The 72,089-nt window shown below is 30.6% G+C and overlaps 3 protein-coding genes, 2 long non-coding RNA genes and 2 pseudogenes across 5 annotated transcripts in view; 5 read left to right on the top strand and 2 right to left on the bottom strand.

Annotated features, from left to right (window-relative positions):
- The first annotated feature begins 680 nt into the window (after window positions 1-680).
- On the top strand, window positions 681-1,543 carry LOC126554383 (uncharacterized; annotated as a pseudogene).
- An 18,360-nt stretch (window positions 1,544-19,903) lies between these two features.
- On the bottom strand, window positions 19,904-27,092 carry LOC126554382 (uncharacterized). Its single transcript, XM_050209455.1, has 5 exons — window positions 26,654-27,092; window positions 23,556-24,086; window positions 22,176-23,484; window positions 21,406-22,114; window positions 19,904-21,100 (listed from the first exon to the last, which is right to left on the bottom strand). The coding sequence occupies exons 1-5, from the start codon at window positions 27,090-27,092 to the stop codon at window positions 19,904-19,906; spliced, it is 4,185 nt and encodes a 1,394-aa protein (XP_050065412.1).
- Window positions 27,093-33,951: 6,859 nt separating this feature from the next.
- Window positions 33,952-36,436, top strand: LOC126554381 (uncharacterized; annotated as a pseudogene).
- Window positions 36,437-42,475: 6,039 nt separating this feature from the next.
- Window positions 42,476-48,179, top strand: LOC126554380 (uncharacterized). Its single transcript, XM_050209454.1, has 4 exons — window positions 42,476-42,774; window positions 44,799-45,606; window positions 47,224-47,243; window positions 47,447-48,179. Exons 1-4 carry the CDS (start codon window positions 42,476-42,478, stop codon window positions 48,177-48,179), a joined length of 1,860 nt encoding a protein of 619 aa, XP_050065411.1.
- A 6,367-nt stretch (window positions 48,180-54,546) lies between these two features.
- LOC114123071 (uncharacterized) lies at window positions 54,547-55,725 on the top strand (the record flags this gene model as incomplete). The annotated part of the gene is made up of 4 exons (XM_027985936.2): window positions 54,547-54,997; window positions 55,149-55,229; window positions 55,347-55,466; window positions 55,531-55,725. Coding segments are annotated over exons 1-4 (594 nt in total), but the record flags the coding sequence as incomplete, so codon positions are not given.
- A 597-nt stretch (window positions 55,726-56,322) lies between these two features.
- LOC126554366 (uncharacterized) lies at window positions 56,323-57,348 on the top strand. The gene is made up of 3 exons (XR_007606659.1): window positions 56,323-56,531; window positions 56,615-57,001; window positions 57,096-57,348. It is a non-coding gene; the product is annotated as an uncharacterized LOC126554366 (long non-coding RNA).
- Window positions 57,349-62,574: 5,226 nt separating this feature from the next.
- LOC126554373 (uncharacterized) overlaps window positions 62,575-72,089 on the bottom strand; it is an 11,373-nt gene continuing 1,858 nt past the window's right edge. The window contains exons 2-3 of the long non-coding RNA XR_007606662.1: window positions 62,767-62,956; window positions 62,575-62,680 (exon numbers count right to left, since the gene is read on the bottom strand). This is a non-coding gene — a long non-coding RNA (uncharacterized LOC126554373). The remainder of the gene's footprint in view (window positions 62,681-62,766; window positions 62,957-72,089) is intronic.

The raw sequence follows: 72,089 nt of genomic DNA, 5'->3' as shown, positions 1-72,089 counted from the left end.
CCTACCGAGGTTCTAGTGAAAATTCAGAACCTAATAACCATAATTTTCGAAGCATAGAATATTTCGAATTTAGAAAATAAATATAAATAGCCAATAGGTAATATACATTTTTGGTTACATACCTGAAATTATGGTTTCTTCGATTTTCCTTTTTTTGGAAAAATAGGCTATCTCCCAATATGCGGTCTACCTGTTTTTTGCGTACTACCTAACTATAAATATGAGTATAGTATGCGGTCTACCAATGTTATGTGTTATACCTGCCTATAGTAGGGTAGGAAATCCCGCGTCATTATTATTTATTAGTTTATTACCTACTAATTTAATGTATTATATTTTATCACTTTAATCTTATTTTTTCATAATGATATATACCTATATTTTATCATATAACAGCTAATATGTTCTTAGTCGGTTTAGTGTCGTTTGTGGTGAAACAACTTTTTTTAAAATTTGAATTTAAAATTTTCTTTAACTTAAAATGCTTGTTAAAGAATTTTATAAAATTTTTTTAACTGAGGCCTCAAGTGTTAAATACTTACAGATTATGGCCTGTTACCTTGTGCGAAACAATGCCACAATGTGGTAGTGACGTAAAACTGTACCAAAGAAATGATAGAGGAAAACTTAGAGAAGTTTTCCGATGTAAAAAAAAGGTTGCCAAACTACCCAATCGGTACGTAATGAAAATTTATTTTTTACTTACGTAGACAAAAATGGTCGAAAAAATAGTGGATTGAGTATCAGTGAAATAATGGAGATTGTGTTCTTCTGGGTTATGGACAATCAACTTTTTCAAATAACAAAATTTACGGGGCTATCAAAAAATACTATTTGTGACTGGATGAATCTCTGTAGAGATATCCCTGTACGTATGTTCAATAAAAGGCAACCTTTTGGAGGTCCTGGTCAGATTATTCAAATTGATGAATGTTTGTTGCGGGGTGCACGAAAAAATAATAAAGGACGCTTTCGACTTGCTGATTTAAAAGCTGCAGTTTGTACCTAGACAAGAAGATGAAGAAGACACCAATCGCAATTATGGTCGGAGAATTGGTGGACCGTGGGTAGTTGGATTATGTTGTGTTTTGGAAAATGGTTTAACTGATGCAAGATTTTTTATTGTTGAAAAAAGAGACAAAGAAACATTACATCAAATAATTAAAAATGAGGTATGAAATAATGTGTACTGTTTTTGTAATTTGTATTTATAATTTTGTTTTTTTTTAAGGTACTACCTGGTACAACGATTCATTCCGATTCATGGCTTGGATATAAAGGTATATCTGAAAAGGGCTATGTACATGAAACGGTTAATCATTCAGTGAATTTTGTGGATCCGGAAACTGGTGCCAATACACAGAGAATCGAAAGTCTTTGGAGGCCTCTAAGACTGAAAATTGTTAAAAAAATGTGTGGTACTAATGAAGACCTCTTAGAGAGGTACTTAGCCGAGTATTGGTGGCGAGGTCTAAATAAAATGGATGATATTTTTGATAGTTTTCTTAGAGATATGAAAATATGCTTTGTGGATAATCAATAATAATAATATATATTTTTTTAATATTTTATATACCTATAACCTATATTGCATGTGAATTTTTTTTTGTTTTTAATTTTTGTAAAATCATAGTGTGGTGGTAATATTATATAAATTTTCGATATTTATTTGTATTTTACCATTTTATATCAATTATTATTATTTTATATTCGATGGATGGGTTTCCCGTAGCCTCATTACCAACGGGTCGTACCGTACATTATTATTATTATTATTATTATTATCATATATTATCATTATTTATATTTATTTTTATTTTTATTTATACCACCCATGCCTATCCGTGCTGGTCTCCGGTATACTACAATTTAGTATAATATTTAAGATTTAACCACGTCCATTCTGGTAGATCGTATTTTTTTTGGTAGACCGCATATTGGGAGACAACTTTTGTGGTAGACCGCATATTGGGAGATAGCCGAAAAATATGTAGTTATGGAAAAAACCGATGGAGGTGTAATGATTTGTTTTTTATTATTTTTTATTTTGCACGAATCAATGTGTCTTCTCCAATTAATTTTATTTAATGTTCCTCTATTTCGTTAAAATAATTTACATATAATATTTCACAATACAAAGGCATTTTTATAAAAAAAACAATTAACAAAAAAAAAAAAACAAACGTCAATTGCAAAAAGGTTATTTAAATAGTGAAATCGAATAAAATAAATAGAATAATAATTAATGATGACCGGCGTCAACTGGCGGTAGTGACAATGACGAACTAGATAGGTACTTAAGAAACTAAATATGTCTACATGTTTCCTGTTTTCCATGATAAAATTTTGTTTGGATTGTGAGGGTTTTTTTGCTTATAAGTATATAAATAGAATATCTTGTATCAAAAACTGTTATTTACAGCAGTATTCATTTTTCTTTGTCGCCTTTATTACTCCATGAATAGAATAAATTGGGTAATAAACATGACTGAAGACAGAATTCTGAATTATCACAGGTTCTCAATTAATAATATTATAGTACACATGCACTATTACTACGAACTAAGGTAATATAAAAACAAAATATTCTTGATTATGAGTTTATGACTATTAAACATTTAAACTATAGTTACTACTCATTATAATAATAACAATAAGCTAGTGTAACTACTGTACTAGGTTGTACACTGTACAATAATAAACAATAATATAATAAATAACAATAATAATTAATAACCTGTATTTTTAGTCTATTGCCTATTGTTGGGCTATACTCAATCTTTATGTCTATAGTACCCACCACAGTACAACTCATCTGTGCTACTGTACCGTACCACCCGCCACCGAATACCAGGACACCACCCGCCAAATTTAGGTATTGCGGATTGTAGTGAGCCGGTCTTGGTGAAGATGGCTCAGCACGATTTAACGACGAAGTCTACTTTGTCGTATGTCTTCTTCAGAGAGTGTAGGAAGTTTGGAGTTAATAAACAACTCGTTTGAATTAAAAGTTATTTATTCACTGAGACAATGTATATAATAAAAGCTAGCCCGATGTGTTGTTAAGTATAGAACAACGCCATCGGTCTATGCGTGAGTGAGGCTTAACTATGTCTAATTCTTAATACTACCACAACCCCTTTTATATTAAACTATTTTGGGCGTAGTCCCCAAAATATACGTAGGTGTCATGGTAAACAGGAAATTCGACTATAAGTTTCTATTTCATGTTTACTATGTCCAATTATTTAAATACATAATTTTAATCCTAAAAATCTATATAAACGATTATTAAAACCATGTTCGTAATCCAATTATCTAATTATCTATTATTAAATATAATATACTAGCTGACCCCGTGCACTTCGTTGCCCGTTAAAAATGCAAATTCTATATATATAGATTCGAATTTTGATTAATTTGTTATTTACTTTTCGGTTTAACGGTGTTCAAAACTTAGACATTTTCATTGACTGTTTTGATTCTCAAAAATCTTGTGAAAGCACCACTTTAATATGCGAATTTTGTAAAATGCTTTCTTATTACACACTAAATTTGTGATACGATTTTACGAATGTATCGTGTAAATTGTAAGCATCGATCTATCATTGTTCAGGCTCTACGTTTATCAGTCAGTGAGTTACTCAAGTCATAATATTATAGTCATTCTGCTTATCGTTGCCGTGAGACTCTCTTATGATTATGAGAGCAGTATATTATCATGTAGGCAATCCACACGTGGTTGATTGCGGACCCCGCGAGATGTGTATAAGAAGTTTATAATTTCTAACACTTAAGTTTCAAAGTTATATCATTTTTTTTTTTTACTACAGTGGGTAAAATACAATAATGTGCCATCTCGTTGGTTTTTGTATTGTTGCCTGTTGGTAAAACAATAAAACTTAGTATAACTTGTTATGTTAGTCTATTGCTGTGCATTTGAAATTTACTGTAGACATTGACTTATTTTTCTAATTCTTATTTTTGTTGTTATGGTTTTAACAAAATATAACAACAGATCTGTAACTATTATATTCAATCATAATCAATAGCGACATTAATATAGTTTATTTTCTTGCTGGACTGCAGTGATAGTTGTTGTTGTTTTTTTACATCCAGATTCTGAAGTTTTCTGGTGGATTTTCTTAAATTGGACTACATAAGCACCTTCTCTTGCGACCAATAGGAGCGAATTATCAGTGAAAAATGTTACAAAAATGGGGAAAATAAATAATAATAACAAAAAAATTGTTACCATAAAATAGTAATAATAATAATAGTAATAGTAGTCATCGGTATTTTTCATTGTATTTTTATTAATTTTCCGTTCAATTTTCTTAACTTTTTCTCACATAAGAAATTTCTCCTGGAAATTACGACCCAAACAAAATAAGAATGAGCGAAATCGATCCAGCCGTTCTCAATTCATGAAATGTTATACATTTTTGTCTCTATTTTTATACATATAAAGATAGAAGATAGATAGATTATTGTGAACTAAAAAAAAATTCACTCAACAAATTTCAAATTTCCAAACTAAAATAACTAAAGAAACCATAGATTATATTGATTGTACATCGAGCTGATGTTTAGATGTCTACGTCTACCATAGAGTAAATAAAGACAATGGTATCGAGTTCAAATCCCAGACATCAATGAATAGATTTTGCACTTTTTCTACTTATTCGGTTGACTTTTTAAAAATTTTCTTTCGTAAAAACTTTCTCCAGACAATAACAAATGCAACTAAAAAATAATTAGCGAAATCGGTTCAGCTGTTCTCAATTGATGTATTTTTATAAATTTTTGTCTCCATTTTTATATATATAGATTTTTAATTTCTTTTTTTACTATGACAACGATTTAATTTTGTATGTCTATTTGCATGCATTTTTAAAAAAATTTTAAATAAATGATTTATTTTATTTAAATGGTTGCCATTGACTACCAAAAATAATTTAGTTGACTATTTGCTGGTTAGATGGCGCTTCTGTAATTTCATCACCACCTCGTCTTATTTCTCTAACCCGATAACTTTCTCAAATTTTTCGTCCGTAAGAACCTTCTCCTGGCAATTACGACCCAAACAAAAAAAGAATGAGCGAAATCGGTCCAGGCATTGTTGAGTTATGCGCGTACATACAAAAAAGGGGGTTCTATTTTATATAGTAGTATAGATTAATATTCAGTATTATAAATCTAAACAACTAATATCAGCTCAGGGTAAAAGGAATGATGTAATTAAATAGTAGTGTAGTATGCCGGATTACTACAGGATGCAATACCTAAACATAGGGATCGGCGCCACTGCAAGGACGAGAAGAACGAAAAAAATTAGATGAAATAACACATATAAGAAAAGTATTTGATGATTTTACTATGAACTGTAAGAAACCTTACTCATCTGAATACGTAACTTTAGATGAAAAGTTGCAATCTTTCAAGGATTGTTGCTCCTTTAGGCAATATATTATATCTAATAAACCCGCCAAATATGGCATAATAATAATTGCGCTATGAGATAGTGTGAACGTCCAATCTAGAAGTATACGTAGGAACACAACATACCGGTCCGTACTCGGTAGATAATTTTGTGACGTGTATTACTAAACGTTTGATGAATAATTCTTTGGTGAATGGTATAAATGTCTTAAGTAAAAAACAACTAGTTTTCAGGAAAACAACACAAAACATTGGAATATCATTCAAAATCATTGATAATAATGTCTGGGCTGATAATTAGTTTAATTTAGTATTCAATGTACCAACTTTTGTATTAACTATTAGGTAGAACTTTAAAATCAATTTTTCACTGTTTTTAAGTGACTTAAGATAATTGGATATTTATTTATTATGACTTACACTATATGTATCATTAAGTTTCAACAAGGCATGTATTTAAAATAATAAATTTATTAATTATTATTACCCTTGACGCGGACCTGGTGGAGGTTGATTGTAGATTGTCCTTGCAGGTGTATGATTGGCGTCTGTTAAGCTGTAATCGTCGCATTGTTGATAATTAGTCCAGTCATTTAACGTTTTTTCCCGGAATTAAACCGGAAAGTTTTGAAACTTTGCAGAAAGTTTGGTTGTGGGTACCCGATTAAAAAAAAAAAGTCGCCATCGCTCCGAGGTCCGGAAGTGTCCGCCATCTTGGATTTTATGTGCAATTTTTTAGTTTTTTAAAATTATCTTTGAAAATATTCATTTTATCTCAAAAATACTTCTATACAAAAATATTTTTGACAAAATTTACAACAAATGTGTATCTATATATATTTTTGTAGCTTAAATAGGTGAACTGTTAAATCCATCCGCGCGTTGTAATATTTGGTGTGGCGCTCGTCAATAGTCTATATATAGGTTGTGCGACTCATCGTGTAAACTAGAAAACGTAATATTTGCATTTTTTCGTATGTTCTAATATTTCATAATATTATTTTAAATATTATTGATACATATTACGTATTATGTTTGTTGACAAAGGTAAACTATAGTCTATATTTTATTTAAAACAAATTTAATAATATGTAGCTAACTTTTCGAAATGTTTAGTTCTATAGCGTATTTAGCAGTATAATACCTATATACTTACCAATTTATGTATTATACATCTATCTTAAATAATGAATCAAATGATTGTTTAGTACACAATTAACAAATATTTTTTAACATAGATTATTTTATTTACATTCTTTCAACAAATATTTTTTCAAGTATTAAATATAATAATAATAATTATATGAATAATAATAATAATAATAAAAATGTATTAAAAAAAAGTCTACTAGTACAGTAGGTACTAGGTTATATAGTTATTTTTTTCGTTTTGGAGAAGGACCACTATTGAAATAAAAACTGTCATCTTCATCTTGATTTTCGTCTAAGATTTCTTTTGAATCCTCATCAATTGTTGATTGTTGACAATTTGAACAAGAAAGACCGTAACACGTTTTGCATGCGACAGAACATTTCAAACCTTGTTTTCGGCAGCCGCATGCTGGTCCGCAATTTTTTAAACACGCACATGTAATTTTTTCCAAAATGCATTTTGGAGCTGGTTCATTTTTTGAAAATATTGGTTGCAATCCATTGCTTGTTGTTTGCCATCCCCAATCTTCACCATTTTTTTCATTTCCATACCACATTTGGACTAGAAGATATGTTCTAAATAAATGTTGTTTTAAAGCCTCTTCTGATGGAGGTATGCCTGCCAGTTTAAATTGTTTTTTAGTCGTATTTCGAGTAAAAGATAAATATCGATATTCATTTATTTTTGTTTGATTTTTTGGTGCACCGTATAATTTTAATGTATATCTTTCCCCAGTTTTAAAAACGTTTTCTGGTGTGGAGTCTGGGCTGTTAAATACATTTATTATTTCTTGAAGTTCTGGATATTGCTTGAGAAGTTTGAAATGTTTTATTTTTCCGATATTATAAAAACATGAAACTGTATCACATCCACTTATAGCATGTAAAAATAAAATTGATATTTTTATGCCATCAACCTTTTGAATATCTTGAATTAAATACATTTTTTTTTTCTTTAACTCCATTTCCAGGTTTTAAAAATATGATCTGATATTGTACCGGTGTTAAAGCAATTAATAAAACTAATAAATCGATGTCTTCGCCAACTACAATAACAAAGTTATTTTGTGCCATTGTAATTGCTACATTTACAATTGTAGTGTCAGCATCGTCATTGGCCTGTTTAATAATATAGCCTTTACTTATCAAATATGAAGACAACATATTTATTAATCTAGTCTTATTTTGTATATTTGATAAGAATGGAGTTTGTGCAATAGTTAGCACCATATTCTCATAAAAAAAAATGTCTGCTGATGTATTTTTCACCCGTCGATTACGTTCCATATTTTTTGTGTTAGTCGAGCTTTCATTGTAGCCGTCGAAAACTATAACTACATTGGTCCCGAAATGTTTCGTTATATAGGACAAGTACAGTTCAAAAATTTGTTTAAAAGTTAAATTTATTTGCCATATAACTCTATGCAAAAGAAATCCTCCATCTATTACGTACAGTGCGTTATCAAGTTTTACGTTTTCAGGTTTCGTAGATTGTATAAAATCGTATAATATTGATTTTTTTGTCTTCCTCATACCTGCTTCATTAAATAATGAAAGTGGATACGGAGATAATTCGTATTCGAAATAATTTTTCAATTCTTCTTCGGATGTTTTCATGATAGAAATTCTTTGAAAAATTAAAAGTGGATCTATAGGTAATACTTCTTCTCTTATTTTAATTGAAGAACTTATTATACCTAAAGGTAACACTCTATTTCTTCTTTTAAGTTTCACTGACCCATATGTTTGTCCGATCATTTTTTGCATCTGAATCGACCCGATTTCATATGCGTTATGACAGTTAATAGTTTTATCTCCTACTATACCAGTTGATAAAGAAATTATTTCATTTACTTTTGGAAAAGGCGGATGAGACGAAAACCATTTAAGTACTATGTTTAAATCGTTATCATCTCTAGACATTCGTGAAAGCCTAGCGTCAACATGTTGTTCTGAGTTTGCCATATAAACACCACAATATTTTTCTAAATTTTCACAAACATCGTGTGCAGCTGGTAAGCCCTGTATCCATTTACTCAGTGTACTATTAGTTATACCTCATCCATGCGTGAGACCTCCAATAGTTTTCATTGAACACATTAACGTCTGTTCAATAGTCATGTCCGACCAAATTCCTGACCAAAATTAGTTTGTACGTCTTATGGTGAAATCACTTTCATTCACAAATTGTTCGTATTCATCAACTGTCATTTTAGACTTTAAATTTGACATATCGTTTAAATACAAATGACACGATTTTGCATATGGAAAGTGTCCACTTGCATGAAAAAATGGTATCATTTTTTCAACACTCTGAAAATGTAAATTCCAATTGCCCATTCTTTCAGCCATTATATACTCTTTCATTAAAGTTATCATATCAAAATATTGTAACCAAAGTTTAGAAGTAGCACCATTCTCTTTTAGTACATCTAATTGATTTTTTAATTTTTTACCTAAATCTATCATTATATTTTCATTACAAATTTGGTTAAACTCAATTGGATTAAAATTAAAATTTGAAAGCATATCATTTAATTTATTTTTTTCTTCGTCACTGATTTCAATAGATTGTAAAATTATATTTGACATGGCTAAATGAACCAACGTATGTCCTCTTACAGCTCTGGAGTATGCATGGCCAGTCAGCATTTTATCTAAAGTTATCGGAGCATAAATTGTGCTTAAAACTTCTTTTAAACCACTTCCTGCCATTATATAACCAACATGTACGCCATTAATAAATGGAAACCTCCTAACCTTACTACAATATTTGATAATTTTGGAATTTTTGCTACTATATCACGAGCTTTAATATAGAGTGGCTGATCAAAAGTCACTACACAGATATTTTGATTTAATGTTGAGCATTTTTTTGATGCAAAATGCAAAACAGTATTTATGGTATCATAATTACTAGGAGGTAAATTACCAAAAGGAAGTAGAATTATTCTCGATTGAGAAAATACTTTATTTTTTGTTATATTCGCCATAAATGCATTCCATCCTGGGATAGTAGGAATTTTGATAAATTTTCCCAATATCCATAATAAATAAGGTAACGGTAATACAATTTGATTTTCTTCTATACTAATATTATTTAAATTTTCAAGAATTGTGTTTTAAGACCATCTTCATTATTAAATATTTTTATATTTATTTTCCCTAAGTTTCCTAAATCTTCCGACGTTGGCATTGTTTTTAATCTATTTATTCTATTTACTGGACAAACTGCACTATTAGGTGTCACACATTGTATACCACCCATACTGTGAAAAGTGTTTAAACCGTCCAAAGTATTGATATTAAAATCGGCATTATCGAAAAAAAATTGAGAAAAAGAATTTGGTAAAATATCTGGTGGTGGATGATATAACGAAGATGCCTCAAACAACAATACTTTGCGATAGCTTGCGCAAAAGCCAAGATTCGATAAAATATTAATAATATGTTTAGATTCGAATTTCCTGTGCAACAAAACTGAAATGCCTAGTTGTAACGATGATATAAACGATTTGGGTCTAGTAGCAGCCACAATGAAATGAGCTACTGCAGTACATTTTCTTGTCAACTCTGTTCTTTTTTATTATTATTCATTATTATTTCTTCTAAAAATATTTTAAGCGTATTCGGTACAACCGTATCAATGTTTTTTAGAAAATCAAAACAAGGCTCATATGAAGAACAATCATACACCTGTGATCGTATATCTTCTCTAATTATCTCTGCTGCTGTGTATATTATTCTTAATCGCTCTTCTTCAACGTTATTACATCTGTTTGAATACCAATTTTCATTAAGTATTCTATTACCTATTGATTTAAAACAAACCGTCGTACCTTTTCCGCTACTACTAATGATAATATCACTACCATACTTTTCTATCAATTTTTTTTCACTGTTTTTAAATTAGGTTTATAATCATCAAGTTCCTCAGTTAGATCTACCATTGAAAATTGACATTCCTCGCTCTCTTCAATATGTTTAAAAATTATTTCCATAGCGTCAGATATATTACTTACCTTAGGTCGGCCTCTTTTTTTGTGCTGAAGTGGAAGTAGTTCGAGAAAACGTCACATAACAGTCATGGTGGTAAATAGCATCGGCAGCTACTAAATCAAGTTGACCGATAACCCTTTTCCAAACTGTTTTTCCGAAGTCGTCTTCTCGCTTTAATGCCATTTGTAAAATGTTGTTACGCAAAGTAAGACTTCGAACATTAAACACTTTACGACGTTTACTTTCGGGTTTCTTACTTTCATTTTTTAAAAAATAATCATCTATTTTATCAGCACAAAAAAAACACGTTAATTTAAAATCGAATGAAGGACGAGCAGATCGCAACTGACCCTTAATCGGTGAAGTTATCGGTACATCGGGATTTGTATTAATTTCGTCCGGCTTTATGCGATCAATTTTCGCATATTGTTTACGACAAGCAATGTGTACTTTAACAGAATCGAGTCCTTGCAACACACTACTTTTTCCATCATTACGCACAACACTCGCGTTTATAAGAACATTTATGCCTTTTCGTTTTACAACAACAAAATTATTAACAGTAAATTTACCGTAACAAATAAAACAGACTGTATCAGTCATCACGATTATTTAAATTTCACAAATAAAATTAAAACGTTAAAAATAAATAACTTATAACTAACGTATTAGTAAAGAAATTAAACAAAACCTCAAGTCATCTTCTTATACAAATTCCGTGTTGTCGCGTTGACGTTGCGTGTCGCAGATCCGCGATCGCCGGCGGCTCGTACTCGTCCGGCGCGATTTGTCTTCCCGTCCCGCCTAGCCTTTGGGTCGTTGATGGGAGAGACAACTAAGTCGTATCGTCGTAGGCCGTAGAGGCGGTTGATAAGGTGCCGACCGGTCGTTGCGGCGCCTATACTTTGTACTGGCGACCGTTGCGTACCGTGTCAACCTTTTGATATCAAAATTTTAATTTTGTATTTTAGTGAAATTTTGATTCTTGATATATTATGTTATTTGATTTTCATTTATATTATGAGTTAAATATTTTTAGTTGATTTTTGTGTATCACTACTTCTTTGCGTCCACGTTGTATGGATACGTTTTCATTATCATGAACGGCAGTAACTGAATATGGCCCCATCCATTTGGATTGTAATTTTCCCTTTTGTTTATAAAACTTTATCACCAGCATTAATGATAATTTCATGCTGCTTTCTATCATATGTTTTATTTTGATCTCTATTTCATTTCCATTAGCTTATCGCGTACTATTTTATGTGACTCTTGAAATCGTTTTCTTATTTCAAAATTATAATCTTCGTAGTTATAGTTTTGTTGTGGTGTCATACTAAGTGAGTGTGGAACTTCTAACTGTCTACCATAAACGAGTTCATAGGGTTGCAATCCAGTTGTAGAATGTGACACGACCTGGTGGTGGTAGTAACAGCGCAGGTCGGTCGCGACGAACGATGTGGTGAAATGGAAAAAAAAAAATAAATAAACCAGACCAAACAACGTCGTGTTAGACTCTACCGTGTGGTAGAATTTATTCGTACGCCCGGGGCGTGTGGTACTCACAAGAGTGAAAACAGAAAAGTTACATTAACAGAATAAGGCAAAACGTCGAAAATGTGGTTGTATCGAACGATGATGACGAGAGAGTTGTTTAAAAAAAGAACGTGCGGAACGGTTGTTATCCGTTGTACGGTTTTCGCAAGAGAGCCCGATCGCCGGCGGCCGGCACTCGTTCGGCCCGACTTGTCTTCCCGTCCCGCCTAGCCTTTGCGGCGTGGAGGGAGAGTCGACGATGTCGCGTCGTCGTCACCCGTGGTGGCGGTTGATAAAGTCGTAGACCGGTCGCTGCGGTGCCTGTACTTTGTACTGACAGCCGTTACGTACCGTGTCAAATGAACTGAGCTATTATATACAAACATAGAATATGCTAAGTATTGGTCCCAGTTTTGTTTTTTATCATTGACGAAATGTCTTAAATATTCCGCTAACGTTCGGTGTGATCTCTCCAACGCGCCGTTTGATTGAGGATGATACGCCGTGGTTTTGATTTTATCTATTTGAAGCAGTTTACAACACGCAGTAAATATTTTGCTTAAAAAATCTTGTCCTTGGTCCGTCACTATTGACTCTGGTATTCCATGTAGACAAACAAAATTTTCAACAAACGCTTTCGCTATAGAGTTGGCTGTATGATCTACTAATGGAACCGCTGATGAAAATTTTGTTAAATCGTCCCGCATTGTGAGGATGTATGCGTTTCCTTCAGTTGATGTTTCGAGTGGCCCAACAATGTCAAGAAAAATGTTCTCAAATGGTTTAGTAGCTGTAGATGTTACTACCATGGGTTGCTGAGTTGTGTGATTGCTACTTTTGTTAATCTGGTAAGAGGTGCATTTTTTTATGAATTCTATAACATCTTTCTTCAAGCCTTTCCACGTATGGTGTAATTTAATTAGCTTAATTGTTCTAGAAATCCCTTGATGTCCTCCTAATGGTGATAAATTGAACTCCTCGATAATTTTGTGTTTCTCTTCTTCTGAATAAGAGTCACCACTGTATATCATTATTTTGATTTCAGACTTCTTAAAAATATAACGTAGCATTGTTCGAATTTGTTTCCAGTTAAGCTGATTGTAGCCACTACCGATTTTGGGTAGAGCTACTTTATTTAAATTATTGGATTCAAAAAAATTTTCGTAAATTTTTAATGGCATAAAACATTGTTTCATAAGTTGGCTTTTGATAATGTGAATCATTAGTGATTATGTATAAAATATTATGTTTATCACATTTTATAGCTGCTATTTCAGTGACTTGTTTATTTTGCAGAAGTAGCTGGTCGATTTGCCCAAATTTTCTTCTAAATTTTAAAGCTATCCCCTTAGACATTTTGAAATCTTTGGATACACAGTGACCTAATGCATAATCTTCTGTGGGTTAAAATAAATCTCCTTCTACTTCTACAATAATTGAGTTTGTTATTATTTTTGATCGTATAGGTATCATCCATATATCCTTCGTACGTAACTAAACTATGGTTTGTCAGTTGGGCAGGAGAATTAACTTGGGTAATGCGACTTAACGCATCCGCATTTGAGTTCAATATTCCTGGTTTATAGAATATCTCATAATCGTGTTCCTCCAGTTGTAGACGCCACCTCACTAACCTAGCCCCCGGATCCTTGACATTAAATAGCCAAGTCAACGGTCTATGGTCTGTGACGATTGTGAACCGACGCCCAAAAATGTAGGGTCTAAAATGCTTTACAGCCCAAACTATCGCTAATAATTCTTTCTCTGATGTATTGTAGTTCTTCTTGGCTTTATTCAAAGTACGGGAGACATATGCAATTGGTAAATCAGAACCTACTTTTCCCTGTGACAAAATTGCGCCAACAGCTACATTACTGGCATCAATGTAATCTTGTAACAATAAAAGGACGAGAAAAATCAGGATATTGTAATATTGGTTGTTGTGATAATAATTGTTTTAACTCTAAGAACGCATCTTGACATAAATCTGCATCTTTTTTAACAAAGTTGTTAGGGGTTTAGAAATTTGGCTAAAATTCGGAATAAAACGTCTGTAATATCCCGCCAAACCTAGAAAAGATTTGACATCTTTTTCAGTTTTTGGAGTTGGAAAATTTGATACGCAATTTGTGATCTTTGGGTCTGGTTTGACACCTTTATCTGTGATAATGTGTCCCAAGTAGCAAACCTCTTTTCTTAAGAATTCGAATTTAGACGGTTTTAATTTCAAATTAAATTTTTGGAATCTAATAAAAAACTTTTTTTAATTGCTTTAAATGATCTTCTAATGATGTTCCAATTACGATGACATCATCTAAGTAAACAAAAGCATTTATACCGTTGAGACCAGCGAGTACTTGATTCATAAGTCTTTGGAATGTATTTGGTGCTCCCTTCAAACCAAAACCCATTCTTTGGAATTCAAAATGACTTTGATCCGTGCTAAATCCGGTTTTTTCTCGATCATCTGGATGTAATGGTATTTGGTGGTATCCACTTGCCATATCTAAGAAAGTAAAATATTTTGCTTTACCTAGTTGATCAAGTATTTCTGTGATATTTGGCATGGGAAAAGCATCTCCAACAGTAATACTGTTAAGTTTGCGGAAGTCAACAACTACTCTATATTTCTTTTCACCTAATACATCTGATTTTTTGGGTACAATCAATAATGGGGCATTCCAAGGGCTATCACTTGGTGTTATTATACCATCTTGTTGCATTTCTTTAACCTGTTTAGATATTTCTTCTTTTTGTGCATAAGGAAGCCTATATGGTTTTTGATGTATTGGTTGAGTGACTCCAGGAGTTTTAATTTCATGGTGCACTGCGTCGGTACACGTCATTCGGTCTCCTTCTAAAAAGAATATATTTGAGAATTCATTACATAAATCTAGAATCGCTTCTTCTTCTTCTTTGTTCATATGGTCACATTTTAATGTATCCTTTAATAGTTTTATACGATTTTGAGGATTTTTGGCGATTTCAGAAGTTTTTATAGTGTTTATTGAGATGGTGTCATAAATTTCGTGACTAACTTCGGAAAGTTTTGATGTTGTGATTGTTTGGTTTTCTTCCGTAGGATTTATTACGCTTGTAAGGATTTGTCTTCTTTTTACATTATTTATTGTATTAACACATAATATATTTTTATCGAATTCTTGTGCATGAATCAGTATAATTTGCTTATCCAATAGGTCTTGGCTATCGACCTGAATTGGGATGATGACCTCACTACGGGCTGGGATAGTGTTATCTTGGTTCTTCGCAGAGGTTAATTCACCTTTATTTACATCGATGATTATATGGTTTTCCTTTAGGAAAGGTATTCCCAATATTCCATCACCGGTGATTGGAAAAGATGTATCCACTACTTGAAATTCAGTTTCATACGTTTTATCATTTATCTCTACTGTTAATATTGTACTACCCAGTGTATTAACGAGTTGATCATTGATGCCTTGCATTTTGTAGATTTTCTTTTCTGATACAATAATGTCATCTTGTAATGAGTATAATTTAATTAGATTGAGGTCCGCTCCTGTATCAATCAATAAGTTAGCATTGCCGGAGATGCATTTCGATATGTTGTATTTGGCGTAATTATCTGTTAATTGAGTTTTGAAAGTAAATATTTTTAATTCTCGGACCGGACGAATGCCCGACGAGCCCGGTCCTGTTCCATTTCCCGAAGTAGATATTTAAATAGAATTTTGTGTATTAGATTTCGTTTTCCTTCCATCTGCATTCTTTTTCTTATAGCATTCTTCTATTGTGTGCCCAATTTTCTTGCAATACGCACACTTAAGTTGTTTGCCATCAGTAGTTTTATTATTGTTCTCTTTGTTTTGCTTATTTTGTTGGCCTGTGTCCAATGTGCGATTATTATACCTACATTCATTGGTGTTGTGATTATTTTTTTTACAGTTTTTACAATATTTGCTGCTATTGGATTTGTTATATAATAAACGTTGTGTCCCTTTATTCGATTGAAAAATCTTTTCCTCCTCTAGGCTATCCTTTATAGCTTCTTCTTGCGATGAATGATTTTTTGATTTGACTACACTTCGAATAGTAAATGGTAAACCTAGTAGTAGTAGTGATTTCTAACTGAAGGTATCCGGGTGTGCGTGTAGCACAGAATGTGCTTTCCAAATAATCCCTAAGTATTTCCCACGTAGAAATGTCTCTATGTTGGGTTATTGCAAATGCTTTGCCTGCCAATTTAGTTATTATAATTTGTAAGAGCACCGGTTGTATGGATCCCTCAACATTTTTCATGACAAAATTACATGCATTTATGAATGGATAAACCTCCTGTACATTCTCCCCATTGAAATGTGGAATTAATTTAATAGCTGTCTCCAGAGATAATGTAGTCGAAGTAGGTAGTGCCATTGTGTTATTAGTTTCTAAAATTTGAATATTATTTACTAAATCTCCTGATACTACTGAATTAAAATTGTCTGATTCCCTACAATCTTGTATTAAATTTTCTTTTTGGCGATGATTCAGTAATCTAGTAACAGGTCTAGACGGTCCTAATAGATTTATATCAACCGGTCGTAAAGGGACGTAGTCTTTGTCTAAATAAAAACTATCGGAACTATCGTTACTGTTACTAGACCTATCTGACATGCATTAAATTTAAATAATAATAAAAATAAAAGTAACAATGTATTAATTATTAGAACAATTGTATCGTAATATCACCAATCTTAAAATTTAATATCAACACTATTATCAAAATAAAATAATAATGATTATATTAATAGTGATAATGATTACAATTTATACTCGTATCAGTCGACAATATGTAAAATATATGTAATATCTTCGTAGTAAACTTAAAATATTAACCATGAATGCATCGCATTCATCTGAATTATGCTCCAACGATTATGACTCCCACGATGCGTCGGCGTTGTGGCTGCAGCAACACGGCGGCGGCAAGACGTCGTCGGTGTAAACAGCGGCGAAAACGGCACGACGGCGTCGACGACAACGATGACGGCGCGGCGGTTGTGATGGGGTTGTGAAGAGTGGAACACGAAGGTCGAATACAATACGTGCCCACTATAAACGGTGCGTGCTGTTGTTAACAACTAGAACGCCCTTGAAATTTTTACGAATGTGATATATAATATTATATCCCTCGTATAGTCCTTATGACGATATACCTACGGCGAACGAGGTAGCTTTAACATTTGCAAAGAGAAATATAAAATTACCTCGAATAGATGGTTTGTGCCCAGTTCGCCGACAACAAATTATATTGGCGGTATTGCAATAAAACTATAATACTATCATAAGCTGTAAGTTTATTTTATCGTGTGTATAAAGTACCTATCGGCTATCGCACGTTATGATATCTGTAAACTTATTTGATATTGCATGAGTATAAGATAGTATTATAATTATCTATCACATGATAATTGACATCCATCAATATATTATAAATATATATTATATATATATACTAGCTGACCCCGTGCACTTCGTTGCCCGTTCTATACTAATTCTATATATATAGATTCGAATTTTGATTAATTTGTTATTTACTATTCGGCTTAACGGTGTTCTAAACACAGACATTTTCATTGACTGTTTTGATTCTCAAAAATCTTGTGAAAGCACCACTTTAATATGCGAATTTTGTAAAATGTTTTCTTATTACACACTAAATTTGTGATACAATTTTACGAATGTATCGTGTAAATTGTAAGCATCGATCTATCATTGTTCAGGTTCTACGTTTATCAGTCAGTGAGTTACTCAAGTCATAATATTATAGTCATTCTGCTTACCGTTGCCGTGAGACTCTCTTATGATTATGAGAGCAGTATATTATCATGTAGGCAATCCACACGTGGTGGATTGCGGACCCCGCGAGATGTGTATAAGAATTTTATAATTTCTAACACTTAAGTTTCAAAGTTACGTCATTTTTTTTTTTACTACAGTGGGTAAAATACAATAATGTGCTATCTCGTGGTTTTTGTATTGTTGCCTGTTGGTAAAACAATAAAACTTAGTGTAACTTGTTATGTTAGTCTATTGCTGTAAAAAAATGTATATTAAATATATATATTATAATCAAGCTGTCCCGACACGGCGTTGCCCGCGTATTAGTTGGTTTTTTTTGCATTTTCGTTGGCCATGTACTAGTGTTATTATGTATGAGAAAATTTAATAAAACATATAAATATGGTTTATCACGGAGATATGAAAATTTTATATTAAAATTGCATTTAAATACCTATGTACTATGTGATACACCATACTATATTGTGTATTATCCCAGCACTATTTTTAAAATAATTAATATAAGAATGATCTATGTTTATAATGTTACTAACTAATATTTATCTTGCTCGTTAAATATACCAACTCTATATGACTCAAACTTTGTTCAATTCATTATTTAATATTCGGTGGATTATGTTCTAGATTTATCTTAAGTTTTCTGTTGCCCGGAATAAAATTCTGATTCGCTGAACTGTTGAAGTATATTATCATTTATCAGGTAGGCAATCTATCTGCGGTAGATCGCGGACCTAGTGCTGTTTGTAAGTAAGTGTATGATTTAACTCTAATAAATATCAAAGTTATACCAAGTTTGACATAGTACGGTTTAAACCGTACGGATAAAATTAATCAATTAATACATAATCCTAACCCAACCTTAACGCACTAAAATCCGATGAGAGCGTCCAGCTCGCCGATGATGCGTCTGGCAAAAAAATAATCAAGGTTATTGTAGTCACAACGTGCATTCACGCGATTGGCAAGTTTAATTTAATTTAAATTTAACTATTGCTGTGAATTTTAAATTTACTGTGGCCATTGACTTATTTCGCTAATTCTTATTTTTGTTGTTATGTTTTTAACAAAATATAACATCAGGTCTATAACTATTATATTCAATCATAATCAATAGCGACCTTAATATAGTTTATTTTCTTGCTGAACAACTGCAGTGACAGTTGTTGTTTTTTTACACCCAGATTCCGAACTTTTCTGGTGTATTTTCCTAAAATTGTATTACATAAGCACATTTTCCTGCGACCAATAGGAGGAATTATATTATATTCTATTATATTCATACTAGCTGACCCGACACGGCGTTGCCCGTGTATTACTTTCTTTTTTTGCATTTTCGTATGTCGTGTATTAGTTTTTAATTTAATTGTATGGATAGTGCCAATATCACGTCAAATTCTTAATTTAATTTTGTGTGTGTGGGTGTGTTAAAGATTCATTGAAAACATATATTTATAGGCCTTGAATATTATTATATTTTTTTTATTATTATTATTAGCACCTCCTTATATACTACATTGGTTGTTTTTCCACTTGTGGCAAAAATGACTAAATGTAAATGTCATACATAGAGCACCTTACGTCACCAAATAATTTTTCTTTAGCTGAATTACCCGTCGTTGCCGGGTTTAAGTATAAAAAATGTCTACAGCCCAACTTTAACCGGACGGCCGCAGACCAAGACAGACGATTAATTTTAATAGTTATATAATAAATAATAATAATAATTTTAATTGGTATATAATAAAAAATAATAATGTATGACAACAATCTTATTACAAAATTTCTCTATAAACTACATTTGATGTTTTTCCTGTTGGTGCCAAAATAACTAAATTTGTGGGCATACTGACTCTGGAGCATGCCACATAAAATTGTCCATGTGAAAAACAATCTTCTCTTACATCGATCCCTGCAATTTTCAAGGTTTGTCCTTGTGATTTATTTATTGTCATAGAAAACATACTTTGACAGGAAACTGCATTCTCTTAAATTGGAATGAATAATCTGATGGTATCATTGGTATGCGAGGAATAAAAACTGATTCACCTTTTGCAAATCCAGTCATAATTTGAGCTTCTATCAGATTTTTTTGAAGATCAGTAATACGTAGACGAGTCCCATTGCACAATTTTGGTGGGCTAAGATTTCTTAGAAGCATTATAGGAGTACCAATTTTTAATGTTAATAAATGTGGTGGGAATCCAGGAGGGTTGAGTGAATTGAGAAATTCTACGGGATAATTAACTGCATCATCTATTTCCAGCACCGAATTCACCGATCTGTATTCCATTTTTTTTGCTTGAAAAGAGCCCAATAATATTTTGTTTATTTCTCCTGCTGTATCATTTTTTGATATCAAAATGGCCCTCTCACATAACCAGTCTATTGATATTTCTTTGAGGTTTTCGATGCCAGGATATATTTTGTATGTAAGTTCTTGTAAAGTATTAACAACAGTACCTAATCCTGTCGGCAAAGTAATTTTTTCTTCACATTCTGGATATTTTCCTTCTCCTATTTTTAAGAGTAGCTCAGAAAACTGTTCAGCAGTCTTGTCTCTTTTTAAATGTACTCGCATATTTTTGGTCAAAGAAAATTTTTCTATTTTAGGCCACAAATATGAAGACTTGATGCATGCTGCGATTTCATTAGCTCGAGTTCCTCTGGGTACGATTGGTAGAGTTTGTCGAAAGTCTCCAGCTAGCAGTACTGTGACTCCTCCCATTAATAAATTTGAATTTCTTAGATCTTTCAGACAGTTGTTTAAAGCTTCAAAGCCTTTCTTATGAGACATTGGACTTTCATCCCAAACTATGAGCTTGCATTTTTTCAGAACATTTGCCATATTAGATTGTTTATTAATATTGCTCGTTGGAATCTCGATGGTGTTCAGATTGAGTGGCAACTTGAAAGCAAAATGAGCAGTTTTTCCTCCATGTAAAAGCGTAGCAGCAATTCCTGATGATGCAGCTGCAATTGCAATCCCATATGAGCTTCTTACTTTAGCCAAAAGTATACTGATTAAGTGAGTTTTACCAGTTCCGCCAGGAGCGTCTAAAAATATACATTTTCCTAAATTTAATTTGATACTATTTAAAGTTTGTTTGTAAACAAACCTCTGTTCCTCAGTCAAAGAGGGTTCATTCTGCAAAACAATTTCCTGTAAAGCATTTAAATCATAGCTTGTTTCTTTTAAATATTCTCTATTTTCTAAAAGTCCACCAGATCTTGTAGGAGTTGGCAAACCATATTTTTTTTAAGTTATTTCAACCTAGATTCAAAACTAAGTCTTCAATTAATACCAAACACTTATTATAAAGTTCACTGGCTGTTATATTATTTTCTAGATGTTGTCTATAATATTGTCGCCGAATATCGTCTGAAAAAATCGTCCTTATACTTAGTCCAAAGACTTGAAGCATCTGAGGGATGGAAAAATATTAATATTACACTGAAAAGTTCTCGCATTTTATTAGGTGAACGACATAATGCTGCTTCTTCTAAAGCAAAATCCCACTGATTGTCATCTTCTAATAATCCAAGTGCTTTACATGTGGCCTGGAATGTCGGATACTCGATATTGTTCACAATCTTCAAAAATGAATACGATGTTGGACCTTTTACGTAATGAAGAAGAAGACGAAGATGGTAACATTCAACATTGTTTGGGTGGATTGTATAAACTCTACCCAAAGCTGTATCTTTCTTAACTCCTGGCCAACCTTCGACTTTCTGGCCTTGTTTACGTCTAACAAAATTCTTATTTTTCCACACATAATACGAAGCAACTTGTGGATAAAGCAATGTTCTTGCAAAATTATCGGTTTGATATATCTGGAAAAAAGCCTGAAGAGTTGTTGTTGGTGGATTTTCTATTCTTTCGGCAACATTATTTGCTGTGAAGTAGACACGTTGTCCATTTTCTAGGTGAACATCAAGATGAATAATAGCTGGATACCTATCGTGTATATAAAAACCTAAAATTTTCCAAGCTGCTTCGGAACTACTTATATACCTGCCACTTTCATATATTTTTATTTCATCTGTATGGTCAGATTTTCCTAAACCAAACGCTGCGTGATTACTACCTTTTGTGACATATTTGCATACATATTTTATAGACTTGATTGAACTGGTTATTTCTACATTTATATGAGCACTAAAAGTACGCAATAACACAGGGTTATATGGAAACCCACCTGTTATCTAAGTCAATTGACTTAATACTCACTTTGAAACCACCATCGTTTGTTGATCGCCTTCTATATTTTGGATAGCCATCTTCACCTCTTTGAGTTTCTTGAATGAGCGTAACTGGATAACGTTTGCTGCAAACACCTCCTTTCATGCACGGAGAATTTTTGTTCAAAAGTCCACATGGTCCATGTATCATGTTAGCCTTTACTATCTCGTACAGTAAAGGATCTACATCTGGATTCGGAATCTCAGCACACACGAATTTATCTATCATATCTGATGTAATTTGATTCTCCAACCATAGTAATATGTGTACGTGAGGTAGGCCTCGTTTCTGCCATTCAACTGAATATATATGGCACCTCACTTTCCCAAACAAATCTCCTTTTGTCAACAGATCTATTAACTCCTTAACTTTTCGATTAAATACTCTTGCAATGATGTCTGGGCGATGGTAATGTTTTTGTCCTCGTAAAAGTGCTTCTTGGATTTCTTGCCATTTTGGATTACACGTAAAAGTTACGAATAAATCTGAGCTGCCATAGTGTCGAACGTACGTCAGTGCATCTTGGGCTCGTTCATGCATATATCGTGGGCCTCCTGTAAAAGATGATGGCAATACAACTAATTTTCCAAGTTGATCTGCGTCAACATCTTGTCTTCCCACGGTATCTTTTAAATGAATATATTTATCTGCTCTAAGCTTATTTTGATGATTTCTAATGAAATTTAATCTTTCAGTCTCTATTTTTGCGTACATATCTACTAAATATTGGTTGAACAATGGACCATAACGAAGCAAATGATTATCTTGTTCTTTCCTTACCATAATTTTATATGAATAAAAATTGGCAGCAGATACAGTTTTATCTGTAATTAATTTTGTAGTTGCATCCTTCTGAGAAATATCTATTGAGTATCCATCTTCTCCATAACAAAACATTAGAGGGTATTGAAGTGCGTCGTAGGATCTGTGTAATTCACTTATCCGTTGTAATCGATTATCGTGGCTTTGAATAATAATATCACGTTTTTCAAACTGCTGCCCAACTATAACTAAAGCTACTTCATTACATGTTGCAGCATTATAACAGCCTTTGTGTCCATTAGCAGGTTTTCTATCAGCGTGAATAACCACCTGAAAATTAGTATTATTTTGACTTGCATTATCTATTGTGGTTTTTAACTCTCGAATATACTTATTTTCAGTATGCAGCATATTTTGTAGCTGTTTGACTAATGCTTGTTTAACTTCTGGATAAAGAGAGCATCTAAGTTGAACTTCTTTTTCATCTTCGCCAACAAAATATATTTGTAAAAATGTGGGTTTTCCTGAGTATTTGGAATCAAACTGCCGTACAAATGGTAGACTTGGCCTTGCACTTTAAATGTTGGCATAAAACCTTCTTCAACAATCTGTTTAGCACCAAACGAAGTCATTTGAAAACAACTATTATATTTCCTAGTACGATTAATGAAGTGATCATGATCAGGATGGTCTCCCTCAAGTAAACTGCGTAATGGTTCTGGGGGCGGCTGTAAGGGATCGAGTTGTGTTTTACCTATATTACAGCACATACCAGGAGTTTCGCCTTTCCACTTGAGAGCATTACAAAAATTACATTTTTGGTTCATAGTAACAATGTTATTTTTATAATCAATAGTGGGATTATATGCTAGACCAGATAATTTCTTAATTTTCCATTTGCGTAAATTAATTTTAGTCGGAAACCCTAAAGTTTCTTGGTGTTTGATTACTTTGTACTTTGTTATAGCTTTCTTAACTTGGTTGATTCGAGTTTTATGTGTATATCTAGCACGGCGACGCTTCTTACTTTTTTTATTAATTGTATTTTTATTTTTATTACTATTTTCTGTGACACTAACATTATTAAAAATATATAAATCGCCCTCTGAAGTAGTATTTAAATTTACTGCAACATTATGAATATTAGGAATAGATAAATAAACATCAAAATGACCACTATTAATATTTCCAGTTAGACGCAATCTTTTTACTGGGAATGTATCTACACCAAATTTAGCATAGAGATTATGATTATAATAAATTTAAAATAAAAATGGGAAAATATTTCCAGCTGCAACCGTAGACAGTAGGATTGACCATTTCACGAACATAAGCCTCAGCAGTGGAAAAGTTGTCACCATTTGAATTGTAAGACATAGTAATAAAATTATTCCAATTATCAGACACATACGAAACAATTTTATTTCGGATCTCCTGACATCTTTCTTGAGTGTTAAACAAATGAAATGATATTGAACGGAAAAGGCAGGCACCATCACCGATAATTGGTACAACTATTTGAGGTGTCAACATTCCATTGACAAAAATGTCTTCAATCGATGACATTTTTAAAAATACTATTCAAACAATTAATAAATTGAATAAATATAATATTTTCAATAATTATATACAAAGCTAGAGTAGCTATAGTAACAGCTAGAAGCTCACGGCTTATATTATTGATAATAATTATAATTTTAGATAAGAATTAGAAATAACCGTACATAAACTGGGGTGCGTATACGAAGACGCATTAATAATTAATATTCGAAAATAATAAGTAAAACACCTAAATGCGTAGGGTATTTTACGACTTCATGTTATCATGTTTTTATACATAACTAGCTGTCCCACCCGGCGTTGCCCGCGCAAAAGTCACCTCAGGTGAAAACCGAGATTTTTTTTATATTATATTAATAATAATAATAGGCGGCCTATTAATAATAGCTGACCCGGCAGACTTCGTATTGCGTACTTCGTTTTGCACTTCGTTGCCCGTTAAAAATTCCAATTCTATATGACTCAGACTTTGTTCAATACGGATTTTAATATTCGATGGATGATGTTCTAGATTTATCTTAAGTTTTCTGTTGCCCGGAATAAAAATTCTGATTCGCAGCAGTATATTATCAGGTAGGCAATCTACCTGCGGTAGATCGCGGACCTAGTGCTGTTTGTACGTAAATGTATGATTTAACTCTAATAAAGTATCAAAGTTATACTAAGTTTTACATAATACGGTAGATTAATATAATCAATTAATACATAATCCTAACCTAGGTTTTGTAATAAAATAAATGAATGCGGAGACGAATGTTTGCTTCAAATATTATATTATCTTTTATTTTATTGTTTGTACTGCAACAGTTATTTTCACAATATTTTCTTTTGGTAATATCTCTAATTGCATAAAGCAATGTACATTTAAAAAATACGTATAGCAAGGAAAAGTTTTATAATATAATATATAATTGGACTGGACTCACTGATGTTGCCTGCGATGTTGTCCACTGGTGTCTCGATGGCTATAATGTGTTTTGATAATATAGTTGTTTCAAAATGACGGTAGTTCGTACGCGATCATGTGCTTTGTATAATCGAAATACGTTAATCAGCGTAGTACTGCCGTTATCACTTATCACTATTTGATAATGTGACGTTGTAACACGGAATCTCGATCAGCGGTATTAGGATTTATCTGCAATGAAGCGCAGTTTCTCGACGGCGGCGATAGTAAACGACGACACTTGTGCGTACTGTTTGTATTTCCGTGAATACGGCAAATACCAGATACGGCAAGCGAAAAGAGCGACGGCGATAATAAACGACGACACTTGTGCGTACTGTTTGTATTTCCGTGAATACGGCAAATACCAGATACGGCAAGCGAAAAGGGGCGACGGCGATAGTTAAACGACGACACTTGTGCGTACTGTTTGTATTTCCGTGAATACGGCAAATACCAGATACGGCAAGCGGGTAGTGGCGGGATATCACCAAGCAAGTCGCGCTGTTTGTGTTTCCGTGAATACGGTAAACACCAGACACGACTGCTGGCAGGGAAGGTGATTTTGGCCGGCTCATTGAGGTATATTTACTACCTACTATGACCACGGCGGGTTTCGAGAGTGTCGATTTCAGTGTGTGTCATTTTGATAGTTTATGTGATTTCTCTTCGGCGGATTGTTTCGTGAGGCGGTGAAATGTTTCTTGAGATATTCTTTATCTTATGGTGTGATTAATAGAGTGTGTAAGTTGTGTCTTTTTATCGGTAAATGTCATTAGTACATCTCGTTCAAAGAGATCGGTGAGTACCGCGACATCTGGTGCGGTTTTTCTCTGCTCTCAGCCTACAGCGAACTATGTTCGATAGTTCCCGCACTGTCTGCGGGTGGCGCTTCGTTAGCGGCTTCATACGCTATTTAGAGGAATAATATATATTCCATTCTGTCTCGTTACATAGTCCCCTTTTTTATTTGTTAATTTTGAATTTTGAAATGATATAGCCGAAAATTGACGAATGAAAATAAATGAGTAATGAGACAGTTATGTTAATTTAATTTTTCTTTTTGTTTGTCTTCAGATCCTTATGGATTTTCCGTTAGTCTTTTCATGTTGTTGTATTTGGTCGTCGTTGACGACGGATGTTGCGGCGTGTCTGCTTGTATAATTCACGCTTCATTTTATTTTTACTGATGGATGGGGTAGTTACAGGTGGTGATGTTGATGCGATTTTCTTTTCTTCTTCTCCTGGGAGTTTGCATTGGGTTGAGTTGTTCGTTTTGGATACGTGGTTTGTTGGGGCAATTGGCGGACTAGATGTATGGATGCCTTCAGATGGCGTTTCTTCCTTACTTGTCATAGTCGATGTAGTTTGGGCTGTAACTGGTCTTGCCCGGATAGTGTCCGGCATTTGAAAGTTTGGTTCCAAAGAATACTTGGTCAGTTTTGCTTCTGCTTCTCTCTGGAATCTGGCCTGTGCCTTCATCTGTTCTTTAGGGTCTGATTGTTGAGTAGTTTCTACTTGGATTCGTTGCAAAGTAATACTTGACATATACTCGCTGTCGAGTTCTAGGTATTCGGGCCCGAACAATTCGAGTATCAGATCCGAATTCGATGGTTTGTGCTCCATGTCTTCTTCCTAGTGGTCCGAGTCTTGGGATATCCTATAGGAACTGTAATGAAAACATGGTCACAAAGAAGTATATTTATTTAGTTTGGATGAGAATAGGATGGATCACTGGAAATACCAGGATCCGGAGGTAAACACAAGGATTTGTCCGCTGTGATTTGTGTGTGATAGGGTTTCACGTTCTTGATATTGCATCGGATGTTTCGTTGGTGCTGGTCTTGAAGCATTATAGTATTATTGTCGTATGTTTGAGTCACGGTATATGGTCCTTTGTATAAGAGGAAGAACTTATGTATTTCGTGGTCCTCAGCCGAGGAAAGACTGTGTTCTTTTATCAACACTTGTTGTCCTACTTGATACTGTTTGAATTTTATTTGTTGATCTTTCGTTCGGTTTCGAGTTTCTGCCCTAGTCCTTAACCTTTTTCTGACAATTTCGATGACAGGTTCTTCGTTCCTTGATATGTCATAATCAGAAAATTGAAGCTTAGTGGGAACATCGATATTTGGTTTTTTTTCAAACATTACTTGAGACGGTGTATATCCAGTCGACTGGTGGTGTGAATGATTGATCCAATATTCGATGTTTGGAATCCATTTCACCCAATTTGTATGTTTCGCGTGACAGTAAGTGCGTAGCATGCGACCAATTTCCCGATTGGCTCGCTCAACGGGATTGCTCTCCGGATGATAGGTGGTAGTGTGACGTACTTGTATGCCTAGCGCCCTGGTTTGTTTAAACCATTGCTTACTATGGAACTGCGTACCATTGTCGGTCAATAATTGTTCTATTTTTCCGATCTTTGGTATATAGTCATTAGTGATTTTTCGTAAAATGGTTTCGGTTGTTGCTTTCTTTATTGGATAAAGTCGAATGTATTTTGAAAATATATCCAATATGGCGAGAATGTATCGGGCGGCTCTTTGTCCTTGAGGTAGTGGTCCCATGAGATCGAGGGAGACTAGCTGCAATGGTCTGTCAGGCAGAATATTTTGTGTTGGTCCCCTGGCTACCTGGTTGGTACACTTGGCTTTCTGGCAAATATCGCAGTTTTTAATTATTTTTTTAATGGTGCGGTACATATTACACATTTTGTATTGTAGTTTCAAGAGTTGATACACTTTATAGGTTCCCATGTGCCCATACCGTTCGTGAGTCTCTTGGACGAGTGTTTGATGCATTGTTTGTGCGATCATGATCATATATTGCCCATGTCCGTTTCGAGCGAATAATAGATCCTTAAAGATGAGAAAATGTTGGTTTGGTTTGCTGGCTGTTCGCACGAAGATTTGCCTCAGTTTTTTGTCCCCTTGCTGTAATTCTCGGAGGTGATTGAACTGACTCTTAAGTTCCTTGCTGTACTCCTGGAGGATCAGTCGATTGATTGTAATCTGTACTTTATTATCTCCCAGGTCACTATCTGGCGTTTGAGGATATCTGGTGAGCATGTCAGCGCCAATGTTTTCTTTTCCAGGAATATGTTCTATCGTGAGGTGGTATTCTTGTAGTTTGATGGCCCATCGTGTTATTCGTGCGTTGAGCAGTTGGCAGCTGTTGAGGAAGGTGAGTGCTAGGTGGTCTGTTAGTAGGTGGATTTCATGTCCCAATATATAGTTGCGGAATTTTTTACAGGCGAATACTATTGCTAAAAGTTCAAGCTCAGTTGTGCTATAGTTTCTTTCAGCATTGTTTAGCGTCCGACTGATGAAACTTAACGTTTGATGATGGCCTTCTTCAGTTAGTTGGAATAGTTCAGCACCAATATGCGTGTTTGAGGCGTCCGTATTGATGTAGAATTTTTTATTAAAATCAGGGTACTGTATTATAATATCTGCGAGAAATTGTTGTTTGATTTCTTCAAAGGCAAGTTGCTGGGGAGTATCCCATGTCCATGGAGTCCCTTTTTTCGTTAGGGCGCTGAGTACTTCGGTATTTTTTGATAAATCGCGAATGTACTTCCTATAGAAATTGATAAAACCAAGAAATGATTGTACCTGCTTTTTATTCCTAGGAGGTTGAAAGTTTTGGATTGCTTGAATTTTTTCCGGATCCATAGTTATTCCCTTTTCTGATATCACATGGCCAGAAACTTGATTTTTTTTCTTAGAAACTGTGACTTCTCCATATTGATTTTGACGTTATATTCTGTGAACTTTTTAAATATTGCTTCCAAGTGGCTCAAGTGTTCATTGAAGTTGTTGGAGGTGATATGCAGGTCGTCAACGTAGATAGCAACAAATTGTAAAATCTCTGGTCCCAATACTTGATCTAGGATCTTTTGAAATTCTGCTACCGAGTTGACTAGCCCAAATGGTAATACTTGATACTGATAATTACGGCCTTTATATAAAAATGCTGTAATTTCGCGGCAATCTTTTTGTAGCGGGCATTGACAATATCCAGCCGTCAGGTCAATTGAACTGAGGTATTTTACTCCTTTGAATTTGTTCATGATGTCGTCAATATCCATTGGTCGTTCTCTGTCAGGTATGATCCTTGTATTTATTTTTCTGGCATCCAGACATATCCTGACATCTCCATTTTTCTTTTCTACCCCGACCATGGGCGAAGACCACGGTGAACTAGAGTGTTCAATGATTCCTAGGTCCAACATCCGTTGTATTTCCTTGTCAACTTTGAGGGTTTTTGACACTGGAATTGAATAAGGTTTTTGATAAATAGGTTCTCCTGGCATGACTCTTATTTGGCATTCCAAGTTTTTTATTTTCCCCGGGTTGTCGGAAAATACATGTTGATATTTTTTCATGAGGGCGTGGAATTTTCCTTGTTCTTCTGCACTTATGTTTACTGTGTCGTCTCCTTCTTCGTGTTTTGCTAGCACAATTTCTCGGAGGCTTTCTGTGTATGATATTGATTTGGGGAGTTTTTTTGCGAATGGTATCGAATATATTTGTTTGTTTACTTCGAGTTGTATTGTATGATTGTTAAAGTTGATCTGTGCATTATGTTGGTTTAGAATGTCAGCACCTATAATGCCTTTTTCATTGAGTCCTTCCACTTGCACGAACGTGGCATGGATCGCGGCTGTGTCGAACTGGCATTTAGCAAATATTTGTTTCGATATTTTGCATATTGGTTTCCCTACGGCGTTGCTTATTCTTACTCCGTTAATGGGAAGTTGTGGAATAGTGGGATCCTTTTTAATGATAGTGTCCACGATTTCTTTCGTGAGGACGCTAATTGTTGCCCCGGTATCCACCAACAGTTCCACCTTTTCACCCTCAATAACACATTGCACATATGGGCTGTACGATTCTTCGTTACTTTGTAATTTATTGATAGAGTGCGTGGTGTTGTTATCACTGTTTGTGTTATCAGTGATGGCAATTTGGTTAATTTGTTGATTGTTTTCACGTGATTGTAGTGGTTGTTGTTGGGAATTCTCATCTCGATTGTTCCATCGATTGTTCCTTGGCTGGTTGTTGTTCCGCTGTTGTGGTCGTTGGTTCCAGTCATTTTGAGTACTCCTATGATTCCAAGCATTATTACTATTTTGATTATTGTTGTTTTTTACTGAATTATTATCTGATTGTTGATCCCCTTGTCCCTCTTCTCCCAGGACTTTCATGGCTGCGAGTATGGTACAGTCTGGTAGTGAGATCAATATGGCGCGTAGATATCCCGGGTAGTGTTTCGCAATGTGTTTTACTATTTCTTGTTCGGATAGTCGCGGCACTTCCAAGTGTCTTAGTTTGGTGGCCCAGGTGGCGAAATGTTCACGATAATTTGTGTTAGCTGGTACTTGTTTGGTGTTTAGGCACTGGCTCCACACTTGAATCTGTATTTCCCGTGACCAGAATTCGTCAATAAACGCTTTCTTAAAATCGTCATAGTTGGACAGCTGAAATCTTATTGTCGAGAACCAGCTGAACGCGGCTCCTTTTAGACAATCGCCTACAATGATAATTTTTTCACCAACATACGATTGTTTGATGGCAAAATATTCCTCTAGTCGGTATAAAAAATCTTTTGGGTGTACATCTCGATTGTTTCCGAAAAATGTTGGGCGTGATATTTCTGTGTGGTGTCCTAATTCATTTTTTTGGTTGTATTCGTTCTGTGTCTGTTGTTGACTAACATTATCATATTTTATTTTTATGTCGTTTAGTTCTTGTTCAATTGTTTCTATTTTTTCTTGGTATTTTTCTTCAATTTTACTGATTTTTTCTAACAATTGATTGACTAAATATTGGCTATTGCGTTCCACTTCACGTTTGAAAGTGATGAACGTTTCTTCGGTGATTGTTTTCTTGGGCGGCATTTTTACAGATGTAGCTTTGCAAATCGATGTAGCGTATGACGTAGAAAGAAAACACTTTTTGAAATTTTGGGGTCGAAGTAGAATTTCTTCGTCGTTCGAGCCTTGTAGTTGGGCGCCAATGTAATAAAATAAATGAATGCGGAGACGAATGTTTGCTTCAAATATTATATTATCTTTTATTTTATTGTTTGTACTGCAACAGTTATTTTCACAATATTTTCTTTTGGTAATATCTCTAATTGCATAAAGCAATGTACATTTAAAAAATACGTATAGCAAGGAAAAAGTTTTATAATATAATATATAATTGGACTGGACTCACTGATGTTGCCTGCGATGTTGTCCACTGGTGTCTCGATGGCTATAATGTGTTTTGATAATATAGTTGTTTTCAAAATGACGGTAGTTCGTACGCGATCATGTGCTTTGTATAATCGAAATACGTTAATCAGCGTAGTACTGCCGTTATCACTTATCACTATTTGATAATGTGACGTTGTAACACGGAATCTCGATCAGCGGTATTAGGATTTATCTGCAATGAAGCGCAGTTTCTCGACGGCGGCGATAGTAAACGACGACACTTGTGCGTACTGTTTGTATTTCCGTGAATACGGCAAATACCAGATACGGCAAGCGAAAAGGAGCGACGGCGATAATAAACGACGACACTTGTGCGTACTGTTTGTATTTCCGTGAATACGGCAAATACCAGATACGGCAAGCGAAAAGGGGCGACGGCGATAGTTAAACGACGACACTTGTGCGTACTGTTTGTATTTCCGTGAATACGGCAAATACCAGATACGGCAAGCGGGTAGTGGCGGGATATCACCAAGCAAGTCGCGCTGTTTGTGTTTCCGTGAATACGGTAAACACCAGACACGACTGCTGGCAGGGAAGGTGATTTTGGCCGGCTCATTGAGGTATATTTACTACCTACTATGACCACGGCGGGTTTCGAGAGTGTCGATTTCAGTGTGTGTCATTTTGATAGTTTATGTGATTTCTCTTCGGCGGATTGTTTCGTGAGGCGGTGAAATGTTTCTTGAGATATTCTTTATCTTATGGTGTGATTAATAGAGTGTGTAAGTTGTGTCTTTTTATCGGTAAATGTCATTAGTACATCTCGTTCAAAGAGATCGGTGAGTACCGCGACATCTGGTGCGGTTTTTCTCTGCTCTCAGCCTACAGCGAACTATGTTCGATAGTTCCCGCACTGTCTGCGGGTGGCGCTTCGTTAGCGGCTTCATACGCTATTTAGAGGAATAATATATATTCCATTCTGTCTCGTTACAGTTTTGATTCTCGAAATTCTTGAATAACCCGGCTTTGACCGTGTACATTTTTTTGTGTTACCTACTATAACTTTTATTTTATCAGTTTATATTTATTACAGTCTGCTTTTAGATGTTATGTTTATCCTTGGTTGCCCATGTATTGTAATATTGTAATTTGTTGACAAAAAATTACTTTACATTATGGTGTTATAAAAACCAAAAACAAAAAAATATTTATATTGAAATATTTTATTCATCTCAATAACTCTTTATTAACAGTATTTTTGGTACTTCCTTTTAGGGCTAAAATAACCAAACTACTGGCAGAGCTAACTCTAGAACATGTGATATAGAACTGTCCATGTGAAAAACATTCTTCTCTCAAGTCAATCCTTGTCATGCTCAATGATTGTCCTTGAGACTTATTAATAGTCATAACAAAGCAAACTTTGAGTGGGAATTGTATTCTTTTTAATTCAAAGGGATAATCAGTTGGAATCAACGTTATTCTCGGGATTAAAACTTTATCTCCTCTAGCGCTCCCAGTGATAACTATAGCGTCTATTACATTTTTGTGAAGAGCTTTAACTTGCAATCTTGGTTCCTTTCTGATCTAAATTTTTCATACAGTTCATCATTGAGGTATACCTCAATAAATATCAAAAATTATTGTCCGGCTGCCACCAGCTCATATTCGATAACCCTATTAATTAGTTTTTATTAATTTGTAAGGGTTTAAACAATTATAGATAAAAATTAGAAATAACCGTACATAAACTGGGGTGCGTATACGAAGACGCATTAATAATTAATATTCGAAAATAATAAGTAAAACACCTAAATGCGTAGGGTATTTTATTTTTTTTTTTATTTTTAATAATTAGCTGTAATAATAAAGTGATAAATGTGTTAACACATAAATCAGGTTGTTATAGCAACCATTTATAAACAACAATTATAAACAAAATTTCCATCGTAAATCTCAAAATCCCCGTTTGAGCAACCCTTTAAAATGAGAATTTCGAAAAATCCTTTCTTAGTGCGCCTATACATAGTAATAAGTACATATCCTGAAAATTTCAAATAAATCCGTACGGTAGTTTTGGCTGTACGTTGATTATTGGTAAAGTATACTTTCTCTTATATATATATATAATATATTATGTCCTCTGCGCAGTTTTCAAATAATGATTATGATTTTAGTTGCGATTATATTTCATTGAGTTAGGTACTGCAAAAAAAATTATTCCTTGTTTATATATATATATATATATATTATTTTAATTTTTCCGTCGTTATGGAATGGTTTAAAATTAATTCAGAAAAAAATCAGGACTTACTTGTAGTGAACAATTATATTCATAGAATAGACCGAAAACGTGGAGACAATGAATATTATAAATGTGTGGATAATTGCGGCGGTCGTGCAATAGTTAAACATTCAAACATAGTAGTTATGTCTAAGCCACATAATCACGGAACACATGGTTTTGAATTGGCAGAACGAGGTTTCCGAAATAAATTAAAGGTAAATAATTTATTATATTAAATATTATCATATGAATCATATTCATATGTGATATGAATATATCAATTGCTTGTAGTAAATTTCAAACCTTGGACTTAACAATACATTTTTCGAAATGTTTCACAAAATTAAAAACTAAGAATATTTTTGTTTAGGATGTTGTTACATTTAATCCGACAAAACCAGTTCCTCAAGCTTTTAACGAAGTGAGAAGATCAGTTATAACTTCAGGATTACAAGGGTCATTACAAAATTAAGTATATAATTCTATCCCTACATTAAATAGTGTTCGAAGTTCAGCGTACCGTAAAAAAATGAAACTTATTCCTAAATTACCTAACAAATTACGCGACTTAATAATTAATGGCGAATGGCGTTGCACTAATCATGGAAGAGATTTTTTATTAGGTATAAAAATATAATTAATTATGTATAATAGTATAATAAACATAATAAATAAATAATAGTATAATACACATAATAAATAAATAATATAGGTGTTATAATATTATTCTTAGGATCAGACAGTGATGACGACAAAATAGTTATATTCGGTACCGAAGGCTTCTTAAGAAGACTCTGCACGGCTGAAGTTGTTTTTATGGACGGTACTTTTAAATCAGCTCCGAAGTTATTTCTTCAAATTTACACGTTACATTGTTTTGTGCAAGGAATTATGGTACCAATGGTAATTATATTTAAACTTTAAGTCAATAGCTAACAAACAACAAACAACATTATATTTAACCTTCTTATTTAGGCGTATGCACTTTTACCAAATAAGACTTCCGCTACGTACAAAAGAATGTTTAATCTAATTAAAGAAGCCGCTATTAGAATAGATTTAATATTTAATCCTAAATGTTTTCAAATTAACTTTGAAATTGGAATGATTATGGCAATTAAGGAGTTATTTGGGCACCAAACTAAAATAAAAGGCCGTTTGTTTCATTTTGGACAATCTATATGGCGCAAGGAACAGAACGTAGGACTATCTGAGGAATATAAAAACAATGCCGAGGTTAAACTAACTGTCCGTAGAATATGCGCATTAGCATTAGTCCCTATAGATACAATTGACGAGTGTTGGACCACAATTCACGCACAAGCTCCAAATAATGAAAGTAAGAAAAAAATATTAACGAATACATAACAATATTAAAATAGACTAATTATTAAATATTATTATAAAGATCTAACAAAACTCATGGATTACTTTGTTGATACTTATTTAAATTATGACGTATGCCACTTTCACCGAAAAATGTGGAATCATTTTGAAACAGAAGGCAGTCGAACAATTAATCATTTTGTAATAATCCGACCATATTACTTTATTTTATTACTTTATTTTTATTACCTTTGAGCTGATACTGTTTGCAATAATTTCATATATCCAATTTATAGATCTAGTATTATATTCTTGTTATATGAATTCGTAGAATTAAAATACGTATATTATTTATAGATCTAGTTATATGAATTTTTAGAAAGCAAATACGCATTCAATAATCGTGTCTTAGTAAACACGAAACTTGTGTTCCGGTTTACCATGACACACACGTATATTCTGGGACTACGTCCTTGATTAGTTTTATATAAAAAGGGTTGTGGTAGTATTAAGATTCAGACATAGTTAAGCCTCAAGTACGCATGGACCGGTGGCGTTGTTCTATACTTAACAACACATCGGGCTAGCCTTTATTATTATTATTTTAATTGTCTCAGTTAATAAATAACTTGATTTTCAAACTTATAAAAAACGAGTTGTTTATTTACTACAAACTCCCTACGCTCTCTGAAGAAGATAGACGACAAAGTGGACTTCGTCGTTAAATCATGTTGAGCCATCTTCACCAGGACCGGCTCACTACAATTTGGAAGAATGGCACGCAGCTTTAAATCGAGCTGTTAACCGTCACAGACACAATAATACAATATATATACTTATAAACGAGATCAAAAATCAACAGCAGAACTTTGAATTGGATATTTCATCGCAAAGTAGGGGAAATCCCAAACCTAAACCAAGTTTGAAATTTCGTAAGCTCGAGGAACAGTTGAAAAATGTTAAAGAAAAGTACGTAATATATTTTTTTTCTATCATATACACTCACCGGGTGAACATACTTTTATGACTTTTAAAAACAATGTTATATTTTAAATAATTACATTTCACTATTTCAGGTTAAAAGAAAACGAAATTTCTCTAATTGAGTTTATTGATACCATAAAATATCATATTCGCCTATAACTTTTAAGTTACTTTTTTTGAAATTTTTTTTAAGATTAGCATGGTAACTTCAAGTTAATTTTATTCAAAAATATTTAAATGAAGTTAATTTGAGTCCAAAAAATAATGTAAATTTTTAATTAGTATTTTTAGAAATGTAGGTTTTTTGATAACTAGTTAATAATTTTGATGTATAATTTTAAATTTCCCCAGTTATTTTCTTGTGCATAAAGAAAAACTATTTAATAAACATTATTATGTGTCTGGAATTTTTTATTCTGTAATAAATTTACTGTTTTATATTTTTTTTATATTATTTATATATTTTTTATAACTAAACTGTAACTGTATAAATAAATTGAGTGTTGGCAAACTGAGATTCGGCGAACTGGGAATACACCGAATAGATATATATTAGATTAAGATATATCAGTTATCCTTCTGAAGTTGATTGTTCTCCAAAAAAAATTACGACCGCGACACCGCTGCTAACTAACCTAACCGCTGCTAACTGTTGTGCCCGACCGGGTTGTTCCGTTCGAACGTTGTTTTTTGGTAGTGTGAGGTTCAGATTTTTTAGAGAAAGTACAATAAACAGTTATAAGAATTTTTATACTAATATAATTTTAAAATGAGTTGAAACATTTAGTTCAATGTACAATAAGTTAATGGTCGTCGAGACGACGTACAGTTTTAAGAGTGCTGGATCGACTGACTGCGGCTCGCTCGCGGATGTCGCGTAGCTACAATATTCTCAGAGCCGCCTACACATTAAGCGTTATCGACAGACTACAATAATATACTCTTTATATTTAATACAAAAGACTTATACTATATACTAATAGCTAATGCGTACATAACAATCGGATCAGCTATTGGTATAGATATTGTTTCCGTTCGCGGTTTCAATGTGTAACATATTTTATCTTTATTTAATTCTCGCGGAGTGTCATCATTAATTGTTAATATATTATTCGCAACATCTATCATTGATTATATGTTATTTTGTAACAGGAAGTGGTGATCTAGAATTCCATCTTGCGGTATTGGAAATTCCTTATCGACCTCATGAAATTCCGTTTTTATTTTATATTAATGTTATTGTAATTTTGCCTATGGTAGTTACTATTTTATCGTTAATGCCCTTTAAATTTCTTTTTTCTTTTTCGTTTAAATAAATTAACAGGCGAAACATTAGTATTTTTATTAAATTGATTTCACTACCGGTATCTAAAAGAAGGTCTGCTGTATTTGTTTTAAAATTAGGTGATTGAAATGTAACATGATTTTCATTAATTACTGATTCGATGGTGAAACATCGTTGAGTGATAATTCCTCCGTTACGGCCGTTATCTGGTTGATCGAACGTACGCCGTTCCCGTTCGATACTTTACCGTTTCCCGTCCGGTTTGCATTATTACGCTCATCCCGTTGCTTACTATACTAGTATACTCCGTACCACGAGAGAACGCATACGGCGGCCGACCAAAATTGGTTCTTCTGCGCATCCCCAAACGTTACTCGGGAAATCGGTTTCGATAGCAGAGAGACGCGGGAGAATGCGCGAGTCGTATGCGTTCTCTCGTGGTACGGAGTAAAAAACAGCTAACACTATCGTGTCCTATCTTATTGCAATAACTACAAGTTATCGGTGCCGAATTATTGTTAAAATTATTATTAGTATTTTGTCGTGTGTTATTATTTTGCGGTTGCGCATTATTATTATTATTATTTCGACGAGCAATCTGTGCATTATTACCACAACAATCGCGAGCGACATGATAAGTTCTGCCGCAAATATAACATTCGGGATTATTTTGCTGTCTCCGATTATTATTATTATATTGACCGTTATTATTACGCGGATAGTTATTACTATTATTATTATTATTATTATTGCGACCAAAATTATTAAAATTATTATTACGATTAACATTGTTATAATTATTAGGACTTTGTCTATTCTGACCACTATTATAATTTTGCTTATAACCGAATTTTTGTCCATTTGGATTATTTCCCTGATTATTATTTGACCAACGATTTCCGTTATTATTTTTATTTCCGTTCTGATTTACTTTAGTTTCATTATTTGGTAATTCTTTGTTAAAACTAAATTCGATTTCTAACTGCCTAGCCATTTGCATTGCCAGTTCTAACGTTTCTGGGTTCCTAGCTCGTAATATTGTTTGTAAATCCATTTTCAACCCATTTATATAAATTGCTAAAGCCTGATCCTTCAAAGTTTGCCTTAAAATTCTCGCTTCTTCTGGTGTTTTATTTGCTAAAGTTGCAAAAATCCACCCCAAATTAATTCCTTTCATCAATTTTTTAATATATGGCACTTTTTCAGCCTAAATAAACTAATACTTTTTAATTCTCAATATATGGCTCAAATCCGCCCCAAAATAATTCTTTTCGTCAACTTTTAAATATATGTCACTTTTCAGCCTAAAATAATTCAATATATAAGGATTTATTATTTGCCTTCCCAATAATTCAATAAATAAGGTCTTAAATGCCTTCAATAACATTCTCAATTAATTTTCTCTTTAATTCACAAAATAATTTTTCCTCGCGTGTTCCTTGACGTATAATTCACTAATATTTTTTTTCGTTTAATAAATATTTATTTCAGAATTCCTCACGTATAATTCTTTCTAAATAAAATATTCCTCCTTAATTATAATTCTCTTTTTTTTTTATTTAATAATATATTCTCTTTTTTTTTCTTGTATTATTATTTTTTTTTTTTAAATATAAATTTATTTTATACCATTCTTATGATATTTATCTTAAATAATTTTTCCGCATAAAAAAATAATTTTCTTGTAAAAATATTTAATTTTCGTATTTAAAAAATTCTAAAGTAATTTAAAATAATTTTTCTTCTCTTTTTATATTCTTCTCTGTTTTTTTTATTTTTAAATTATTATTTTCTTTTTATATTAAAAATCTATTTTCTGCTATTATATATTATAATCATTATATAAAAAAAAAAAAAAAATTTATTTTAAGACTTCTAAATTATATTTTTTGTCTGAAAAATTATATATGTCCCTATTTTTATTTTTATTTTAAAATAAAATAAAAATTCTTATTTATTTAATTATTTCTCGAAAAATTATTTATATTGTTTTTATAACTAAAAAAAAAAAATGTATGTATTATTATTATTTTTTTTTTATGCATAAAATATTCTAAGTGTAGTATTAAATATTAAAATTATTTAATTGTTACGTTTTTTTTATTTTTATTTTATTTAATTCTTGTTTATTTAATTATTTTAAATTATTTATTTTATTTAATGTTTTACGGGAAATATATATATACACCTTCACAATTAAAAGTAACTTATACGATGGAGTTTTTAATTCCAAAGCAGACGCGAACAGAGTTTAGACGCTTAAAATTATTCTACATTAGAGGACAAAAAATTATGCTTACACAACGATGGTTTGAGTCGATGCGTCCATTCTTCTTGATTGCTGAGCCGTGGTGTTACTTGTTGATTCTTTCCTCTTTCGGAGTCGCTGAAGTTGACGTTCTGCAGTTGTCCTCTTCAACAGTGGTTCAACAGTGATTTGAATGAATTGCAACAACACCAACATACAATAAAAATAGTCTAAATTCTGTTGCTTTCCAAGGGGTAAATCGTCTACATTTCCGAGCAAAATCACAAGGTATACTGTTTTTAAATGTTATGAGTCTAGCTGAAATTTTTTTTATTGCAAGAGAATTTAATTTTGACATGTATATGTCTTATGGCTGGGGGTCATTCTGTTAATTTGTCCGATACCAAGAATGTTACCATTTGAGACGACGATTGCTTATAGCAACTGGTTGTTATAATAACGTAACCGCGGGTTGCTATGAAAAATGTATAAAAATAATAATAACAAAAAAATTATATATATATTATATTATTAATTTAATCAAACTATTTTTAACTATTTTTTATTAATTTTTTTTTATTCTAATACCAAATTGACATTGACATTCTTATATCAACTATATTCAGTAGAAACAAGACATATACATGTACCAATGTATCTGCATGTAGTGTAGATAATCTTTAGTAATTTTGAGCTATTATAAAATATACTAACAACTTTCATTTATAGATCTGTATTTCTAAAATTGCACATACCCAATAGCAACTGGTATTTTGTTTATTTATAACACCTTTTCTTATACCAATGGACCCTTTCCATAACATAAGTATTTTTCTAACTACACCTAAACATACTAGGTGTATGTAGTCCAACGAAAAATCTTGTACAATATCAAAATTTGGAATACTAATAATTTCTATTAACCTATCTACAATGTGATATTGACGTTGTAGTTATCTAATAAAATCTTCATGGGTTTTCTTGGAAAACTGTAAATCGGGAAAGCATACACGCCTTGATACATATTTACCTTTTACAGTGCGTCTACCACATGAAAAAAAAACCAGTATGGGACTTAGTTTTCAACAGAAATCCGCGAGCAGGTGCATCGCAACAGACTGTGTCTACTATAACACTTTTGTGAATAACAGTTAAAATATTATTACTTATAACTTCAACGTCAATACCATAAGTTATAATCTCTTTTATCTCATCTACAAAATATTTAATAAACATATTACTATCTTCTGGTTTATTATACCCCCAATAAATACCTATAGGAAACACAAATTCATTTTTCTGTCGTATGTAAGCCAAAATAGGCCAAAACATACTTCCAGAACTTTTAGCCAAAGGTAAATCATCCACTCCTACCACTAATTTAATTACTTCATCAGAAAAGTCTTTATCTAAATTTTTTTTTAATACTACATTTAATACCAAAATGGTAATAGATGTCAGGTGGAACTGATTCAACATTTATAAGTTTATCATAAGTCACTCCAATATGAATTTTAAAAAAAAGTTCTACTAGTAACCGGGTAGTTATCGAAACATTTATGACTTTTTAGTATCTTTAATAAATCATCGAATGTATTATTTGGCACATTATGCTTGGTCACCCATTGAATTAAATTGTTAGTAAAAGATTGTTCTGTAGTACAATCACTATTAGCATCACTATATTCAAACTCTTCACTATCATCAACCACATTTTCAGCATTTCACAACATTTTCAACATTTAACTCTGTATTTTTAACAGCTATGTTATTAGATACTATTTTATCAATATTATTAAAGCCACTCTCGTCAATCAATTCATTATTTTCCAACGAATCACCATCATTCTCTAACTCTACGGAATAATTTGGACAAGAATCAACATTTTCAATAAAATGTTCAATAAAATTACTCTCATCTAATAATCTTCTACATTTAGTAGATTTGCTCAATTTATTTCTTCTAAGCATAATAAGTAGATATATTATACTAATAATAAGTACCTAGGTATAATTAATATGTTTAATAATATATTATAAATAATGATACTTACGTGCGAGTATTTAGTGCTTACCCTCAAAAAAAAAAATGAAAAATGAAGTCGCCGTTGATAATCGTGTAAAATGTAAATTAACATATACTCGTAAATGGTAAATGACAAATTAAATAATACGTTTGAGAACGCGGTGCGTGCAGACCAATATGACGTGAAATGTTCAAAATATGTCCACTGATATAATGAGTGCCGACTGCTGCGCGTAAGCGGTTTTAATAATATACCTAGTAATATAATATATTAATAATATATGTTTATTGATACGCGCGTCGCGACGCTCGCACTGCTATATAGCTATTTATAAATTGGAAAATTTCGTTGTTTTGTAATATCAATACAATAATTTTGTGATATTATATAATTATTATGTCGATACCGCCGTTAGGCTGGGAACACACTGTCCGGTTTCAACCGCAGCGGTAATATTTCGTCCGGGTCAACCGGACGTCTTTATTTGACCACACTACTCCGGTTTATATCCCGCCAAAACAAAATTATTTTTTTTTCCCACTACAATTTTAGGTTATTACAATTTACATCAGTGATCAGTCCTATCACTTATTTTCACGTGGTGTGTAGATTTTAATTTCTAATTTTTTAAATTTACAATGCAAAAATCGAAGATTTTAGAAGTGCTGTGGTTAGCAGACGAAGCCGGGCTGTTAGACGAGCCATCGGAGAGGAAGTATTGGGTTCACCCATTAATTGAAAATCGGGAAAATTCTAAAAAGTTTCTAGTGTTTTATAGTGATTTGAGAAAATATCCAGAAAAGTTTTTTGACTATTATCGAATGTCCATTAATTCATTTGATGAACTTTTGCAAAAAGTGCGCGAATCATTAACTAAAAGTTATACTCAACTTCGCAATCCAATAACTCCAGAAGAACGGTTAACAGTGACAATAAGGTAAGCATTATTTAAATATATTAAGTAATATTAAGTATTTCTCGTATATTAAAAAAAAAAAACAAAACACAAATGCTGAATATGTATTTTTGTTCTACCTATTTACTTATAGGTATAATAAATGTAAAAAAAAACTTATTAACAATCGAATATTCGAATATAATATATAAAAATTAAAACAGTCCCTGTGTTCAACTTAATACTAAATAGAATACTAAAATGAATAATAAAATGTATATACTGTATATAGGAAATAGTATTATCAATCAAAGAAATTAAATATATATTGTAATTATATTTTAATATATATAAACATATAATAATAACTAATTAATATAATTTAATAAACTTAAAATAAAATGCTCTTTAAAAAATATTACTTATAGTATAATAAATTTAATAAAAAAACTTATTAACAATCAAGTAATATATAAATTAAAAAAAAAATTATAGGTATATTATACTATATACATACAATAACAATTAATTAATATATTTAAAAAAACTGAAAGTAAAAAATATTCTAGGAAAAAAATATCTTTTTATTTTATTGGTCTTTTGGTGTTTCTTCTGATACATTAACAGGATAAGCTGATACTGAAGAAGACCCAGGTATATCAAAATTATGTTGTAGAGATTGGTAATGGTCTTGGTTTGTTGCATACTGATACTGATGTTGATATGGTGGTATATGTGGATATTGTTGAGGCAGAGGATGATGATGATGTGATGTAAATGGTTGCTGATGTAGCTGATCAGTGTATACCGGTTTTGAATAATTTTGAAATTGATTTAGTTGTGATGGATGTGTGTTTTATTGATTTAAGGAATTTTGATTTTTAAAAAAGTCTAAAATGTATTGACGAAAATTTATTTTTTTTGTTTGGTCTAAACTTGTATAATCCGGTAAAATGGAAAGTAAAAATGCCTTATCAGGATCAATATCGTTTTCATTATTTAAAGCATCAAAACGTTGAAGTAATGCAGTTTTAAAAGGATTCATGTATGTTCTTTTTTTTTTTAGCTTGAGTATTAATTATGCTAGAACTAGCTACATTAATATTCGAAGTCACTGACGTTGATAAAAGTTCTTCTGTATTCTCTACTTCATTTTCACCTAACGAAATGTTGTCATCGTCATCTTCATCTGCATGATCTTCTATGTTACTTGACGTTCTAATAAAGTTGTTAATTGTATCTTAGCAAATTTAGTATAGATATATTTTATATTAAATTATTGAAATTAACTCAATTTCTTCTTACTAGAACTTGTTGCAAAAAAGTTAAAGATTCTGAATATGCAAATTTTTTTTTCTTGGCCGATTGTCCACTTTTACCATGATTTAAAAATTTAGAATACCCGTCACGTATATGTCTCCATCGATTTTTTAAATCTTTAACTTAAACAATTTTAATAATAATCCAATTAAAACCAGAGTGGTCAAGTGAGTAATATGCTGCTATACAGCAGGTCACTATATAATTGGTGTATTACATTTGAATCCAATGAGAGGTATCATTGTATACGAAAAACGATTCTGAACGGAGATGATTTGTCAGCCTAGGACATATAATTTCTAGTGGTTGGTGAAAAAGGTGGTAAGAATAACTTATGATGAATTTTGTATTAAATTGTAATGTATTTTGATTTAGCCAAAAAAAAATTATCGATATTTACAAAAAAAAATAAATTAACAAAAACGATTATTTCAAATGCCTATAAATAGCGATAAAAGAAGTGAAATATTTTTCATATTAAATCGCATGTAAGGAAAAAGCCAATCTAAATAACTGGTGAAATTTTAAAATATTTACGACTTATACTTTTTGAATAATAACAAATATTTAAAGTTCAAACGCACATATAATTTTTCCTATAATGATGTTTCAAGTTTTAATTTTTATTCAATGATACCTATTATACACACGACGTCATAGTAAAATTATACATTTTATCGCTCCGCTCGGAATCTAATAAATATTATTAATTTTTAAATTACTATAAACATTTATTTATGTTCTAGGTATCTATCTACTGGAGTGAGCTTTTCTGCACTGCATTATGATTTCCATATAGGAAAAAGCACTATATCTGGAATAGTGAGAAAAACGTGCCAGGTAATATGGTCAACTCTAAAACCAACAGAAATGCCTGAGATTATAAAAGATAAGTGGTTGGAAATTGCTGACGTATTTTATTTGAAAAATAATTTTCCTAACTGCTTAGGAGCAATTGACGGGAAACATATACGGTGCAAAAATCCTAAAAATTCGGGTTTTCTTTTTTTTAATTACAAAAAGTATTTTTCTGTTATGTTGATGGCTGTCGTAGATGCTAATTTACAATTTATTACTATCGATGTTGGAGCTTACGGCAAAGACGGGGATTCAAACGTGTTTAAAAATAGCAACTTCGGAAAATTGTTGTATTCGAATAAACTTGACCTTCCAGAACCAGCTTTATTACCAGAAACAGAAAGCAACCCTCAACCTTATGTTTTTATTGGTGATGAAGCATTTGCGCTTCATACACACTTGTTAAGGCCTTATTCTGGACGAAAACTCACAGAAATTGGTAGAGTGTTCAATTATAGGTTATCCAGGGCACGCCGAATGGTAGAGTGTGCATTTGGTGTATTGGCTAACAAATGGCGAGTATTTCACACTCCAATTCAAGTAGAACCCGATTTTACGGATGACATTATAAAGGCATGTTGTGTCTTACACAATTTTGTACGTAAAAGAGATGGAACCAATTTTGAAAACTCAGAAACAATCTCGCTTGAAGATATCGAAGTTCACGGAACTGTGACACGATCTCAAGGTATTGAGGTGAGAGATTTTTTTTCAAATTATTTTATTGGTCCGGGAGCCGTTCCTTTTCAGAACTCAAAATAAACTGATATTATTCTACATTTTTTAAAATTCTATATGCATATAAGTCTTATATTTTGTGTTATTCATAAGTGTTATTTTTAAGTAATTTTTTATATATTGAGTTATAACTTATAATATAGTTACTTTTAGTATGTCAATATTATTAAAAATAAATTATAACTTATTAACTACTCAATTTTACTGTGATGTGTTTTTTTTTTTGTGTCTGTGCATACGATAAATATTCAAAATAATGCTTCGATTTTTTTCTATTTTAGTATATTTTCCGATGGGAAAGTTAATCAAGTTGGTGCATTCAGATGGTCATAATTTAAAACTCACAGTAGTTTCCAAAAGCATCGTTGAAAAAAAAAAATAAAAATTAAGGTAAACGAAAATTTTTACGCAAAATTAGTTTTCGACAAATCCTATAATGGTTTTTTTTGTAACTTATATTATAACACAAGGTTTCTTATAAATTGTTGTTAATCAGCAATATTTTTTATGGCCGTCTGAATTTCAAATTTTGACAAAAATGTATTAAATTGAAAATGTACAAATTATTCTAAAGTCAGTTAAAATTTATAAAATATTCAATTTGTATACCCAAGGATTAAAAATCTAAAACAAGGTTCAACGTAAGTAGTTCAAATAGGTATTTGGGATGTAATTTAAAAATATTATTCGTTGGTACATGAAACTTCTAAAGTACCTATATTATTATATACTTATCGGCTTAATAATATGAATATAAATATAATATAAAATATCCTAGTCTGACAAACCTTTGATGCTTTTACTTTTACCAAAAATAATGTTAATAAATTCTAATAAAATTAGCTTAATACTATCAATAAAACAATATACCTAAAATAAATTAAATTTTAATATAAACTTTGGTAGAAGGTATAAATTAAAAATTGAGTATAGTCATATTATCTTCTTAATTTTTATATGATACAATACTTAAATATTTAAAAGTAAGATAATCTTACCAGATTTTATTCATCGACCAGTGGGTATTTTTAAAAAATTTCATTTTCAACATTTTTATTTAAATAAATTTACTAAAGTTACTATAATAAACAATAATATTGTGTTTTCATTATAAAAGAAAATAGGTACGAATATCATAATCATATTAAATAAAGATATTAAAATCATACGTTGAATTAAGTATTGTACCTCTAAAAATATATATAATCATAGATATTAATTAATTCTTTATTATCTATGACTATAATACCACACAATTAAACAATTTTACCCTTTCACTACCCATGGGTACTCCAAGGTACCCTCATACAATTACAAGTGCGATTTTTAATTTGTAAAATATTGTAGCAAAATTTATATATTATCCCATTAAGGCCTAGCGTAACCGTATGGTAACACAATTATAGTCATGTTTGAATGCATGCTATTTTTAAACTTATGGGATTATCCAGTTCCAATGTCGTTCATATCGTTGATAATGACCCGGTGATTAATTTTACACACAGATATCTTTTTTATATGTTGACATTAAATATTTATCAAGAAATTCAATTTAGTTTGAAAATTATTTCGTAGAACATGGATATCAATTTCGAGTAAGTAAATTATATATGTTTTAAATATATGAATCAACTATAATTTTTATTTATGCGTATTCAGTATACTATAGGGATTAATATTAACTTAATAAAGTGCGATATTATTCAATATTGAATAAGTTATGAAAGTTAAAAGTTTGATGTTACCGTATGGTAACGCTAGGCGCAAGTACTACATATAATTTAAATTTTTTCAACAGAACTGGATTTTCGCTGTCTGAGGCGTTAGACATTTTGTACAATGACATAGATGCAGACGAGATATATATCGAACCACCTGAACCATGTGTACAAACTGATGAAGATTCCGGGGATGAAAACAATGGCGAAGTAGACAACCTATCAGCACGCCAATTACGAACTAAAGCAGAAATTAAATTAGCCAATAATAAGAGGTACGGCGGTATTGGTGATGATAATATTGGTCTAGAAAACATTTTGAGCAGTAAATCTGTGACATCGAGTGAACAATATAAACACGTAAGCACGAAAAGTATAGATGAGTGGATGAAAAAAATAAAAACTGGTAAGAAATCTTTTACGTGGATAAAAGGGGGAGATTTTGAAGAGCTTCAAAAGAACTTTCCTCAGCCTGATTTTTCAAGTTACAAAAACTTATCTATTGTAGACATTTTTGAAACTTTTTTGGATTACGACATAATTAATTATCTTGTGGCTGAAACTAGACGTTATGCACTTTTTTTAAATTGTCCAGATCCACATATAACACATGACGAAATTCGATGTTTTATTAGTATTTTATACCTTAGTGGATACAATAAATTACCTACAAAAAAGTCGTTTTGGGACTCTATGGATGATATGAAAAATGAGGCTGTCTGTAATGCAATGCGCCGTGATAGATTTTTGCAAATATGTCGCTTTATTCATTGTGCTGATAATACACAAATTGATGCTAAAGATAAGGCTTAGAAAATTAGACCTCTTATGAATATGATAAAAAATAAGTGCTTAGAAAATGTTGTACCTCAAAAACATCTTGCTTATGACGAATCAATGGTGAAGTACTTTAGTAAGCATGGATGTAAGCAATTTATTAGAGGTAAACCAAGACGATTTGGTTACAAAATGTGGTGTGTAAATACGAATGACGGTTATCTTGTAAATTTTGAATTGTATCAAGGCAAAGATCCTCGTGAAAACGAAAAATATAATTCTATATTTGGAAAGGCAGTATCACCTCTTATTTTAATGCTTGAAGACTTACCCAATTCTAAAAAAAAATTACCTTACTCATTGTACATGGATAACTTATTTACTGGGATTAATATTTTTAATTATTTCAAATATCTGGGTTACTCAGCGATTGGTACTATCCGACAGAATAGAATACCAAAAAATTGTCCTTTGGCCGACAAAAAAAAATGTTCAAAAAAAGAACGCGGAAGTTTTGAAACTGCAATAGAAAAAAATGAGGGTATTTTGTTGGTTAGGTGGATGGATAATGCAGTTGTTACAATGGCTTCCACTGATGTTGGCACCAAAAAAGTATCTAGTGTAAAAAGATATTCACAAAAACATAAAAAACATATAAATGTAAGTCGCCCCAATCTTGTTGCTCAATATAACCAGTATATGATTAGGCTTAAATTATGTTTAATTTCCGATCGGTGGTACCTATTTCATTTAATTATTTTCATAAAATGTTCAGCAGTTCATGGCTAGGTTCTTTTTCTTCTAAAAAAACTTTTTTAGCAGTAAAATTGCTTAAAATAATTTACATCGTATCTTAAAATACTTATCACATTTACAGTAAATAGTGTATAATATCGTAGTGATATATAAACGCATATTTAAATAATAAAGACAATATAATACTTTGCAGAAAATACTATGTTTATACTTCAGATGAGAAAACCAATATGACCGATATTTTGTCAGATTCTTCATCGTCCATCGGTAAAGCAACTGTCGATGAAGAGGAATAATGGAGAGGGTTCAAGTCGGAAAAATTAAATGATATAGAACAGGTCACAAATAAAAAACGTCCTACAAAGTACATGGAACCGTGTCCAGAAATAGACTGTATTCTTAATGCATCCAGAATGAGATCACATTTAAATACATTAATATTAAACGGAAATATTTCTTCCACTTGCCATTATAAAAAGACTGCCTACATAGTATCAAATACTTGCTCCTTTGATGCAGTCATAGTTGGGTTAGTTGTTGCCTATAACGATTATCCCACATAAAAGAAATTTTAAAACACACCAACAATGAATTTTTAATTATGGCGAATATGATATCTCTATATGGAAAGAGCAAAAAGATTTATGCGGCAAGACTTAAATTATTATTAAGTTGTTTTAAAATAGAGGGTGATATTCCTGCTGTCAAATATGTCAATGCTGTATGTAAGTCACTAAAATAATTTATAATTGTTTTAATAGTGCTTCTAGTTCTGTGCAATATACTCAATGTACAAAGAATTGCACAAACAAAAAAATACTTCCGTCACCGTCAATAATTTTGAACAATACAATTTTAAGTGGATTTCCAATCATGATACAACTTTTCCAAAATTACATAAAAAAGAAATCAGAGCCCTGTTATAATAAAAAATGTAAAGAATTCAAAACCATATATCAGATACTGCAAAATCATTTGTTTATTGAAGCTGATTATTTATATGGCAATGAAGTCGATGAAAAAAAACTAACAGATTTTCCAGAGAAAATAAGTATTGAAAGCACGAAGTAAGTAATAATTCTATAAAAATATTATTTATAAAATATAAGAATATTTATTAAGTTTTAAGGTTTTAAATTTTTAACTAAATTAAATTAAATTTTGAGTTATCACAAAAAATAATAAAATAACTAAACAAATAAATATGAAGAAATAACATAGTTTTTATTTCAAAAATAACTACCCGGTTAGAATATTATTTTTATTCTAACTGAAAAATACAGGAAAAAATTGTAAATAATTACAACAAATTTATTTTTTATTTATATTAATTGCATGTATATTGTATATTATTGTTATATTGATTTAATCTATTTTTGTGTATTAGCTATTTGTTATTTAATTTATATGTTTCTTGGTCTAATACCAGTCTAACTGTGCACAATAAGTATCATTTAACATATTTAATCTTAACAGGTACACCCTAATATCAATCGTTCACTATGCTGCTGGGCATTACGTGACGTATGTAAAGAGATATAATGGAAATTGGAAATTGCACAATGATTTACAACAAAAGATCGAAAAAATAAGAAACAAAGAATCAGTTAAAAATATAAGCTCTCACCTGTTAATGTACATACAAATTTAATTGTAAAATATTTGTTTAAAAATTTATTGTAAAAGGATAATTTTTTTTTTTTCTTTCTTCGCAGCACTAGTTTTATATTTTTTGGACAACATGTTCATTTATTCAATTTTATTCAAATTCAAAGAAAAATATTTATGCGAAAAAAGACAGATTTTCATAATAAACCAGACAGGTTTAAAGTAATTATGCTATAAGGTAAGTATTACTACTACTTGTGTCATTGATATTCCAGCTTTATAATATTTAGTGAACCATTAAAAAAGTGTAACTCAAACATGGTGGAAACCACAACGCTGGTAAAAGTTTAAAGAGTTACATAAATAACTTTTACATCTATTATACTATTGGTTTGTAACTCATTGGTAGTGGAAACGCCTGGTAAGTGTATAGTTTGGTTACTGCAAAAAACATTTTAAGATTCAAACGTACTGTCAAAAAAAAGTGGTTTTGCGTGTTCAATAACTTCATGATAATTAAATGTTAATATAAATAATATTATGTTAAATATGGGCAAAATTAAAATTTGCACTAGGCTAGATTAAATACTTTGGTAATATTTTTTTTAGGTTTTTGGCTTGCAAATTTCGATAGTGAGCTTGCAAATTATTGCTTATTATAAGGAGTGTTTTGACACCGGTTTCGAAAGTTTTGGATATTAAGTTAGGGCTGCGTGAAGTTAGCCCTCCTTTTCTCCCACCACTCATAACTCATTTGTTATTGACTTGCTAATTCTGGAATCGAACTTGCAAATTCTTGCTAATTACTTGCAAAATTTTGATACTATGTAAAGTTTATTTTAAATAAGTGTAAGGGCCATCTTCACGGACGTTTTGAGCTAAGCTGTCTAGTGATCATATTCAGTGGCGGCGGGATACAGGATTATTTGAAGCAATTGCTTCATGTCTGAAATGGGTAGGTGGGTGGGTATCCGGGTCCGGGTGGGTGCATAATTGTAAGATACATAAATGTCATGACAAATATTATAATAATTAGTAAAATATAATATAATATTGAGTATGCTAGTATACTACGATGTCACTGTATCGACATGTGTGTGCTGTCGTAGTTATTTTAGTTCTGTTTTATCTAATCCAATGACCAATAACAATTATTATAAGAATTAAGAATACAAACTCAGCCCTATAACATTTATTATACATGTTTAGTAATATAGTAATATGCTCCGCATATTTTCCTATTTATATAAAAACCACGGAAATCCCAATATCTTACATCGATTGTGCCTGCGACCCTCGCCATCCCACCATTACTATAACAAAAATAGTATGATTGAACATTGATTATATACACACTAATACAGTTACAGTTATATTATAACTCATTATTTCTAAAACGTATTGAATTAATCGATAGTCGATAATCATAATTCATAATTCAAAACGTTTTGTTCTGTACTAGACAATGTTTGGCTCAGAGCTTTTTTTTAAATATTATTCTGTGGTTTTGTGCAGACGTGCAGTTAATAAATATTTTAAATTTTAAATTTTATATATTTCTTATAATTTATAAAATTCTTACTAAGTATCAATTATTTTTTTTTAATATGAAACCTGTATTGTGTGATTATTGTAAACGTGAACGTGTTAAACAAAATGATACCAACTGGAATCGACATATTGAATCATGTCAAAAAAAAACACAAATGTGCAATAAAAGACAGAAAGGAAATTTGGACAGATTTTTTAATAAAAAACCAAAGAGTTGTATTGGTATGTATACAAAAGTTTCTAAAATGTTTAATATAGGTACCTATCTACTTTATTTTAATTATTATGATTTTTTAACTATTTAAGTTGATCAACAATGTAATACTTCAAACGCTGCATTTTCTACTTCGATTAATAATACACCATGTATATTTTTGTTTTATTTCCAAAATTTAAAAAATATATAGGTATTTATAGATAAATATATAGATTTATTAAGAGATAAGCTGATATTTAAATAAATGTGATTATGCCACTTCTGCAGTTTTAAAAAATAATTGTATACATGTATCTATAAAATTAAATTATACATTAATATGTACCTACACGAAAGAAACATCCCAGATAACAAAAATATATTTTATTAAGATTTAAAAAATATTATTTTTATGATGATATGATTTAATTAACGTTTTTTTTCTTCATTTTTTTGATTAAAATAATATTTAAAAAATATTTATAAAATGTCAGTTGGCCACGAGATTATCGTTTATATGATATTTTAAAAATAATATTTATATGGTATTTTAAAAATAATGTAAATAAAATGTCATTTTTATAATATTATTATATTATTTTTCTTTTATTATTATTATAATATTCTCAGTATATGATTATTTAAAGATTTTAAATATTATATTCATAAATTCATAATTATTACTTACAGTTGGTAAATAAATATATGCGACTACTTATATTGTATCTTACCAATTTTCAATCATAATTTTTATTAATATAAATAAACAGATACACAGAATCCCTTTTTTTTATTATTTGTCAAGTACCACAAATAATTTTAATACCTTCAAGCATAATCTAATTAGTCCTCTACTTATTACTTTTTAGCACAATCCTTCAATTATTCACTCATTATAATATATTATTAAAATACTACCTATTGACATAAAGTATACATTTAATAAAATACACTTTTTTCCAACCATTAGATTGGCTCACAGCATTCTAATTGAAAAAAAAAATATTATATAATTATATTACTAAAAAAATTTCACAAATTATTTGACAAAGCAAATGAAATACTTTATTTTTATTAATAATTGTACAATTGATTATATATTAAGGTTCAGATGGAATTTGGCACCAGCAATAAAAATTTTCATTGGTGTTTCAACATCAATTGTATTGATATGTTTAAACTTGCCAATTTTTTTTATTGACTCTGAAACATTCAAATACAATAAACTATAAAAAATTTATATTTGGTTAATTTATACGTAGGTATATTGGTATTATAGGATAAAAATGAAAAATAAACTTTGAGAAGAAATAGAATATAAAAGAATATTATGTTATCATCTTTCTTACCGAATATTAAGGAACATGTGGCCAAGACTGAGAAAACCTTTTTCTTTTTTTGTCCTTTGTAACTAAATTCCTTTAGTAATTCATCAGTAAAAAGAAATCTTAGAATTGTTCGAACTGTGCCACCTATATTGTTGCGAGCTAACCGTGATAATTCTTCGACCTGTTATCATAAATTAATTTGTTTGTATGTTATTTTTTTATCTGGACACAATTAAATTATTTATAAGTAGGTACATCTTGATTGAACAAATTTAATAACTCCCCAAAAAATTATAAAGATAGCCCATACAAAAAACCCAGTAAGTTACTTGGGTAAAAAGATTTAGAGACCTCTTTAAATACAAGCTCTACCTACATGTTAGTTATTACTCATTATTATTATAATAAATAACTCTTACCATTTTTTTTTGATGTGTAAACATCTATGCTATCGGTTTGTAGTACGTCCTTCTTGGGGAATCGAGCGTCAGGCGTAAGTCATGTAGATGTGACTGATTGAGTCGTTGAGTGTGTGTGTGTGTGTGAGGCTATTGCGCACGGTCTTCACGCAGGCTACCCAACATACGCGGCGGCAGTGGCGGACGTCACGGGCGGAGTGAGGTGGCAACACCGATTCATTATTATTATTAATATTATTATTTATTATTCTCGTTTACGTATACGCACGAAACCGTGTTTGTATCGTATAATAATATTATTATACACTATTCGTTTTGTGCGTCGTCGTCGTGTCCGTACGAGATATTACTATATTACGAGGTATTAAGTAACTCAAACATTACTGTGGTTCATCAATTGAAAAGATAATTACTTTTAATTTAATTTAATTAATAATTTCAATTTTTAAAACAACGTTAATGCTAAAAAAATCAAAATGTTATTATTTCTTTTATCCATAAAATTGCAGCTGTATAATACACAGGGACTGAGACCGGACCACGATTAAAGATAAGATGGTTACTCAACGATCTGTAATATTAATAAAATATATGCTTCTGAAATATTCCTTACAATTTTTATTGATAAGAACCGTGTATTAGCTCTTCAAGTGGTGAACACGGGTGTTATTTCCCGCTAATTTATCACGGTTCAATATATTTTTAATATTAATATTTTTTTAATAATTATGCATTTATAGCTATTTATTTACTATTTAGTATTTACGCACGACGCACCTCTTTACCTAATTAACTTAAATGAAGTGTTGTGTACCGAATTGTGTTAATCAACACAAATCTTCTTTTATTGTGCCTAAAAGTGAGATTAAATTGAAAGAATGGGAGTGTATTCTAGGTATAAAATTAAAAAAACAATTTAGAGTTTGTGGATCACATTTTAATAAAAATGACATTATTGATACTTGGGAGTCTGGACAAGGCTTTTCCAAATACACGGTAAGTCAAGTATAGTATACATTAATTAACATTAATTACCTACCTGGTTAAATAATAACTAACTATAGGTATAGGTACATTTTTTTATGTAGTAATAGGTAGGAACCTAACTAGTTATAATTAATATATTATAATTTATTAAATATTTTAGGTGTGTTTAAAACGACCTAGATTAAGAGAAGGTGCTGTCCCATTTCTTTTAAACAGTGATACATCATTGCAAAGTGTTCAGGTATTATTCTAATAATCAATTTGGTATTCAAATTGTCTAATGAAACAACTGAATTAAATATAATTATTATACACTAGTAATATTATACCTAATGTAATATTATATTTAATTAACCAGGAAGAATCTGTAGGATTAAAATATAATAATGACCATAACTACTGTCTTAGTATGGAATGTAGTCCACCAATCAATAATGTATATGAAGAAAAAATTTACTCACCTCATAAAAAACTTAAAGTAGGTAATTAATAAAATGTTTAATTAACATTATTGTATTTTGTTATTTTTTATTTATTTACAGCTTGATGATTTAATTGAAGAAACTGGTTTATTTAATATTTTATTTAACCAAACAAATAAAATTAATTTACCAATTAGGTGGTCGGTTGATACTTTGATTGATGTCAAAGTTAAAACATTTAAAAAATCTATTTCTTTTTATAAAATGGGACCATTTACTGTCTCATATTTCAGGTTCATTGAAAAACATCTTGTGCTAAAAGAAGGTGGTAAAAATTATTATATTTAATTATTTAAAATGCATTGCAAATACTTAATGTATAATTTTCTATATTACAGATTTAAATGTTATTTTGCATGTTTATGGCCGTGAAATATCAGTTGCAGATATTGGTTTTTCTAATTCTTTGTTAAAAATCAAAGAAGACTTAGAATTACTTTTGGATATATTTAATAAAAGTAGAATCTGTAATGGATCAATATCAGCAAATGAAATGACTGCCTATAAAACATATTTTGGTAAACAATATGTTGAAACATGTGGTAAATGTTTCCATGAAAAATGCTTGAAAGTGCTTCCTGAAGATAATAGGTAAATTGATCTATTCTGCAAATTCCACACATGAAAAAATATATGAAATTATATAAATTTTTTATAAATTGATTCAATATTTAGTGATTCTTATTGTTCATGGTGCAAACGACTATTATATTGTATATAAAAAAAAAATGTACAAGAGTTCAAAAAGAATAGCCCAAGAACATACTATTCTCCAAATAAAAAAAAAATAATTGAAAATATTCAAAAGCCAAAAAAATAGTTGTTCAAAAATGTTCTAGAGCAAGTAAAAAATATTAAGACACAGAAAAGTTTAAATAACTGCAGAAAGCTAATGAATGAGATGAGTAATTCAAGACTATCTAAATTTATTAGAAGATCATACAATTCCCAAGAGCCAATCTGAACTTATACATGAGATATTTGCAGCATCAAATTCAAAATACTAAAAATAGAAGATATAGTGAAAACTGGACACTTTTGTGTCTTCTTTTTCAAATTAGGTAAGCATTACCTACTAAGCTCATAAAAAATACTATTATGATTATATTTTTCTCTCCTTTATGCTATTTTATTTTTAATTTAGATCTCCTAGTGGTTACAAATTTTTGAGAGAATATAACATTCTTCCATTGCCATGTGTAAATACAGTTCGAAGAAATCTTTTAGCTGTTCAAGTTGGTTGTGGTTTTGACTTTAAACTTTTTCAAACTATTAAAAAAAAGTTCACTACCAAAACTGAAAAACAGAAAATAGGTGTTCTGTTATTTGATGAAGTTTTCTTGAGAGAGAGCATAAGTGTTAACAGTCGCACTTTACATACACTATGGGCTAGAAGACTATGGTAATGAAATAGAAAATAAAATAAATAGCTCTGAAAAAGCCAACCATGGGTTGGTTTTAATGTGGCAAAGTTTAGCTGCTAATTTTACTCAGCCCATAGCTGTTTTTTCATCAAAAGGTCCAGTAAAAGGTATCAATACATTATTAATTACCTGCATTAATGACAGAAATCCAAAATAATATTATATTTTATCATTAGGTGTTAATAATGTTTGATGTTGTAGGTGTAGATCTTGCAAAAATTGTTATTAAAGCTATAATATTGCTGGAAAAATGTAGGAGCAAAAGTCGTTGGCTTGACTAGTGATGGGGCACTACTAACCGTACTCTATGGAAGGAACTGGGTATAAGTGTCAAAAAAGAAGATTTCAAAAATTATTTTAAAAATCCTTTTGATTTCAATAGAAATATTTTTGTTTTTTCTGATACACCTCATCTAATGAAAACTGTTCGCAACCGTCTATATCAGAAAAACAACTGAGGGTATGTATTATTTAGCTAGAATTGAGCATCATGTTTATATTTTCATTTATACTATAGATACATCCATCTAAAGCTTTCATAAAGTGGAGTCATTACTATTCTGTTTATAAGACAGAAGAAAATTCACTGACTAAAGTTTGCCCAAAATTAACCAAGCACATTTTGATTTAAATAGTTTATCCAAAATGAAGGTGAAATATGCTGTGCAGGTAACTAATAAATATATACATGATAAAATAAAAAAAAAAAAATATATGGGTATTTTTCTTTTTTTCTTAATATAATAAAATAAATGTTTTAAGTGCAAAATAAAAACATATATATTATTATTTATTTTAAGTTGTTCAGTGCATCTATGGCTGTAGGTATTGATTATACAAAGGTAAAATTATTATGAGGATTTGAAATTCTGACGAGACAGTCAAATTCACATTGATGATGAATATATATTTGATTCTTTAAACCGACGATTTCCTGCAGAAGGAATAAGAAAGAATAGTGTTGATTTAGAGGTTTCTTATGTGTCTGTGTTGTAGTGTTGCATGCTTAGGATAATATATATAACATATTATAACCCGTGTGGAGCTTTTATTTATAACAGTTAACACCTAAAATCTATAATTTTATTTTGATAGAATATGTTAAAATATTCACTTATTCTGTCAAGTTGGTGTATTGTGTCTGTATCATTTTTTTATACATGCAAAATATTTTAATTTACTTTTAATTTGTAATTTTAAAAAAAACAGGTTTATCATGGTTAACCGAATGGGAATCTAATCTAGAAAACAAATTAATTGATGAAAATGAATTTTGACCAAAGCTACAGCTGATGGTTTAAAGATAACTTTGAAATCTACAATTGATTTAACAAATTATTAGATAGAAAAAACTGTGGGTTGAGTTTGTTTTGATTGACTGGCAAATTAAATCAGGATAATTTGGAAGTAAAATAGTTTTATTAAAAAAATATATTTATCAAATATAAATAATTATTATATATTAATGCAGAAAAAATTTTTTGGCATGGTAAGGCAAGTTTGTGGTCCAAATGATCATCCTACATGTCCAACGTTCCTGCAGTTGTATAGAATGCTTCTGTACACTCTCTTATAAAAACCACCAAAATCTGGCAACTGTACTATATTTGAAGTACTAGTCTATAACTAATATATACTAAATTACTAAATTATTCAATTTTTGTTATTAGAAAAAAATAATCATATAACAGTAACAGATTTAAAAAACATAATAAATGATCCATTAAATTCATCAGCCCGAGAACAAAACTTATAAATTGAAAAACAAAAAGAGAAACTGTAATGTTATGAAGGTGGCCAGTGAAGGTGGAAGAAATTTAGAAAAACCAAATAATTTTTCAGACTAAACAACTTTGATTGTACTTTTATCCGGGTGGTTTAAGTATATTTGTATTATAAGACAGAATATTTAATGTATATTAATTAAATTTTTATTTTACATGTATATAGCCTTGTTTTTAATTAACCATAAAATGCAATACTGTAATAAAAGGTTTAAAAAATTTTGTGGTGGTAGTACAATCAGCAGAGGCTGATTTAGTAAATTTAAAGTCTAGAGGTTATTTAACTCATCCTAACCAAAAACCTGTTCCTGATCGATAGACATTTAGAAGAATGTTTTCCAAAAACATGCAGATTCTATTAATGTTTTTGAAAACAGACATTTGAAGAATTTTAACCACCTTTACTAAATTGAGATTTCCGGCTAGTCACGAAACTGATACTTGCCGATATATGCAGTACATTTATAACGAATAACAATGGACGAATGAGAAAAAAAACAAATGTACAAAACAATCAAAAAAAAACAAATTAAAAAAAACAGTTAGTCGAAATTAAGTGTAAAAAATACACTACCTAAATTAAAAGTAAAGGAAAACAAGATAATTTGTATTTAAACTAAATGCTGTAAGTTTATAGGATCTACTTGTATTATAATTTAATAAGTAAATATATAAAATGTCTTTACCTAGTACAAATTCAACTTTTATACGAAATATAAATTAATAAATAGAAGAAATGAATCAAAAATACTTGCAAATTATATTATTATTTATTAAGGTAAAGGTTTAAAATTATTTTATAAGAATATTGTTTATTATTATTATCTAATAATCTAATATCTATGATTATTACCCGGTATTATCACAGAGATATGATTATTGCTTAAACTCACCACTTGGATCGCTATACTTCAATTCTGTGGTAAAAGAATGTATAGGCAACACCTTGTTGGAGCTCGTTGAGTAACCATCTTATCTTTAATCGTGGACCGGACCGAAAAAAACCGGTTACAGAACCTAAAACCTTGTATAAATTAAAGAACCGAAAATAACCTTAACGTTTATTTTACATTTTTAAAAGACCCTAACCAAAACCGAAACCCTTATATAAAATCGAAAAAAAACCATGTGAGTACCTTTGTACTCACGAATGATGTGTAAACATCTTAGCTGTAGTACGCTTTGATTGGGGAATATAATGTCATGGTTTGAGTGGGAATTTGTATAATATAGGTAACAATAATCATACAAGATCGCGTTCGTCTCTTTAAAATTTAATTTCTTCAATATCTCTTATACATGTAATTATTGGTTTATGGTAGCTGAAATAAGATACATAATTTCTGGTTTTCTAACATTTAAAAATCGCGAGAATACACCGTCTAGTGTAGTTTTTGTAGTTGGTACTCGGAATATTTCGAGCGGTATTCATCTTAAATTTAATTTATTTTCTAAAAACGAAATCAGCGTTTGTGCGCCTCATCTGATGAAAAGTTAATGTTGAAGTCGCCTCCCAGTATCATTGGCATTTTGTCATAATCTTCTCCAAGTTCTTCAGCTCCTCCCGGAGTGTATGGAAGTAGAACTAAGTGTAAGTATTTTCATATCATATCGATTATAGTTGGTTGGGCGATACGACGAGACAGAAAGAATTTCTGCCCGGGTAATATACATTCGGCTGCACACAAGTCTCCAATCGGTCTTGAAGTCACTGTTACAAACCTGTTGTTTGACGATATTCAATGTCCATGTTCGGTATCGTTTTATGAGAAGTATTTTGCTTCTGATAAATTGCGACACCACCAGCTCGTTCACCTTCACGTTGAATTGAACACGACAATCAAAATTTGGAATTGAAATATGTTCGTCGTCAACTACAAAACTACACTAGACGGTGTATTCTCGCGATTTTTAAATGTTAGAAAACCAGAAATTTATGTATCTTATTTCAGCTACCATAAACCAATATTACATGTATAGAGAATATTGAAGAAATATAATTTTAAAGAGAACGCGATCTTGTATGATTATTGTTACCTTATTATACAAATTCCCACTCAAACCATGACATTATATTCCCCAATCAAAGTCGTACTACAGCTAAGATGTTTACACATCATATCGTGATTACAAAGGCACTCACAGGTTTTTTATCTGGATATCAGTTAATTTTCAAATATTGAAAGATCTTCTTCTGTTTTAATGGTAAATTAGAAAGTATGTGTTGCAGTACATGATCAATTCCTTGCAATGTGTTTTCATGAAGTTCAAATATATTTTGTTTTATTTGTCATACTTTTTCAATATTTTCTAATTTTTCGCTTAGGTCTTTATTTCATACCATGTGTTTAATGTGTTCTATTAAATCTTTTTTAGTATGTCTGTTTGTGATAATAAAACATAATAATCATTAAACGGAAGGAACTGGGAATGGTCCATCAGGCTGCTTTGAAAATTAGATGGGAGCAAATGCCCACCTTACCACCAAATGACGCCACTGAATGGTTGTTAAATTACTAAACTGTAAATTTCATACTATACATACCTAATGCAGAGTTATCAATTGTAGCACTGGTCCTGGAAACTTTAAAGGGCGACAAGGATGTATCAATAACTTCTTGTGCATCTGAAAAAAAGGATAATTGATTTAATTATTAGAAGTTTTTTAATTTTCAAAAATCATCATAATAATAATATTATTATATACAAACTAAGTACTTCGGCAGCTGGTATTAATCGCATATCTAATTCATTTTTATCAAATTACCATTCCTACCTCACATATTTTAATTTAAATAATTTATATACTATAATTGTTGCATCCCATTTAATAACTAGTTAACAAAATCATTTGCAAATATAAAGTAGCAGATATTTTATAAAACAATTATACATACATACAATTAATACTATTATATTATTTTATTTTTTGCTTGCTTACTGGTTCAAGTTTTGTCTGTTTTATGAGAAATTGTTTAGATTCTTGAGCTATTTTCACTAACTTGATGGGTTATAAATGCCCACCTTGCCACCACTCTGCCCCCAAATTACACTACCAAATGGTTGTTAAATTACTAAACTGTAAATTTCATACTATACATACCTAATGCTGAGTTACCAATTATAGCACTAGTCCTGGAAACTTTAAAGGGTGACGAGGATGTATAAATTATTTCTTGAGCATCATCTTGTGCATCTGAAAAAAGGATAATTGACATAATTATTAGAAGTTTTTTAATTTTAAAAATCATATTTTAATAGTATTATTATACTCATACTATAGTATGTACTAAGTACTTCGGCAGTTGGTATTAACTCTGGGCTCAAAGATAGCTCATCAAAAAAATCTAATTGGTCTTTTAACTGATTGGTTGCTCGATAATACTTTATCAATAATAATTTTATTCTCTAAAGGTAGAGTATCTATAAAGAACAATAATTAAAAATTAATAGTATACTGATTAAAATAAAAAAACAAGTAATAGAATATTGATTTTGTAAAAATAATATTAAGATGTTGTTAAAATTTAACTAAGTATGTGGTATATATTATGATTTTTTACTAATTAAAAAATCTAAACTATATCCTGCACGTGGGATTATATACAAATTAAATAATACATGCAGTTTACTGATTATAATATTCATACCGATATGTAGTTATCTGGATTATTGAACGCATTGTCACAATTAGTATTTTCTTCAATTTCCTTACATGACCCTAGAATTAAACAGTAATTTTAATAAGTACCTACTATTCTAATGGGTAGGCTTATATTATATATATTTATTTTTCACAATTACCTAGACTTTTAATGGAATCTGGACTCCATGCTGGTTTTTAATTGCTTTGTTTTTTTGAATTTTCACTATTTTTATATTCTTTTTTTGTTGCCTTCTTTTGCCTAGTTCTGATTTCATCATCTGTTTCATATGATGAAGATGAAACATTCGAAGTATTTTCAGACTTTTTTGCTCGGACCTTAGCCTGAAAATAATCATCTGAAAAATATAAAAATATTTTATTAATATAATAGACAATAGCAATAATATGTATTCTTTAGTATTATTGTATATTATAATATTACCTAAGTCCTTGCACATTTTTTTTTTAATTGATAAATACTCGAAATCATATTTATTTGGTACTAATGTTTGTTTAATAAAGTGATTTGCGTTTTTTTTTGGCCAAGCAGATTTATTTCCTTTGACCCAAAATGATGGCACAACTGCAACTCCATTGTCATCAGTAAAATTTACGACTGACCACATATTTTACTGGAATATAGTAAATATTAAAATAATAAAACTGTCAGACTTTAAATTATTTTAATTAATTAAGCTTGTGGAAATAATAATTCAATACAACTAATTTATAAGTAATTATTTGGTAGTTTTTTTGTGTATTTTTTTTCATTATTATTTATGTTTTTCAACCGAATATACTTAAAGAAATTATTTCTAGTAATAATGTTACTAGTAAAGTAATTGATAATTTAATGATATAGTTTTTTACACTTATGATTATCCATTTTTCATTGTAATATTCGTAGTATTAATTTGCATTTTAACGAATTTTGGTTTATCTAAGCACAATTCCACAACAATTTGATATAATTATTTTAACTGAGACATGGTTAAATATGGATTTAAACTTTAATATAAATGGGTATAAGACATATCATTCCTTAGGTTTTTAAATAAAGCTGATGGTGTTACTATTTTTTAAAATAATATAATAATTACAGATTTTATACTAGGGTCAAGTGGGGTAATTGTAAATGATATTTTATAGTTTGGCTTGAAAACTTTTTTTGTTTTCATTTTTATTAATTACTTATAATTGTTACTTGGCTACTTTGAAAAACTTGTCACAAACATGTTTATGCAAGTTTGATAGTGTTTTAATGTAACCATCTTCTAGAAATGTAATATTTACTTTTACCCCTAGCATTTACATTTACCCCTTAATTTAGGGGTAAAAGTAAACGATCAAAATGTTATCCATTTAAAACAGTACAACTAGATTCGGGGCAATTGTAAATCAAGCAACTTTAAATCAATATTTCTTTTTTTATGTTGAAATTATTAGTTTTTACTAAATGGGGTAATGGTAAATTATAAATAAATTAACCATGTTAAATCGTTGATTTAATATGGGGCAATTGAAAACAACATTTTTAACTAATATTTATTGTAATAGTTACATATGTAGTTGGACTACATACATTGTTACATAAATTTTAGAATGTACCATAAATAACAAACAGTCTTATGTTTTTCCTTAACAATAAAATAAAAATTAAACAGCCTTTAAGTAATTATAACAATAAAACAAATAAATACCTACAACCTAATAGGAAGTATTTTTAAAACAAAAATAAAATAAATAATAAATCTTTTTTAACAATGAAACAAATACCTAATACTAATCTTTAGTTTGTGGTAGTATTTACAATAGCTAAGTTTTTAAATTAACTATTATCTATTTCTCATTGACTGAGACAAAACCTGAAATTTATAAATCATTTTTTTTTTTTTTCATTATAAATTTTGGACTTGGTAAAATTGCTTGTATCATGTCTGCAGAAATAGTTGTTATGTCCTGATCATCTACTATGAACTCCGTCCCAAAATCATCTGTTTTTTTTAAACCCATCACAACTCTCTCCATCCTCATCATCATGACTGAACTACACATACATACTTAAAATGAGTCTTATTTCGTGGTCCTCCCAAAAAATCAACCAACACATAACCCCTGGTTTGATGGACTCCCATATAACTTGTTCATACTGCACTTCATTGATCCCTATGTCAGTTGGAATATCGTTTACATCTTCAAAATCATCACCAATTATTTCTAACTGATCTATTGTGGTTTCATCGTCTGTCAACACTTCTGTATTTGTTTTTTCTTCATCTTCAAATAGTTTTTTTTTTTTAAACTGGGTCTACCTCTTTTTGCTCCTAGAGTTTTTTCTTTGAATGTTTTTCAGTTGCTTCTTTTAAACGCATTAATACAGTTTCATTAGTTAACACTTTACCATACCTTGCTGTCTTTAATCTAGGGGTGGGATCTTTTGACTCACGCGGTGAAGAAGTCATTGCCTTCAGTTGTCCTAAGTATTTAGTAAAAATACCTATTATATCAGTTGGGCTAGAAGTAGTTTCATCACTTAATAGGTTATTAATGTTATGGTTACCATCTGATAAAGGTGTGTGGGGAAGCAAAGGCGAGGAATCTATATTATCTGAAATAATTATTTCATTTAATGAAGTTGATTCACATTGCGTTATGGAGTCATTTTGATGCACTTAATTCAATGTGTTCATTTGGCTCAGTTAAAATATTTCGGGAGGTTGATGAACTAGGTTCAATAGCAAGTGCAAGATTTATTCTGCTTCTCAGCTTCAATTCTTAAATAGTAATTTAGTTCATTTGGATCAATTCAGTCAATGGAAATTTATTTTTATCAACAGGAAACACACCGGTTGTTCTGAATCCAGAAATAATGTTTTCACTTTTCATACCAACTGACCATGCTTTACCAAGAAGCTCTGAGAACATTGCTTTGTTATCTGCCCTGGACCCTTTCCAATCATAGTCTTTCCAAAATGAATAAGCTCTTTATCCCATACCGATTTTAATGGTCCAAATACACACTTGTCCAATGGTTGCAATCGATCTGTCAAGTGACTAGGGAACTTAAATAAAGTAATATTATTTTTCATTGCCAATTCAATTATTCTCATACTAATATGAGAACAATGTCCATCATATAGCAAAAGAGCATTGCTATTTGTACCCAAATCTTTCCTTTTCTTAATGACAAATGGCACAAATGCATTTTCAAACCAATTGTAAAAAACAGGCTCCTCCATCCAGCCATTCTTTGACACTGCATAAAGTGTTCCTAAAATTACAACATTTATTTATTATTTGAGAATTTATTCTAAAATTTTATGAATTTCGGTATTTAATCACCAACCTGGAAAAGATTTTTCAGATGTCCAACGAGCTTGAACTGCCATTCCTTTAAAAATGATGAGTGGTGGCAAATATAATCCATCAGCAGATATACACGCAAGAACACTTATCGATTCTCGACCACTACCACCAGTTACTCTGCTTAAGGCCTTTCCCTTTTCACCTATTGCTTTTAGTCTAGATGGGTCAGTACGAAAACCACTTTCATCGGCATTGAACACAAACTGAGATATCAAATTTTTCCTGACAAATATTCTCCAAATTTGAATAAAAATGGTAAATGATTTCAGGCTTTCTAGCATCTTTTCGCAATTTTTGCAGTTGTTCTGGTTTCTTGAAACTTAATTTTGGATTTCTTTTCATGAAACTATAGTACCAATCGTTACCAAGGATTATTATTATTAAATGGATTTTGAATACCATTTGCCACTATATATTCTTGGACTAAACTTGAAGTTCCTCCTTATCACATGGGTACCCCATCTGTGCCCGAGCAACAATACAATTGACCAACACACTTTCAATGTTGGAATCAAGGACAGGACGGCGTCCAGATTTAGTACACAGCATAGAGGTAGATCTACCTTAATTCTATTAAGATAACTGATTGAGGAACACCAAATTCTTCAGATATAACTTTGTACGTTTTATGCCCTTTAAGTTTTTTCTTCAACTGCTTTGTTGATGTCATCCAAAGTAATGAAGGTCCACACTTTTTTTTCTTGTAGTTCCGGACCCTAAAAAGTAATTATTTTATTTTATTAAAAATAAAAAACAGTTATTTTGTAGTTTTAAGTTTGTACCTACGGTATTCATTATTACCCCAAAATCAAATTCACATTTACCCCATACTAAATAATATGGGGCAATTGGGAAATATCATAAATATGTTTAAAACGTGAATCATACATAGCAATAAAGTAGTTGCCTATAATATTAATTATCTTAATTATCTTTAAGTCTAAAAATGAAAATTATACTTACATTTTAAGTGCGTTTTTTTTTTCAATTTTGTCGATCTTATCAAACTGAAATTCACTTTTCAAAACATGTTTTTTTCAAATAAAATTTAATGGACATAACCTCAAATTAAAAATGTCAAAGACGTTGCTGATTAATAAAGACGACAAATTAAACATATTCCATTAACATTTTGATAGTAACAGTCTCGTAATGATTGATAACAAACAGCATTTACAATTACCCCTATTCACATTTACCCCACTTGACCCTAATATTATTTCTGATTGTAATTCTATAGAAATTAATTTTAAATTTCACTTACAAAACTATAAAATAATAGGAATTTATAGATCACCAAAATTAATTATTAATAATTTCTTAAAGGGCATTGATACTTATCTGTCCAACTACTCCAATACCTAATGATAAAGTAATTATTTGTGGTGACATGAATATTAATATTCTTGAAAAATCTAGTGATGTTTCTAACTACTTAAATTTATTTGCATCTTTTAATTTTATTTCATGTATTGACTCTTACACTAGGGTCACTGATACCTCAAAGACTTGTATTGATCATATTTTTATTAGAAATATTGATATATCTAAAGCTGATACTTTTGTTATTAAAACTGATATAACGGATCATTTTAGTTTAGCTTTCTTTATACAAAATGATTTTATTGCAAAAACTAAGGATAATATAATTAATAATAATATTAATACCAAAAAAATCATTAATTTTAATATTTTAAATACTCTAATTTCCACATTTGATTGGCAGAGTTTACTCAATGCAAATGATATAGATATATTGGTAGATAAATTTAATGATAAAATATCTGAATTAATCACTAGTGCAAGTAAAGTTATTACTTTTCAAAAAGTAATTTAATAAAACCAATAAAATTCAAATCTGGATAACTAATGGTCTACTTATCTCTATTAAAAATAGACTAAAACTTTATAAAAAAAAACTTAAAGCCCCCTTTGATTTAAAGCTTAAACAACATTATATTAAGTATAGAAACCTTTTAAACCTATTGATTAAAAAAGCTCGTTGTTTATATTACAGCAATCTAATTATTTTATCAAAAAATATGAAAAACACGTGGAAATTAATAAATGAAGTTTCATATTGTACTAAGAAATAGAACCTATAATAAACTGCCTAAACAGTAATGTTTCAAATATTCCTTTAACTAACAAATCTGAAATTTTAAATGAATTAAATGATTATTATATTAATGTTGGAAAAAATATTTCTGATGAGATAAACACTAATAATTATAATTAACTAAATTGGAATGAATTAAATAATAATCGCCATATAAATGATTCTATTTACCTTGATACAATAAACCCTTTTGAAATTTCTAATTTTATCCGGAAAATTCCTGAAAACTCTTCTTATTTTACAAATGAATTGTCAAATTTTTTTCTTAAAAAAACGGTTGATACAATTTTAATACCGTTATCCATTATTTTTAATTTTTCAATTGTTTCTGGTAAATATCCTTCCACATATAAAAATACTATTATTCTGCCTCTTTTCAAATCAGGTGACAAAAGATTATGTGGTAATTACAGACCCATTGCATTAACTTTAACTATCTCTAAAATGTTTGAAAAATGTATTAAAAAAAGACTAATAAATTTCTAAATAAACATGCATTTTTTTTCGCCAAATCAATTTGGTTTTCGTTTAATATGTCAACCACAGATCCTTTAGTTAAACTTCCCACTTTATTCATAGTAATTTGGATAAAAAATTTAAAGTTTTGGGTATCTTCTTGATTTTAAAAAAGCATTTGACAGTGTGAAGCACGAGTTATTAATAAAAAAACTTGATTACTGTGGCATAAGAGGTAATGCTCTTAATTTAATTAAATCTTTTATTTCTAATAGATCACAACAAGTCCGACTAGAAGGAACTCTGAGTGAAATAATTTTTAATAGTTTTTCGGTGCCACAAGGTACTGTTCTTGGCCCAATATTATTTATCATTTTATTAATGGACTTTTAAATTTGAACCTAAACGCTGATGTTCTGTGTTATGCAGATGATACAGTTGTACTTGTAAAAATAAAGATTATGATGAATTGTTTAAAGAATCTAATATCTGTCTTGATTTGATTAAAATTGGTGTGACAATAACAATCTGCAATGAATTTAAGTAAATCTAAATATGTAATTTTTAATATTTCAAACTGTACAAGTACGTCAAATAGCTTTAATTCTGATTTATGTATACATTCTTATTATTGTAAATATTTAAATTCGCCTTGTAATTGTATTTCTCTAGAGAGAGTTTATAATATTAAATACTTAGGTATTAATTTTGACCACAAACTTAAATTTGTGGATCATATTTTTCTGTCATAACTTAGTGAGAAAATTATTTTATAAATTAAAATACTACGTAATGTATTAGATCTGAAACGTTAAGGGTAGTTTTCTTAGCTTTAGCACAGTCAGTTTACTTGTATGGTTCTTTGGTCTGGGGCTGTACATACTCTAGCCATTGTAATGTATTATGTACAACTATAAATTCTCTAATAAAAATTATTTTAAATAAACCAAAATTTTTTTCTACTGATGTACTATATACAGATTTTATGTGCTTAATTTTAGGCTATCATATGAACATCAAACTTTATTATATATGTTAAAGTTAGGACCTTTATTAAGGAATATCAACCATCGCATGTTTACAACACAAGATTAAAAATAATAACAACCTTAATGTTCCTGTGAGTAAATCTATTTTTGGCACCCAAAGCCCTATTATTAAAGGTATTTTTATACTACGTAAATATAATATAAATGTTTTTCTTTTATTAATTTTATTCAATATAAAAAGCATGTAATTAGTGTTATATCTTAGATTATTTTTTGGTTTTATATAATTTTGCATTTTTAAATTTTTAATTTGCTAAGTTTATTGTAATGTTGTTACATTTTGTTATATTATTGTTATAATTTAAATTGAACTTAACTCATCCGCATTCAAGTTTTTACTTATAGGATGAGTTGCAACATTTTGTAATTTATACAGGTATTTTAAAATTATGTTAAAATTTATTGTTGCAATAAACTATTATTATTATTATTATTATTATTATTATATATTGTTTAAATAGGAATTAATAAATGAATATAATATGTACTATAACTTAAATTAACATTAAAACCAACTTATGATAAATATAATTAACAAATAACAATCTTCATACTTGATTACTAAAAACTAACATTAAATATAAAATATTAATAACTTTTAACTATGTATTACAAGTACTATGAATTAATGGTAAAGCTATTAACACATTACTGTCAGAATGAATTAAAATCATTTTTTTTTTAATCTCATTTATAGGATAGCAGTGGAGCTCATGACTTAATGTATTAATATTATAAATATCTAATTCTGAAGATTTAATCGGTTTATCAAATAAAATGTCTTTGTTTTGAAATTGTTTACAAATTAAAAATATTGCATCATTTTTATCTTTAACTATATTGAAAACTTTAATTATGTCACCGTTACATGTTAAAAAACAACTATCAGCTTCTGTATTTGATATTTTAATAGTAAATGTTTTCATTTTTAAGGTAGTATACTGGGATCCTTGTATATTTTGTATCAATGGTCCACGTTTATGAAATCCAGAAAAATTGAACACTGGTATTTCTTTTAGAGAATCTAGTTTCAATAAACTTATTTCGTTACTTCTTTTAACAACTTGTATAAGTGACTTGTCTGGCTTCCGTATCATGTTCTTTAGAGTACTCATGTAATTCTCGAATGGAAATGTAGAACAATTGTCCAATGGACCGAATTTAATATAATCATCACATATATGCGTTAATCCATGGACGTTGTGTGATATATGGTGCCGACCATACAAAATTTCAAAGGTTTTAACAAAATTATCCAACAGTTTCTTAGCAATATTAATATATTGTGCAAAGTCAGGACTCAATAATATTGTCATTGCTAAACTTAAATCAAAAAAGTGTTTCCAGTGTTCCTTTAGTACAACAGACTGATAGCAGAAGAACCCAAATACAATAGAAACGTACGAAATTCAGTAGCTTTCCAGTTTTTTATATGAGTCAAACTTCTTGGTTTTCTATTGATTTCGCAAGGTATACTGACTCTTAAACCTATCAATTTGTAGATATTTCTTCTATTTTCCAAGATGGATAACGTAAAGGCACTGGGCCTTTAATCCATAAATACATAATTTTTCTAACCACACCAAGGCAGACTAAATGTTGATAATCCAATGAAAAATCTGTAACAGTGTTAAAATAGGGTACTGTAGTTAATATAGAAGTATTCCATATGATATTCCTCATCAAACTGAGAAATATAATTCTGATGAGTTCTCTTGGATGGTCGATTATCTGGTGTTGTATATGGAAAACACATTCTATTTAATAAGTGTTCTCCTTCATGCTCACATCTTGAACAAGAAGAGAATCCAGCATGTCCTTTAATATTTAATATGAATGATTTAGCCGGAGCGTCACAGCATAACACATCCAACATAGCTTTAAAGTTTTTTCCATTTATATCAATACCATTGTTGTCTAGAAAATTTATTTCTTCTACAAAATACTTCAGGAATTTATTGCTGTCCAAGGGTTTTCTATTTCCACAATAAATCCCAACTGGAAACACGTTATTTCTATTTGGCTGTATATAAGCAAGTATTGGCCAAAATTCTTCAGCAGTTGATTTAAATAAAGGCAAACCATCTATTCCTGCTACAATATGGATCACTGAAGCATTATTTTTAATTTTAATGAATATTTTCTTTGATAGCATTAGCTAAGCCAAAATGATAATAGTTTCCAGGTTCTACCGAGTGAATATTTAAGATGTTGATTGGTTTAGTCTGTAAGATTGTTCTTGAATCTTTAGGCAAATATTCAAAACAGGTGTGTTGCCTTAAAATACCTAATAAGCCATTAAGAGCATTTTGAGATATTTTAAAGTTAACGGCCCATTCAGCAACTAATGACACAAAAAATGATGTTTTACCATATTTATTTGAAGTAGAACAATTATCTTCATCTGATGAAGACTCAATAACACTAACATCTGATAGTGCGTCACCCGATTCGGTCACTAAATTGTGATCAACTGATTTATTAGGGGATTTATTAATACTTCTCTGTGAAGACGCAACACAAACATTATCCACCTTAACATTAGTATCCAAATTTACTTCTGGAATAATGTTAATTCTTGTTGAATGAGCTGTCAAAGATACATTTTTGTCAATTGTAGGAGCTGATATAGATAAAGTTGTGTTTTTGAGTTCTTCATTGACTCTTCTTCTCTTAGAACGCATACTTAGGTTTGACTTCTTTTGATAAGAAATTATCGCTACTTAGACAATAGTAGGTAGTAGGCAGTAGGTACCTACAAGATCAGGCATTTAT

This window comes from Aphis gossypii, unplaced genomic scaffold, assembly GCF_020184175.1.
Source record: "Aphis gossypii isolate Hap1 unplaced genomic scaffold, ASM2018417v2 Contig00478, whole genome shotgun sequence".
Classification (NCBI taxonomy): Eukaryota; Metazoa; Arthropoda; class Insecta; order Hemiptera; family Aphididae; genus Aphis; species Aphis gossypii.
Note: the sequence above shows the minus strand (reverse complement) of the source record. Positions and strands in the feature narration are given on the sequence as shown.

Excerpts from the sequence above, each read along its gene's own strand:
- LOC126554382 (XM_050209455.1), bottom strand. The coding sequence starts at position 27,092 with ATGGAGCACAAACCATCGAATTCGGATCTGATACTCGAATTGTTCGGG. Across the intron at positions 22,115-22,175 it reads GGTTTCAAAGTGAGTATTAA|TGCTCATATAAATGTAGAAA; the intron begins GTCAATTGACTT and ends GCGTACTTTTAG. Across the intron at positions 21,101-21,405 it reads AAATGCGAGAACTTTTCAGT|AATGAACCCTCTTTGACTGA; the intron begins GTAATATTAATA and ends ATTGTTTTGCAG.
- LOC126554380 (XM_050209454.1), top strand. The coding sequence starts at position 42,476 with ATGCAAAAATCGAAGATTTTAGAAGTGCTGTGGTTAGCAGACGAAGCC. Across the intron at positions 45,607-47,223 it reads CACGATCTCAAGGTATTGAG|AACATGGATATCAATTTCGA; the intron begins GTGAGAGATTTT and ends ATTATTTCGTAG. Across the intron at positions 47,244-47,446 it reads AACATGGATATCAATTTCGA|AACTGGATTTTCGCTGTCTG; the intron begins GTAAGTAAATTA and ends TTTTTTCAACAG.